Here is a 72089-nt window from a genome sequence, read left to right on the forward strand (position 1 = left end):
CCCTTCCTCCATCTTCAAGACAAACCTCATCAAACATTTCTTTGTCTCTCCAACCTCCTCTCCCTCTCCCTCTCACTCTCCCATCTCTATCTCTATCTCTATCTCTATCTCTTCTCTATCTCTATCTCTGTCTCACCCCTCCTTCTCCCTGCTTCTGTCATCACTTCTGCTCTGACACTGACAATCCTGCTTTCTTCTTTTAAAGACTTTTGTGATTACATTGGGTCCACCTGGAAAATTCAGGCTACTCTTTCTATCTCAAGATACTTAATTTAATCATGTCTGCAAAATCAGTTTTTTTTTCAAACAAGGTTCTTTAGCTTTCTAATGCTGCCAGAATACAAAACACCAGAAATGGATTGGCTTTTATAAAAGGGGATTTATTTGGTTACAAAGTTACAGTCTTAAGGTCATAAAGTGTCCAAGGTAACACATCAGTAATCAGGTATCTTCACTAGAGGATGGCCAATGGTGTCTGGAAAACCTCTGTTAGCTGGGAAGGAATGTGGCTGGCATCTCCTCCAAAGTTCTGGGCTCAAAACGGCTTTCTCCCAGGATGTTTCTCTCTATGCTGCAGTTCCTCAAAAATGTCACTCTCAGTTGCTCTTGGGGCATTTGTCCTCTCATAGCTTCTCTGGGGCAAAACTTTGCTTTCAACAGCCATCTTCAAACTGTCTCTCATCTGCAGCTACTTTCTCAGCTACTGTGCATTCTTCAAAGTGTCCCTCTTGGCTGTAGCAAGCTTGATCCTTCTGTCTGAGCTTATATAGTGCTCCAGTGAACTAATTCAGATCCACCCTGAATGGGTGGAGTCACATCTCCATGGAAACCAAACAATCAGTGTCATCACCCACAGCTGAGTGGGGCACATCTCCATGGAAACACTTGAAGAATTACAATCTAATCAACACTGATAGGTCTGCCCACACAAGATTAAATCAAAGATAATGGTGTTTTGGGGGACAGAATACATTCAAACTGGCACACAATGTAACATATTCACAGGTTCTGGGAATTAGGACTTGGACATCTATGGCAGATTGAATTATGCAGCCCAACAGAAGATATGCTCTTAATATCAATCTTCCTTCCAGTGGGTGTGAAGGTATTTGTAAATAGAGCCATTTGAAGATGTTTTTTTTTTACTTAAGGTGTGGACAAATGGAGCAGAATGATTTCTAGTCCATATTAATGGAGGCCTTATAAGAGAAGACAGTGGAAGCCAGGAGTCAGAGAGAACCACAGTGAGAAGCATAGTTAGTGGAAACCAGAAGAGCAGACACAAGGAGAGAGAGATTGCCAGGTGATAGATGGTGGAGATGCAAGCTAAAGAAACCCAAGGATTGTGGCAAGCCAGCACTAGAACACTACAGACTTGAGTCAAAAAGCATGGTCTTGATGTCTCCTTGACTTTGGACTTCTAGTTTGCCAAACTGTGGGCCAATAAATTCCTGTTGTTCAACCAATTCATTGTGTGGTGTATATCACAGCAGAGATGCAAACCAAGACAACATTTTTTGGGGAGCACATTATTCTAACTACCACAGAAGTTAAATTACTCAACATGATAACTAGAATCTACAAGGTATCTATTGTTAATATCATAATTAATGATAAAAGATTGAATAATTTCCCCATAAAATGGGGGAAAAAAAGAAAGAATGCCTGTTCTCTTCATTCTTATTCAACACAATCCTGGAAATCCTAGCCCATGGGTGATGAAAGGAAAAGAAAGGCACACAATTGGATATATAGAATTAGAACTTTCTCTGTTTACCAATGACCTAATGCTCTTTGGTGGCAATCCCAGGAAATCTATCAAAAGCATAATCCTATATTACTAAATGAGAATAGCAGGGTGGCAGAGTGTATGGTTAACACACAAAAATCGTAGTGTTTCTTTATACTTGCATGGACATTTGGAAACAGAAATTGAAAGCACAATACCATTTACAGTCCCACCAAAGAATATCAAATACATACAAACCTGTATAAATACTGTGTGATGAATAATACAAAACACTGATGAAAGAAATCAAATAAGATCTGAAGAAATGAAAAAGAAGTATGCCTTAATCAAAAATTCAAATATTCAACATAATAAAGATGCATATTCTCCCAAATGGATCCATAGGTTCAGCAGAATTACCATCAAAATTCCAGCTACAGTAATGAGGTAAGTGTGTGTTGATGGAGTGATAGACACATTGATCAATGGACCCTGAGATGGAGTCCAACATTAGCCCTACACAATATGGCCAACTGATTTCTGACAAAGTTGCAGAAACACTTGATCTGAGAAAATATATTCTTTCAACAAATGGCATTGGAGAAAATTGAACATACATGGATAAATATGATGGAACCTCAATGTAAGCCCAAACCTTATATAAAAATTAATTCAAATTGATCCAGTAGAGGAGGGAGTGTGATGACATTGGTAAAACAAATCAATTATTTATTTCTCTACTTAGCCATTTTATGACTCTTCATTTGTAATTCACAATTCTCTAATGTGCTGGTACTGATATTTCCTTTCACACACTTCCTAAATTTTATAAATTCTATCAGTGTTGAACCATCTTTAATTTCTCTACATAGGCCCTTTATAAATAAGTAGCAAATTAGTCAGCTTCATAAAGATCAAGAGATTGCCTATAACTCTTGAGTCTATATGGATTTTCTCATCTATCTTGTACTGACTGAAAATTTATAGTCTAATAAATACATTTTTAAAGCAGTAAACAATAACTATCAAGACACAATTCTTTATTGCAGACAGTTAAAAAAAAAAGAACAAAGTCACAAAAGATACAAAGCATCTGAAAGAATGGTAGAGTAAGATACCACTGAAAAGGAAAGTTTGGGCCCCTGATATTTTTGGTTGCTTTTCAAAATATTTCCATGGCAAGTATAATGAGTTAGATGAACTAAAAAATTGACATGGGAGATGATAAATTCCCACAGGAAAGACATAAATAATTTTCTACTTAAAGATCACTATTCACTTAGAAAGAAAAATATATTTTAGAAGGGGATTAGTCATTTTGCATCTTCTGAATATCAAATGGATTAAAACTTAATTTCAGTACATCATGACTTAAAACTCTTTTTATCACAGAAAGGAATAATTTCATCCCTAGCCATAAAGGTGAGAATTATTATTTTTCATCTAAGATCTTAATTACATTTTAGACGGGTATTCTGAGTTTATTATATCTTAAGTATAAAAGATCACAATACCCAAATATTTACAGAATATTGAGAAAAGACACTAATAAATTTGTAAGTTTAAAGTACATTTCAAGCAGCAATTATACCTTTCTGTTTCCCTGTTAGAAATTTAGTGAAATAGATGACTTAAGAACATTTTGAAATGCATATTTGAAATGTATAATAAAATGTATTAAAATTATTGGGACAGTTATAAAATTATTCTCTAAGATAAAAATTATTGAAAAAGGTATTAGATCCATGTTTTTCTTGGCACCCTACTACTGATAAAGGAATTCACCATTTATAAAGACAGATTATTTTGAAAAGTAATCTGAAACTCCTGGGAAATTTATTTAAAATATTTACCTTTTGACATTATACTTTATTGATTAAAAGCTACTGCAAATATTCAATCCTAACTGACTAGCAATGTCCTCCACCAAGGGGATTTACAGCTATAAGCTTATTAGCTAAATAAAACAGAGTAATTTTACTGTGTTCCTGAGGAAATAAAAGAGCTTCAATTAAAGGGACAAAAGCATCAGGACTCCATTTACCTTTCTCTTTGAAGGATTTCTGAGAAAGAGGACTGTGAGTAGTGTTCATTTTAGAATAACGGAGCCACCCTCTATATATTAAGAAGGGACAAATATATGCAATCAAATTACAGCCACACTAAAAATCTCATTCCAATGTTAGGTACAGATTTAGTGGATTTATAACATTGGAAACCATTCATCCTTTCCTACCATTGCGGTGAGTATTTTGTTTTTATGAAAATATGTATTAGGATTCTTGGGTTGTGGCTCTTCCCTTTCTCCCTCTCTCCTCCCTTCTTTTTTCTTCTTCCCTCCCTCCCTCCCTCCTTCCCTTCCCTTCCTTCCTTTCTTCTTTCCTTCCATTATTGCTTCAATTTCATTCCATGAATTTTTTTCTTTCCTTTAAATTTAATTGCCTAATTGTTGTTTGAATTCAAAAAATGTAAACAGGTTTATAGCAGATACATTGTGTGATACCATCTTCTGTGTACAGCAGAGCATTGTGATTTCCTTGGAAATGCCTTAGAAATTAAATATGAAATGATTCAATACAAACTGGCAATCAACCTGAAATATATATCCTAATTATAATAAGATTTGTAACTTGTTCTATTGGATCCGTACACTGCTTGTCTGTAGCAGAGTTTCTTTCAAATTTTCTAAATAACAAAGTTTATGAATAATTTATGAACCCAGCACAATGTCTGATTAATAAATAATATATTTTAATATTATCATAAAGTTATTCATGAGTAGCATAATTAGAAGAAATTGAATAATTTCAAAAGTAATAGAGTAAATAATCTAAATTACAATGTTTGGGAAAGGTTTTATATTGCAATAATATTCCTATAATTAGAAATTTTATAGGAATTATTTAATGATTCTACTTCCTACTTTTCTAAAGGCTTTATCATACACTATCTCATAGATATTCACAATGTAAATGGGTAAGTTTTAAGTGATTGTTATTACTTCTTATTCAGAACTTGCTACAAATCCCAGAGCAAATTATTGCCTGTCAGTTGCAGATTATTAGTTTCTAATTTGTTGTCCAATTATTTTTAAAATTTTACTTGTTTCCCCCTAATATCTGTTAGAACATTGTAGAATAAGAAAAAGGAGGGACCTCTGCATGATTGAGACATAGAAGCAAACAAAAAGTACGATAATAAGGATATCATATCCTCACAGCAAAAGTTGAAGGAACATATAGTACACAATAGTAAATAATAGGATTTGTTATCCCTTCAAAAATGAACCATTTATTGAGTAACTGTATTCATTAGATACTTAAATAAGAAACAATACATTTTATTCTATGATCCTTTGGTATTACCTGTTGTAACAAAGTAATTTAGATTTTGATTAAGATAAGCCTGAATTCAAATCTCAATAGGCCATTTCCTTGCTGTGTGATCCTGGTTGATTTATATAATATGTTTGAGACCAATGTTCATTGTAGTGAAAGAATTGCTTCACAGCACACTGTGAGGATTAGATAAGACAGTTTCTGTGAAGACTCCTAACAGAGTGTTAAAATTATTGCAGGTGATCATTAATTTCCAAGTTTTACCATAGTCAGTAGGTTTGCAAGTTCTTGCCTAGATTTCAAACCATTACTTCCTGTCATTTTAGTACTTAAATATGATACTCAGTCACTGGAATATATGAATGTTCTTTCACTATCATACGAATTGTACCATGGAGACCAGTTTGAACAATTTTGAAATGTACAAGCACTTCTTGAATCAAACCCTTATGGAGATGCCCTGTGGGTTGTTGGCATCACAGAATCACAGAAAGAGTTGTAAGATACACCTCAGGAGCTAATTATTGAGAGAGAGGGAGAGAAAGAGAGCAAGAAAGCAAGAGAGAGAAGGAGTAAAATTTGTGAAATAGTTTCTAATTTAATGGCACATAGTAAATAACATAAAAAGTGTTTTGGAAGACAGAAGAGCTCAGGAAAGACTTGGATGGTCTGGAAGATCCTGAAAAAGAAATTCACACTTATTGTAACTCATAGAGCACTGTGGTCAAAGAGGGAGGACATGGCAAGCAAAATGAATATATAAGTAGATTTGGAAGGACAGACTCGATTTGGCTCCAGATTCTACTTGGACCACAAACCTTTTAATTCTTTCTCTTCCTTTGACTTAAATCATGATTAAAAACATGACTACTGATTTCAGGAATTAGCATCCAAATACAAAGCAATATTAAAAAGTTGATAAGTATCTTTGTGTTCCTCTGCTGGTCAATTCCTTATGACTTCTTTCATTTCAAATAAAATCACTATAAAAAAATATTAGAATGCAAGAATTCAGGGAGATCACCCAGTATAATAAACTTTTCTAGTTTATTCATTGAACATGTTTATATGGTATCTCCTAAAAATCTTTTAGGAAACAAATCAAAATGAGGATGAATAAAATTGTTTTCAAAGAAGTTACATGAAAAAGAAGAAATGAAAGGAAAGAACTTCCAACCAAAATTGTCAATTTATTTGCAATAGTTTCTATTTTATTATTTATTATTTTTAACATTATTTTTATTAAAATAATTATAATCCAATTCCGATACTCCTATTATTAAAATGGAATAACAATACACAGCATTACATAGCTCAAAAACAATAATAAGAAAATATAACCATCTGTCAGCAGACCTAATTTTAGATAGGAGTATAACTTTGTGGATGAATTTGAGTAAAAGGACATTTTTAACCACAGTTTAAAATCAAATTCAATTTTTTTTTAGAATTAGTTCTTAGTAATTTTGTGATTTTTGAAAGCATTGTTTACTTATTTCATATTTAAGAAAACCACAACCCAAGCAGATAAGGTGACTTTTACATCTTGATTTCATTGTTTTCACAGATGTTACCTAGACAGCAAAGAGCAGAAGGCAATTTCTCTTCAGTGGTGGGATTTGTTCTCCTGGGATTTTCTGATCTTCCAAACCTCCAGGGGCTCCTATTTGGAATTTTCTCTCTTATGTACACATTTATCATTATAGGAAATGGTATTATCATGATAATTACAGTGGTAGACTCTGCTCTTCAGACCCCCATGTATTTTTTTCTTGCAAATTTTTCCTCTCTGGGAGTCTGTTATGTGTCAGTCACTGTCCCCAGGATTCTGGTGAACCTTTGGACTCGGAATCGAAGCATTTCTTTGCTGAGCTGTGCCACCCAAATGTGCTTTTTCCTTATGCTGGGATCCACTGAAAGTTTCCTCCTGGCTGTAATGGCCTATGACCGCTATGTGGCCATTTGTAACCCTTTGCTGTATCCTGTGGTCATGAACCAAAAGGTGTGTACCCAGCTGGCAGTTGGCTCCTGGATCAGTGGAATTCCAGTTCAGATCGGGCAAACATTTCAGGTGTTCTCACTGCCTTTCTGTGGTTCTAACCAAATCAACCACTTCTTCTGTGACATCCCCCTATTGATCAAGCTGGCCTGTGGTGACACTAAACGTAATGAGATTTGTGTCTATTTAGTTTTCATATTATTTTCCACGATTCCTTTTGTGTTGATACTAAGCTCTTATTTCAGAATCATCTCCACCATCTTAAAGATGCCCTCAACCGCAAGTCAGTTCAAAGCTTTCTCCACCTGTTCCTCCCACCTCATAGTTGTGGTTTTATTCTTTGGTCCTGGTACTATCACCTATTTAAGGCCCAAATCAAATCATTCTGCAGGAACTGACAAGATGTTCTCTCTTTTCTACATCTTTGTGACTCCACTGTTCAATCCCATCATATACAGCCTTAGGAACAGGGATGTGATTGCAGCACTGAAAAGATTATTACCCAAGAGAACAGACAGAAGATCTTTGTAGTCAATTTTTAATAATTTTGCCTCATAGTTATCTCAGAGGTACATTTCCATTTTCTGATAAAATGCAAATTCAAAATTATCATGTATTTTATGTTCCTGATCTAAAGGAAATTGTGACTGCATCTCTGATAAACAAATGAATCAATTTTCACAAGTTTTGTTCCATAGCATAATTCTTTTCTTTTATTTCAAATTATAAATTTATCCATTTTTCAAAAATTTTCATATAATTTATACTCTTAGAATTTTTATTAACAATTTGTCAATGAAATAGTTCTTAACTTTACCATTGGCCACATATTTACATATTTTGCTTGCATTCATATTTGCATCTATAAAACTGTAAATTTTCATGGTATGTGTACACTAATTTCTTTAAGGTAGTAGATAAAGGACTAAATTATAAATTCTAATTTATGTTATAAAAACATAATAAAACAGAATAAAGGGTTTTAATTGATCACACTTTCCTCAGTTTGAATTAAGAAAATGTCTTACATTTATCTAAAGGGAGTTGAAAATCTGCTTTTCCTTCTAACTACTTTCCTGACTGTATGGCATTTGACTATTAAATATCTGACTCCATTATCCTGCTTTAAATATATTTCATCATTCTTTTTCATATAAGTTTCAGTGATACCTTTCCAACTCCTCAGGATTCTTGATTCATCAGAGTTGCAGTGCAAAATACATTGACTTTTCTCACACCTAATTTAAGAGCAAATTTGAAGCTTAGAAGGGTGAATGAACAGTTAAAACAGAGATTGATACACAATTAACTTGTATCACAAGTACAAGTCTATACAATTTTAAAATGCCTTACACCACCAACATAAAAGTTATATTTAAGTGAGCATAACTGTATCCAATTTTGCCCCCTTATACTTGTTTTATTTGTTTAAAATTTACCAGAGAGTAGAGATAAAATCACGAAGCAGTTAATCATAGACATACACATCCTAACAGGCCACCCCAAAAAATGCAGGGAATTATCAGCACTGCATTTAGTACTCACTTTTCTGGTGTGAATGTGTGAAATGGGAATATTTAAAGTCTCTATTCTAAGTATTTTTTGCTCAGATTTTCAGAATATATCATTTATATAATAATTATACCTCTTTATAGGTTTGATTATTCATGTAGATATTTGCTCCTTTAGTTTCTCTGTACAAGACAGTGTAATCAATTTTATCTATAATATTTGGTTTATGTTTGATTTTTCATTTACAAGGGCTTACCATTTAAGTGCACATTGGATAATGGGATACCCTATATCATCTTTGTTTTGTATGCATATATGAATGCAAACATCTTAATCTACCTCATGTATTTTGCTGCATTTATCAAGAATTAAATATGTGTGTAGCATGGTGACCATAAAAGTGATGTTGATGAATATTACAGTAATGTGGGAGTACTATTCTTTCCTTTAAGTCTTAGACAAGCAAATGGTACAGTGTAATCAACACAATTAGTCCAGAAATCCAGAGACTCAATTTTTTAGCTCCAATTTACTCTAAACTACACATTCTTGAGTCATTCAATTAACTGTCATTGGTCTCAATTTCACAGTCTACAAAATAATGATGCATAATACTATTGACAACTTCACAGTAATAGATATGTGTGTGTGTGTGTGTGTGTGTGTATATATATATATATATATATATATATATGACATATATGATACATTACAATGATGACTGTGACTCAAGGGTGTCTTAGGAAATTCAGGAACATTGGGGAAGTAGGCATTTGAGAGAATAAAAGATTCCCACAGCATTAAGGTTATCCATTTGTGCCAGTTTGTATAAATAATATTCCCCCAAAAGTCATGTTTTAATCCAGTCTTGTGGGATATTTGGATTATATTGTTTCCATGGAGATGTGACTCACCCAACTACAGGTGATACATTTGATTAGATTATTTCCATGGAGGGGTGGCCCCACCTATTCAGGGTGGGTCTTGATTAGTTTACTGGAGTTCTTAAAAATAGCTGACTGAGACCCAGACTGTTGATGATGATTGGAGATGCTTGGAGATGTGGAGAGAGGGAATTTGGAGATGCTAAGCTAAAAGATGAAGTCCAGAGTTTACTTGCTCCAGAGAAGCTAAGAGTGAAACCCCAGATGCTTAGATAGAAACACCCTGGGAGAAAGAAGCAAAGAGGAGAAAGCCATTTTGAAATACAACCTGGATCAAAGGACAAGGAGATGCCAACCAGGTGCCTTCCCAGCTGACAGAGGTATTCTGGACACCACTGACCTTCCTTCAGTGAAGGTGTCCTCTGGTTGATGCCTTAGTTTGGATACTTTTATGGCCTTAGAATTTAAGTTATTTGTAATCTAATAAATTCCCTTTATAAAAGCCAATCATTTCAGGTATTTTGCTTTATGACAACATTAACAAATGAGGACACCATTAAACCTTGAAATTATTTTAAGTTACTCAATATTAGGGCAATTCTTCTCTAATGACTTCCATATTTCCCTGCATTCTTGAGCTTATGTTTGGAGTTCGAGGTGCTTTGGCTTCTCAAGATAGTCATGAATAAGTATTTGCTACTTTCCTGGACTCCCAGGGTCCATTGTTGTTTATAGACATAGGGGACAGTTTACCTTTCTACAGATTCTCCACTGACCATTTCATTTACTTCTATTTCTCATCTCTCCTTACTTCCCATCAATTAATTTTCAAAGTATCAGTCCTATGGAATATTTTCCAGTCTTTTATTTTTTTAAATATGTTTCTCATATTCATCTGTTGTCATTCCTTGTTATGGGAAATCAGATAGTTTTTTTAAATTAATCATCTTATTTTATCCATACTTCTAAATGTGACCCCACTGCTCTTTTAAGAGAAAATGGCAAAAATTCCCTCACATCTCTTTTCCTTTTCTTTTGAAATAGGATATAAAACAGTTTTCTGAAGTTTACATATACCTCCAATATGAAGCTAAATATATGGGCGGCATACAGATTAATTCACAGACTATATTGCTGAATATTTTGGCTGTCACAGAATACTGACTCCCAAAGGTACCTCATATATGTCACTATAGGTGTATAGAAACCTTAATCAACATAAATATAATTAGTTAAATGAAACCAATTAGACATAAAATCTACAAATGTATTAGCACACATACCCATTATCTATGTAGCTATTATCTGCTGTCATACAAAAAGTAAACATATATACATAAATATGTATACCTTTTGTGTGTGAGGCTGATTATGACAGAGTTCAACAGTCCTCTCCTTTGAGCTTTCAGTATCACCTTTTCACAGACTTTAATTTTTTACTTATTTATATAATTGCTATTTTTCCAATTTCTTCCTTTAACTCCCTATATGTGCTCCACATTATTTATTGAACTTCTTAATGAAATAAGCTTTACTTTCAATGTTTTTATGTGACCAATTAAGCATCATTTATCAACATAAGAGGGCCATATAGCACATTATTACCCCAAGTAATTTATGTGTATATATTATATATAGATGATATAATAACATACATACTTTTACAAAAGGAAGGAATAAAGAAAATATTGTCTATTGTTATGTATCACATATCCTTTTCAAATGAGAATCCATAGGTACAAATCCAAATTCAAACTGAAAATACATTCAGTAATTTCCTCAAATCAAAATTGTAATCTTGCAAAGAATACACACAGACCATAGAACTCTCCCCATGCCCCGTATCAATTGTCTTCAGTCCAGTAAAGCAAATAAATGTCTGTATTTGTATTTCTGAAGAATCAGCTTTTTAGCACTATAAGTGAATTGATCTGAGAATATTTCAATTCAAAACAGTTAGGAACAAAATATTATCTTGATAATAAAGACACTTATTATTTTCAAAGTACTTATATTAACTGCATACATTCATTGTATTTTGCAAGTCATGATGCAAATGAAGTTTTTGCTGCATATTCATCATTGAAAGTGATTTAGATTTTTTGCTTATGTCACCTAAGTTAGTGATAAATAGCTTTTGAATATCTGTCCATTAATTTTTTGAAGAGTGGGGAACCTTATTATCTATGAAAATGATCATATACTTTAAGAACACAACTCTCATTTGCCCTTCTCTGCAAAAAAAAAAAAATAATTAGTTCACATAAATTAGAGTGATTACTATTATAAAAATGCTATTTTACCCCTTGTTAGTATCTCTTTCCTAACACCAACTTTTTTCTATATGAGACAGCTGGGTCATTGAGAATTATAGGACTTCTCAGTTTCTCTCTCACATCATTCAACATTTAATAGCTTCAAGAGTGACCCAATTGCTGCCTGGAAATTTTCATGGAATTACTTTTTGTTGTTGTACTTGTAATTAAAAATGATTCCCTGTCTCTAATCATTTCTGTTATCTTTTTGTTTTGTTTTGTTTTGTTTTGTTTTGTTCTGAATGGGTGTATTGTCTGAGATTCTTAATGATTTATTCTTGGTTTGCTTCACACTTGGGCAGGGTAGATAATTTCTTCTTGAGTTTGCCATCAGGATGGTGAATACAAATTCTGGTTGTACTATTCTGAGTAGAAAGTAGTAATACAATTCCCGATGCACTTGGAGTTAGCTATGTCCATGTAAATGTTATGTAAATGTTAGCAACTCAGACTTGCTTCATTTCTGGGAAAAAAGTCTTAAAAGCAAGTACATGCTTCACCATATTACTTTCTATGTGTAGTTCCTCACAACAGGTTGTGGCCTCTAGGGATATGTTGCCTTCTTATATGAAGGATTCATTAGTAAGCATAGACTATTGCAAAGGATGAAATTAATTATATCACTTTAAATTGGGAAACAGCACACATAACTAACTACTATCCTTTTCCTTATCCATAAGGAATATAAACTTATTACTTTTTTCATTACATGTAGATCATGGGTTCACTGTAGTAAACACCAAATATTCAGTAAAGCAAAATGAAAATCATTGAAAAATATGTGCTTAAATATGCACAATTAAAATTTGATAATTATATTTATATTCATCATTTTCAATGTTTATGTATAGCCATGTATATGATATACCTGTGATATCTTTTTATAGCAGATATCTTAATGATATATTAAACTTCTTTCACCTGTCTTAATTTTCCTATCCCTTTTATCATCTCAAGGAATATACATATTAAAAAAGTGTGAATATTCCAAAGACTCTTCTAATTGTATGCATATATTTTAAAACAGTATTAGTCTGATCACATCACAATATTGTATTTTATTTAAATTTTAATCTGATATATATATATATAAATATATATATACATATATAAACCATACCTAATATACACTTTTATTGATGTGCCACTATCTTCATAAAACTGCAACCCCTTTGAAAGTTTCTTTTTTTCTCCAAGGAATGGTTGCTCTGGCACATCATTGCTGAGCAAAAAAGCATATATATTTTCAATAAATGAATATTGGCAACTTGGTTTTTAAAATGGCTGTTACCACTGTGTGAAAATCAATGGCATCATTTGTAATAAGTAGTTTATTATAATCTACATTACTATTGACTATATTACATCAGCCATTATCATTTTTAATTGAGAAATGATATTACACAATAAAATTATAAAATTATTAATCGAATGATTTGCAATTTGCTGATGTATGTAATTTTGGTAACAATATAGAAAGGTCTCTCATATTAAATTTCATACACTGGAAATAATTGTCATCAAATTGTCAGGCAACACTTATAGTTAAGAGTAAATATCTATTGAAACTTCATTACAAATATATGAGAAAGCATCTCTTGTAAAAATAACTCATTCTTTAATAAACTAAATTATTTACATAAAAATTTTCTATGTGCCATTATGACATCCTTGTTCCTTAGACTGTATATCATGAGATTAAACATAGGAGTCACAATGGTATAGAAAACAGAGAGCATTTTATCAGATCCTGTGAGTGACTGGTCTTGGGTCTTAAATATGTAATCATTCCTGATCCATAGAATAACACCACAACCAAGATGAAATGGGCAGGTGGAGAAGGCTTTGGCACAATTTGTGGCTGAAGGTAACTTAAGAATGGTGCATATGATTTTGGTGTAGGAGAAAAGAATTAATGGAATTGGAGCAAGTGACAAACAACACAGCAACTATGTAAGCCAACATTTCATTCACAAAGACATCTCCACAGATCAGCTTGAGTACTGGGGGGATGTCACAGAAGAAGTGGTTGATATGCTTAGACCCACAAAAGGATAGAGAGAAAATCTGGCATGTCTGCCCTATCTGGACTGGAATTTCAGTGATCCAGGAGCCAGCCAGTTGGATACACATCTTTTGGCTCATTACTAGAGAATAGAGCAGTGGGTTAAAAAATGGTCACACAGCTGTCATAGGCCATCACCACCAGGAGAAAGCACTCTATGGCTCCCAACATAAGGATGAAGCACATTTGTGCAGAACAGAGAACTAAAGAAATTCTTCTCTGTGTCCCAAGATTCATGAGCATTCTGGGGATAGTAACTGATATTTAGATTTCCAAGAAGGAAACATTGTCCATGAAAAAACACATGGAGATCTGGAGAGTAGGATGCAGTTTTGTTATCAGAAATATGGTGCCATTGTCCATCAGTATGATATAGGTGACCAAGAATGATCCAAATAGAAACCACTGGAGACCGGGAATATCAGCAAAGCCAAAAGGAACAAATTCCTTCAATTCATTTAGATTTTCTTCTGATGGTTTTTCTTGGTGTTTCATGTGTAGAAAGGATAAATTTAGCATAAGCCTTTCACTTTACCTTGCTGGATCTCATTGCCTGTACTCTAAATTGTATCTGGGTGTCCACATTGATTTTCATGTTCCCTGCAATTCTTTCCAATTTAAGAATATTACTATTTGTGTATTTTCCACTTTCCCCTGTTTAGGTCCAATTGATTATCACTGTAAACACTGCAATGAAATTTCCTTTAATACCATTTCACTATTCATCTGCTCATGGCACAGGATGAACTAAACTATACTTTTCTCAGCACAGACACTGGAGCCATTTGAAACTGCCAGAGATAGACTCATACTTTGCCATCTGATCTCACCTTTATGGAATTACAATTCTTCACAATCCTATAGTACTTCTCAGTGGATTTTCACAATCACACTTCAGTAGCACTGTATCATAAATTGTCTTCTCACATTATTTTCCAACTACCTATTTCAACCATCATTTTCCTCCTCTCAATGATTTAGAGCACAGAGATCCCATTATACAGTTTACTTATGGAAAATTGAGAAAATATTTTATGTGTATAGAAAAATAATGGAAATATATTTTGGTAGAATATTAATTGGGAGATATAAGAGAGTTTCACTGAGAAAAATTAGCCTGGGAAGATTGATCCAGATTGAAACAAATATACAGGGTAACCACAGGAAAACAGGTATAGCATGGATTGTATCCATTACCTGTCTGTATGTGTGTGGAGCAGGAGGAGATAAGATACTGGCTGTTATATTATTCCCAGGGTGCTCTGTGCACCCTCTACTATATTTGTTGTTCCTCAAAAACCACAGAACTTCAGATGAACATTTCTAAACTGACTTTTCATTAATGATAAGGATATTGAGACTCATTAAAGTGGATAGTTTGACCAATTTCACATAGGTTTTGTCATGGCAAGTCAGTACCTATTGCTTTAATGTACTTAATCATCCATGATTCATTATCTGGATTGTACTAAGCAATTATTTTAACTTTCTAAAGCTTGCTCCATTTTTTGTGAGAAGTAATTGAAAAAAATGTAAAATTATCACCTATCAAATTAAACTGATCATTTATTATTTATATTTCTATAGTTATAATTAAGGTTATGATATCATATTCTTTACTTTTGTAGCTGCCAGAGTTGAAACACATTGCCTACTATAATAGGTATTTAATAATGAGTTATTGAGTTGTTAATTACTTTTTTCTACTTTTCCCTTTATTAGGATCAGGATATGGGTGAGGCTCTAAGGTTGCAAAATTTAGGGACTTACTCATTCTCAGTGCCATTCCGGCATTGCACAATCTTGAAAGTGACAGCATCCTTGCATTTTTCTCTCCAGGTGTCTCTTGCCTCATCACCAGTCCCATCCTGTTGGGTTTGCATCTGGTCCACCAGAAAGTGTCAGTAAAGTGTCATGTAATATTAAAGAGCACTGTCCTCCCCAGATGGACTAGAATTGAATTATCATATCACCCTGCCATCTGCTAGCTGTCCGATACCATGAAAATTAGACTCATCCACTTACTCTTCCTGTGACACAGTTTGATTATCTATGAAAAGAGCCAGCAATTTTCAACACTTACAGGTGTTATGTGATTATGACATTTAATAGAAGTAAAATGGCTAAAATTGTGGCATTTATAAAAGACTATATAAGTGCTAGTTATTTTTACCTTTAAAAGCTAAGTTTGAGAGATGGGGAAGATGGCAGCATAGAGAGGAGTGGAAGCTAAGTAGTCCCCCTTGAACAACTAAAAAAAACAGAAACAACTAGTAAATAATCCAGAATAACTGTTGGGGGGGGCAAACAAGACCATCCACTCGTCATATACCAACCTGAATTGGGAGGGATGCCTGACAACACAGCATAAAATCTGTAAGTAAAACCTGCAGATCCAAGTCATGAGGCCCCCTCCCCCATAGCCTGAGCTGCAAAGCCTCATAGTGCCAGAGAGAAGTTCTCTCCCAGCAAGCAAATGTAGCTCAGCTGAGCCCCAACTGGGGTTTTAAGTAGCAAGGGTGAACTGCTCACTACAGGTACAAATCCCCAAAAAATAGACGGAGGCTTTGGGTGACAACTGACCTTGGAGAGATGGAGGGTCACCTTGGACTAGGTCTGAAGGAGACTATCTGTTTCTTTTTTGGCTCAGTGGAGAAAGCCCTAGCCATTACAGTTCCCAGTGCTGTGACTCAAAGAAGGGTGGAGATAGCACAAGCAGAGAGAGAGATCATTGAAATGCTAATGACCTCCCCCTAGAGGGTCTATCTTCTCCAAGAGGAAAGGGGTGGGGCCCTTTCCATTCAGAGCCAGACCCCAGAGCCTGGGGGAACACAGCCATACCTCCTCACACCAGTCAAGAATTATAGGCTAACAGGCGTCACCTGCTGGGCAGAAAAGCACAGTGACCTGAGGCATCACAGGAACCAATTTTCTAAGACACCCCCTCAGGGAAACCAGATACTGAATATTTCTTCCCTCTGGGACCTGAGCCTGTTCTGGTCTGGGAAAACCTGATTGGGGTAACCAAGGAAACCATGCCTAGACAACAGAAAATTACAACCTACACTAAGAAAAACAAAGTTATGGCCAAGTCAAAGGAACAAAAGTACACTTCAACTGAGATACAGGAATTTAAACAACAAATGCTAAATCAATTCAAAAAGTTTAGAGAAGATATTGCAAAAGAGATAGAGGCTGTAAAGAGAACACTGGGCATACATAAGGCAGAAATCAAAAGTTCAAAAAAAAACAACTATTAGAATCTATGGAAATGAAAGGCACAACACAAGAGATGAAAGACACAATGGAAACATACAACAGCAGATCTCAAGAGGCAGAAGAAAACACTCAGGAAATGGAGAACAAAACACCTGAAAGCCTACATGCAAAGGAGCAACTGGAGAAAAGCATGAAAAAATATGAGCAACATCTCCAGGAACTTAAAGATGAAACAAAGTACAAGAATGTACGTATCATTGGTGCCCCAAAAGGAGAAGAGAAGGGAAAAGGGACAGAAGCAATAATAGAGGAAATAATTAATGAAAATTTCCCATCTCTTATGAAAGACATAAAATTACAGATCCAAGAAGTGCAGCATACTCCAAACAGAATAGATCAGAATAGGCCTATGCCTATTCTATGATAATTTGATCAGATTATCAAATGTCAAAGACAAAGAGAGAATCCTGAAAGCAGCAAGAGAAAAGCAATCCATAACATACAAAGGAAGCTTAATAAGACTATGTGTGGATCTCTCAGCAGAAACCATGGAGGCAAGAAGGAAGTGATGTGATATATTTAAGATACTGAAAAAGGAAAACTGCCAACCAAGAATCCTATAGCCAGCAAAGCTGTCCTTCAAATATGAGGGAGAGCTCAAAATATTTTCTGACAAATGGACAATGAGAGACTTTGTGAACAAGACACCCACCCTACAGGAAATACTAAAGGGAGCACTACAGACTGATAGGAGAAGACAGGAGTATGTGGTTTGGAACACAATTTTGGGAGATGGTAACACAGCAATGTAAGTACACTGAACAACGATAACTATGAATATGTTTGAGAGCGGAAGGTTGGGAGCATGTGAGACACCAGAAGAGAGGAGGAAAGATAAAGACTGGGACTGTGTAACTTGGTGAAATCTAGAGTGTTCAACAATTGTGATAAAATGTACAAATATGTTCTTTTAAGAGGGAGAACAAGCAAATGTCAGCCTTGCAAGGTGTTAGAATTGGGGAGGCATTGGGGGAGGGATGCAATCAATGTAAGCTAGAGACTATAACTAACAGAACCATTTCATTATGCTTCCTTTAATGTAACAAAGGTGATATAACAAGGTAAATGCAGATAAGAGGCGGGGGATAGGGGAGGCATGTTAGACAATTGACATTGGTGGTGTTTTCTGACTCTTTACTCTGCTTTGATATAAGGTTATTTTTCCATTTGCTGCTTCCTAGCTGTCATTTTTGTTTCCTCTTTCTTTTGCCTCTCTACCTTCTTTGACTCTCCCTCCTGCCTTGTGGAAGAAATGTAGATGCCCTTATATAGACAGTGGTGAAGGTGGTGAACACATAAATATATGACCATACAGAGAATCATCAATTATTTACTTAGGATGGAATGTACAGTGTGTGAACAAAACCATAATAAAAAAAATGAATTGATGCCAAAATCTTGAGGGCAATATACTGAGTGAAATAAGCCAGACACATAAGGACAAATATTGCAGGGTCTCACTGATAGGAACTAATTATAATATATAAACTCATAGACATGAAATATAAGGTACCAAGTTATAGGACAAGGCTTAAGAATGGGGAGCAGTTGCTTAGTATGAGCAGAATGTTCAACTAAGATGAACTTAAATGTTTGGAAAAGAACAGATGTATCAGTAGCAAGATGTGAGAATAACTAACAGTGCCAAATAGTGCATGAATGAGGTGGAAAGGGGAAGCTCAGAGTCATATATGTCACCAGAAGAAAGGTTGGAGATCAAAAGATGGGAATGCATAAAACTGAAACCTGTGGTGGGCAATGTCCATGATCAACTGTACAAATATTAGAAATCTCTTCCATGAACCAGAACAAATATATGACAATATAATTAGAAGTTAATAATAGAGGAGCAGATAGGGAAGAAATATATACCTATTGCAAACTATATACTACAGTTAGTAGTGTTTCAACATTTTTTCATAAACAGTAACAAATGTACTATACCAACACTATGAGTCAACAATTAAGGGGGGTTGGTTAGGGATATAGGAGGATTCAAGTTTCCTTTTCTTTTTTTCTTTTTTCATCTTTTACTTTATTTCTTGCCTGGAGTAATGAAAAGCTTCTAAAAATTGAACAAAAATTAAGTGTGGCTATGGATGCACAGCTGTATGAGGATACCAGGGGCAACTGATTGTACACTTTGGATCTTTGGATGATTGTATGGTATCTGAACAATCCCAATAAAAATTAAAAAAAACAAAAAAACAAAAAATACAGAAAACAAACAAACAAAAAGCTAAGTTTTATTTATTCTTCTGAATTTTATTCAGTGTTCTACACAGCATGAAATAATCCCTCTCTCATTTATTTTCCTGCATATTGGTTTATGGGAAAGAAGGGAGATTGTAATGCAGTGATCAAAATTATAACTATCTCAAACTATTGAATTCTAAAGTTGTAAATCTCTGTGAATTATCTGCCTATATTTTGCATATATGTTGAATATCAACATAAAATAGTTTATATTTGCCTTTGTTATTTGGAATGATTATCCTTTCTCAGTTAAAAGGGCTTAAATATTTAAATTGTATTAGGTGAAACCAATTGTTTCATTCTAATATATTCAACCCTCCTTTAAAATATTCTATTCTCTCTGAACATGAAGGGTTCTTTAAATAAAGGTAGTCACCTCTACCCTTGGGATCTCTTCCACCTGACACAGTTAAATTTCTAATTAAACTATTTTTGGCACCCTATGATTTATTTATTTCCCAGATAGTGTTCACTCTACCCAGAATGCTCTTTCTTTTCAGCCTCTTCATGGAATAGAGTGTTCAGTACATTTGGCTTTCAGACATGAATAAGGTGTTGAGCAATATCATTTGAGACCATCCAAAACTGACACAATCCCATTCTTACATTATCTATAGTATGTACCATAGCCATCTGATATCCATCATGATTCATCTGAAATACATGGCTCATAATATCTTATACAAATTCTTTTTGTCTTTGAACTAATATTTAAATTCTACTTACTATCCAGAACTGTGTTCCTTATTAATCACACTAGCAAAAAACAACCAAAAAAATGTAAACTGACATTTTGTTTCCTATGATAGTAAATCTCTTGTTATTTTTGTTGACATTGAATTATTATTTCAAGTATCATTACTACTATTCAAAAACTTAATTATATTATAAATTTTGATAAAATTTTCAGAGAAACTTACAAAACATGATTGGAAATACCTCTATTAATGATATTAATGAGGCTGATTTATTTTTACTTTATTTCTAGTAGTCAAGTTATCCATGGACAAATTTCTTATTGTTGGAATACAGGTTTCAGCATCCTTAAATTTGATCATATTGAAACAAAGATGAGTAAAGAATTTTGTTGCCTTTTTTTAACAGCAGTATACTCATTTTTTAACATAATCCACATAATGTGTCAAAATGGTCATACGCATTCACTAACAATAAATATTGTAATGATTAATTAAATATGAATATGCCCTTTATTCTTTTTTGTTGAAGGCAAATCTGTCCATCTCTTTATCCTCAAATGAAATTTTTTGTGGTCATTTAGAAGCATTAACTCTCTTGGTTTCAAAGATGTTTAGTTTAAAAACAAGTCTGTAGTGAGATTTATTAAATAACAATTTAAAAAGCTTTTTAAAATTTCATTTGCTTGGGTCTTCTTTAGAAAATGTAAGCAAGCTTCTGCTTCAGTTTAGGACACAGGAATATAGAAAGAGTTTTGTTCCCACTCTTGTATAGTATTTAAACTGTTGATCATTAGATAACTGAGGACACTGGGCAACCAAACAATGCTGACACTGAGTAACCAATAATAGCATCTACTTCTAGGAGAGGGAGAGGAATCTGGAGAGAGAGCCTCTCTTAAGTACAGGTGCAGACAGAAGACCTAAAGTTTGGGGTGGATTAGACATTGTGAATCTTTGACAAACAAGAGAGTATCTTAGGGCATGACCTAAAAATTTACTGACACACTTTGACATAAAAGTAATCTATATGAGACCAAAAAAGGAAGTAGTTGGCCATGATTTAAGGTGCCTTGATTGAAGAATTAAAAAATGAAGAAGACCCCGTGAAGATCAATATATCCAAGTTATCCCTTTGTTTTGGCCCACAGGTTTTTACTCATGGAGATTATCACCATATATAGATTGGTGATAATTTATTTTGTAAATTTTGAGAGGGATGGTGGGAAGGAGAACCAGAATATCTCCTTGGTGTTGGATGCATTCTCTTTGTAGATCAATTTTAGGAATGCATTGTATGATAGCTGAGAATATGACAACTGCTTTACAGGAAACTACTTTTTATTCATGTACATATTGAAAAGACTTTGTGTACACCCAGGGATACACAGATATAAGTTGTAACACTGTGGACCAGATTCACATTATAAATAAGCACATTCCTAGAACAGATACTTGCAATAGTCTCATTAGTGACTGCCTGCACTGAGGATTCATTAGGGAAAATGCCTCCCAAGCAGTGACTCCAGGCCAAACTAGCATGATGATTTGACCATTGCTTTAGCCAAGTTACATCTCTCTGTGCCTCAATCAGCTCTGATAGGTGGGTAAACAAAGATCTGATATTTTGTTCAGATATTATGATGATTAAACTACTTAATATTGTATAATATTTAAGACCTTTGGGTGGGATTATAAGAAGAGCAAATGAGAGGATACTTGTATAATATTTAGGAAAGATCCTAGAACATGAGTGCTCAGTTGTATCAGCTGTAATTTTCTGACCGATAGACTCATTGTCTTTCTGGTATTAGTAGGCACTCTGGTGTGGCTTTAGACCCTATAGGTTGCATGAAGATATGTGATTTTTTTTTTTTTTTTTTTGTATAGGGCCTGTTTATTGCATAACTAGCAGCCACAAATTCCAAAATGATTTTACAATGCTCAAAGGGTAGTACAATTACAGGAATAGAATGTATAATAAAAATGAAAAATAAGTACAGAATGAGTGATGTGGACAAAACACATTTGAATAAAAAGCATATTTCATCTTTCCTATACAGCATATTTGTCTTTTGTTATAACAAGGGTTACCTTCAACCAGGACAAGGAAAGAAATAAAATTATATTACTGGAAAGCTCATAGATGCTGTTGAGGACAAATCATGCTAGTTTCACTCTTGGTGCTGCAATTTAAATCACTTGAGGAATTGTATAACAGCTCCTGAGTTGTGAGTTTATACTCCCAATTTTATAAAATGCTGAATTTGATCTTTGGACCCAATCCATTGTTCTTTGGCAAATAAGAACTATTTGAATTTCTGAGGCAGATGATTTCAGAATCTCAGGAGTAGAACTGTTACCTTCTGTTCAGCAAGTGCCAGTTTCATAAAGTGCACTTCTGTCCTATTAGCCTGGGGGTGGGGCACTGTATTTGAGAACAAAGGATAAAAAATTACATTACAGAACACAGGCATTACTAGTGCAAGGCTATGGAATTCATGTGCAAAAGGTGGCCAGAACTCCCATTTAGACAAGGTGCAATCTGCTAACAGGACGACAGAACCTCTGATGCAGAACCTCAGATCAGGTGAAGGAAGTGTGCAAGCCTCTTAACGAGGATGTGCAGCCCCTCCTGTCACTGGATGCCACTCCACCTGGGAGCTTCATTTTGGAGTTTTGGCACCATGGGTTACAGAGCAAACTCTCTGTGGTATTCTTACAATTAGAAATGCTTTGCTGGTCCCCATGTTCCTTGACTTTCTCTAGGGGATAACAACAACATCCTGTGTCATGGGTCCTTTCATGTTCAACTGAAGACACCACTTCAAGTACCGCAGACAACTCATCTCTCAGAAGCCCCCACAGGAACCCATCCTCCCTGGAAGGCCAAGGGCACCAACTCAGGAATGCCACTGGGCCTTTCCCAAGGACCCTGGGAGACCCAGCAGGTGGGACAGGTGTTTGCAAGAAAGAGGAGAGACAGCTAACTACACAAAGCTCACAAAAAAGGCTATCGAACAGTGCTTGAACATAAGGTAGAGGATGCTTTCTAGAAGGCAGTTACAACCGCAGCTTCACCTCAGCATCCACCAATACCATGGCACCTAGGGTTGTGCGGACTAACAAGTGGGATGAGCCTTTTGGAGATGTGAACTCTTTTCCCTGCTCTACTGGCAGTACAGTAACATCTGACAAAAGATGTCCACAAACCAGGACTTTGTAAACCAAACACACACCATCATGGTGCTTTCCATGACCGCATATGGTCAAGCTAAAAAGTTGTTTATGAATTGAACATTTCTGTGAAAGTGGGGCTAATTTAGTACGTATTTAGACAACTTGTACTTTGATTGCTCTGACTTCTTCACATGTGTGAAAACCTACTATATACAGCTAAAAAGATGAACAGCAACTTAACCCAGTGTAGGTGGCTACATTACAGGGAAGGTGTAGAAGCTAAACCAGGTGTGACCAGGTAAGGCCCTCAGGCAGCAGAGTCACAGCTGAGGCAGAGGTTTACAAGCTGGTGACCCAGAGGCCATGACTCACCCGCACCTGTGTCCGGTTACGTTTGTCTTAGTTGCCATTTAAAAATAGAGAGATGACACATGAAGCATCCAGATTTCTGATGTCCCTTGAAAACCCAAGGCTCTGCAACTCTGGGCACACTTTCCCTCATGGCAATGTGGCTGGGGCTAGGGAGCTGCTGCCCCGAGCAGGTAGGCCAGGGCTCCCCAGCACTCTCCCCCACCCCCACATTTTGCACCTGGCTGCCTTCACCCCTCCACACCCCCTGCACTACTGCTTGCCCCGCTCTGGTCTAGTTCAGCACCTTAACCACACCCATTCAAGACTGCTGCAATAAGCAGGGAAAAGAATATGTTTTAACATTCACAGGAGAGGTCTTTTTAGTAACTTAAAAAGAATTCTCAGCATGTTCCAGAACTTAAACCTATATTCTTTTTGGAGCTTTGGAATAGAATAGCCAGTAGTCAGCTAGAGCATACTTCCTAAGGAATTTCTAAAAATTGACGTCTAATTTTTAAGTACCAGTGAGCTGATGAAGGAGACACTAACTCAGATGACTGTATAAATCTTACTGTCTAACAAGTCTTTAAAGGTGATGTAAAATGGGAAGTAGGTCATATGAGAAAGCTTTATGTGGTTAAAGGAAGAGCTCTGTTTTGGATGAAAAGTGCAATGCAATGTCAGGGAGTAATTATTTATTTTCCCCATAGTTCATGGCAGTGATATCTGAATGGATGGTACAAAATTAGCTCAGGCTTGTTAGACTGATGTTCCTCTTTGCAGCATGTTTGGGATAAAATTTCTGGCTTACAGTGGTAATGCAGAGCACTTGACCGAGTGTGATACTGTGGGTGGTCGCCTACCCTGAACATGGTCAAAAGAGACACCAGGTTAAGGACAAATACTTCATCTGACTCCATGGAGACTTCAGGGTGATAGTTAAAAATAAAGAAAAAAAAAGATCAAGATTAAAAATTTAAATAAAAGAGAATTTAACATGATAAAGCAGTTGAAAGAAATAGAGCAATTCATTGTTTCCTTCCAAGATTATAATATTATTTTTACAAAGTGGCAAGGTCCTTTCTCTACATAAATGCTCAGAGATACCCCATATGTAAGAGATTTTGCAGTAGGGTGGAAAATTCTCTTATTGCACAATGCTTGGTAGGGAACAGATAATGTTGATTTTTGTTTTAATCCAACTCTTTCAAGAAAATACTGCAAAATGTAATAGTTTTAACTAAAGGCAGAGAGTTTTAAGGGACAAAAAAGTTCTAAGAAACAAAAGTGAAGCTTTGCTTTTGGATGTATATGACCATTAACTCAAAAGTCACTGACAGCACAACAGGAAACCAGAAACGAAACCAGCAAACAGGCACAAAATAAGGCAAGTGGATTAAATCAATAATTGACAATTTGTTAGAAAAAAATGCAAAAGTAATACTCAGCTTTCTTTTTAAAAGTTTCAAACTGTGATTAAATGTTTGTTTTGGTAAAAATCTGAAAAGTTCCGTGTCTAAATTTGAAAAGGGACTTCAAGAAGTCTAGAAAAAATGGAAGGGACGATTCTTGGCTATTCAGTTGCTGTTCTCTTTGGTGGTGATGGTGACCAGCTGTTTGGCAGCCTTGGCGATGTCGTACGCACACTGGATGACCTGCTGCGTGACCAGCTGAATGTCCGTGGGGGAGCTGAGCCCCCCGGGAGGGCCTTCTTACACTCTGGAGGCGAGAGGCGCTGGAGCTCAGTAAACGCAGGGAAGTCCGCACCGTGTCAGACTTGGGTTTTTGGGGGAATAATGCTGCCATTTCCGTAACAGCTACGTGTGTCGTCTCTGAGCAGGGAATATAACTGTCATGTTCATTTTCTTGGGCTGCTCTTAAGAGCTCCTGTATATTTTTGGTTATCTATTCAGTCTTTCGGATGACGTCTTCGGTGCTGGGGAGGGTGGGGCTTGGGGCGGCGTGGGGTTCCGCTGTATCTGCTACGGAGCCGTCACCTTGCCACACCATAGTCCTCTGCTTGACCCCGTGTCATGTGGTTCCATGTCATTGGGAGTGTTGTCATAGCCACTTTCAGGTGTGCAGTTCTGCTTCTCCAATCGGGATGCGTGCATGGGGAAGGCTGGAGTCTTGTCCTGCTCTCTTCAGGGTGGTTCGCTTCTCCCACTGGGAGATAAGGTTTCTGACCTGATCCGGTCTCGTACATGGACAGAGGCTTAATGCCTCGGGCAGACAGACATCATTTTAAAAAGAGTGGTTGGAAGTGTCTGTGTACTCAGAACCAGTTTGTGCCTGATATATATTGGTTGTGGCCTGTTTCCTGAGGTTCGAATTTTCACTCTGGGGTGTTTGAAGCTTTTTCTGCATAATTCTCAGCTGGTCATTCAAGTTGTTGTTCACCTCCATTAGCTATTATATCTTGGCCTCAGAAGCCACTAGTGTGTTTCTGACCTCCACAAATTCCTGTACAGTGGCTGGTCCATCTAATAAATCTGAATCTAGGCTCTTCTCCCTGTTTGCCTTGCTTGCAGTGGTTTACAAGTCTGTGTCTTCATCCGATGCCATACTGTCATAGTCTGGCTGGTCATTGTCTTGACTCTCAATACTGTGCTGGTTATTGATTGTTTTCAGAATGAGCTCCACATTGTCTTTTAGAGAGGACTATCCTGCTGTCTCCTCTTGGCATCACTGAGAATGTTGACAACCAGTGTGGCAAACTCATGGGCATTAAACTGAGCTAATTTCTGTCTGCCCTGGTTTCATGTTGACGAGTCCTTGGGATTGACCGGAAGTAAGGGAATGATGGTTGTCTTGGTTACGAGGGTGCTGTGGTTTTGAGTGGCAAGCCAGACTGCATCAGTCTCTCACCTGTCAACTTCATCTTACACATCCATGGCAAGTTCTTCAAACAAATGATTACTTAGAGATTGAAGTTTCTTCTTGGCAGCTTTTGGCAATTCAGACAAATCCAGGCAGCTGTCAGCAATTTGAGGTATTATAAAGTGCTGTCCATTTTTGTGATCAGGTTTCCTGCCACAGAGATAAAAGGCTAGTCTGTCAGTCAGCTCATACTGTATTTCTACCAGGCATTCTGCCAGCTCATGGTGCCCTCCTTGCCTGGCATAAATGACAGGAGTTTTCCTGGTGGGATCTTGTGTGCCTGGGTCTACTCCATATACTGACAATAATTCAGCCTATAAAATTTGCCCTGCTTTGGAGGCAACATGGAGTGGGGTGTTTCTTTTTTCAGGGTGAAAGAAGTTGGCCTGTGCTCCTAAAATTTTGTGATACTATAAGAAAGGGAAAGTTCATAAGAAATATTCATGTAATTTCAGAATGAGAATATGAGCTGTGGCTCACATATACATTACCAGAATGTAGAATTCCATAATGCACCAAGAAATTTGTTAGGAGTGACTAGTGGTTTAAATAATTGTTTCCCATGTTAGGATAAAGAAAAAAAAATTACTTTTTAATTCAATAGGGAATAATTATTATTTTGATAATTTAAGGTACCCAGTTCCCAGGAGCTTAATTATGGTATACAGTCTTAATTCTATTATGTGCACACCCTGAAATCTTCAGGACCAGGGAGGAAATGTCCATCCATCAGGTTTGTTAGCTGAAACTAGACTCAAGTTACTTGAAAATGGAAATGAATACATTTTCTGAGAAAAATAATTCTAAAAGTAGGTCTAATTCAGCTCTTTTAATTGGAGAATTTTTTAACAGAATTCATATTCAGGTAGACTTTTGGCACGAAATACTTCTTTTGGCATTAAGAGATGGTTGATGGCTAATTGGGACAATTTCAACTGAACACCAAACATTAGATCTATTGGTGTGAGAGTATGAGAAAGAATACAGACTACACAAAAAGACTAAACAAAATGGTGTATCTTTCCTTATTCTTTCCTTCTTTCTAACCCTTTCCTCCTTCTTTCACACCAATTTCCTTCATGGAATCTACTAGAAGTGACCATGGAGATGCTGCTTAAATGTTATCTTAATTTTGAACATCAAAGTAATGTGTCCATGAGCTGGCCTTGGGAAGTCAGGGACTTATGATCTAGCTGTGCTTGAGAAAGGAAATATGTTTTTTTGAACTTTCTATTGCATTTACCACAACCTGGTTTCCTACTATAGGCATAGAAAATTTGGGAGAGTAGTTTTCTTGTTCATAATCCTCTTTTATCTCTGGGACTGGCAAATATTTCATATATTTTTGATTAAGTAGAGAAGAAAACCCAAGCCAGGACCACTCTTTGTTCCCTTTTCTTTAAATTTAGTCCAAGATATGAAAAAAAAAAAAAAAAAATCCAGGTTGCATGACTTGTGGTCCAGCCTCTTTGCTCAATTTTCATTGCACACGTGTGAAGTTACAGATGAGGCACACTCAAATCTGCATTCCTAGCTTAGTGAGGCCAATGAAAGTCACACCAGATGGGGCAGAGGAGGAAAAAAAGGGTTTATTTAAGCTGGCAGAGGAATGGGGGGAGGGGGACTGTCCTTCCCAAATCAGCCTCCCTGAAGAGATTTTTCAATTGGCTTCTTTACATGTCAGAGACAAAGAGAGATAAGCATCTTAGTTAACAGGTAATAGAGGTCTGGAGAAGTTTAGTAGGTGTTTTAATCTCAGCTATTTCCTATTTTCTTTAGGATTTACATCCTCTGTGACACTTGGGAAAAGTTCCTCCAAGTCTGGTGTAAGAGATGTAAGCTTATCCATATCTGGAGGTCTGAGGTAATAGATGAAAGTCTATTCACATCTGGGTGCAGTCTGTGTATTTACATATTGCTCCGTTGTGATATTAAGAGCTCTCAGTCGTAGCTTGCTTCCAGCTTTAAAGTTACATTTAAAGGTGGTTTTAAAGGTTACATTTATAGGCTACTATTACAATTTCCAGCTTGCTTACAGCTTTAAGATTACATTTTAATATTGTTACAAAGTCAGGTATGTACTCTTCCTGCAAACTAGGATCTCACACTCCCTAAAAATGGTATTGCAGAGAAACTTACCTGGGCAAATCTCTATTACTGATAGAATGAACTAAAACAAAGTGCATATTATTTATTACCACAATAGGTATAGCACAATTAGAAAGAGATTATTAAGTTTATCAGGAAATGAGTGTCAATTTCCATGTGACCATAAAGCATGTCATTGAATCTATTTCATATCCATTAAACCACCTAACCCAATAGAACATATGAATTCAAATTTATTGTTGTAATAAGTGTGGAATCTCATATAAGGCTTTTCTTGATGCTAAAATTACTTTTGATAAGTGGAGTCCACTTAGGTATTTCACATTTGGAATAACTTGAAAATTTTGTTTTTCTTATAATGCATAAAAATGGGTTTTGATATCAATATTGCATTTCTCTGAAATTAATATAAAATCTCCTTTTCTCCATTAATGTTTTCTTAGGAAATAGGCCAAAAAAATTATGTATTTTCCTGAACCTGAAATATAAAAACAAATGGAGAAGGAAAACTGCAGCACTCTGTCAGAGATCATCCTCCTGGGATTATCAGACCTCCCTGAGCTGAGCATCTTCCTCTTCCTGTTGTTTCTTCTCATCTATGGAGTCACAGTGATGGGCAACATGGGCATGATTGCAGTGATCCAGGTCAGCTCTCAGCTTCACACCCCCATGTACTTTTTCCTTAGCCACTTGTCCTTTGTGGATTTCTGCTACTCCACCATCATTGTGCCTAAGATGCTGGCCAATATCTTAAGCAGGGACAAAGCTATTTCCTTCCTGGGTTGCATGGTTCAGTTCTATTTATTTTGTACTTGTGCAGTCACTGAGGTCTTCCTGCTGGCTGTGATGGCCTATGACCGCTTTGTGGCCATCTGCTACCCACTGCTCTACATGGTTATCATATCCCAGAAGCTCTGTTTCGGACTGGTGTCTGTGTGCTATCTCTGTGGAACAATATGTTCTCTAATTCACATATGTTTAGCTCTTGGGATCCCATCCTACAGATCAAATGTGGTTAACCACTTCTTCTGTGATTTACCTCCTCTCTTATCTCTTGCTTGCTCTGATGTGTCTGTGAATAAACTGGTGGTGTACACTGTGACCACTTTCAATGAGATCATCACCATCATAATCATCCTCACCTCCTATTTGTTTATCCTCATCACCATCCTGAGGATGCGCTCTGCAGAGGGAAGGCACAAAGCCTTTTCCACCTGTGCCTCCCATGTCACAACCATCATTGTCCTCCATGGAACAATTCTTTTCTTTTATTGCAGGCCCAGTTCTGAGTATGGTTTAGAAACTGATAAAGTGGCCACAGTTTTCTATACTATAGTGATTCCAATGCTGAATCCCCTGATCTATAGCCTGAGAAATAAAGATGTGAAAGCAGCTCTCAGGAAACTGTGGGATATAAATTACTATTTCAGGGACCAAGTCCTTAGCTGGACTCTGGGTTTCAAATGGAAGCTTTAAGGAGGAGCTTGTATTTGGGTGGATTGGGAAGAAATGGTAAAGAGAGACAGATTTTAAGAGCAAGTTTCTATGTATTCTTCTTTATTGCTCACTTGCCTTGATCCTTATTTTAAAATACCCAGAGTTTGACAGAGCATAATTCAAACACAGCTGCCAGCTTTAATGCTCTTTTCTTATCTTATGATATTTAAGTCTCAATGTTTGAGGTCTAAGCAATACCAGTTTTAACAGAGTGCCGCAAGGAAGATATGTCTATACTACAACATTAATATATGTGTGCCCCTTCTTATTAAACTGACTTCATAGTCTTCCTGGAAATAAGTGTGCATTTACTTCATATCATTTACTTTTTCTGGAAAACTATATGCTGAGTTTACCATGAGTTTATGTGTATTTGTGAGTATTAGCTTTATAGTTATATTTTACTTATCTTCATTTTTACTACCTTTTCTCCTTCAAGGAGCATCATGATAAATCTTAGAATTTTTTCATATCTAAAATAGAGATAATACACTAAGTATCATAAATTATCATGAAGATTAAATATTAAATGTAAATTAATAGGGCTACATATGGTATATTCCAATTGTTCAAGTTATTATCTGCTGTTGTTACTATTGTTTTTACCTTTACTTTTTGCTCTGTATGGCACTTTGATTCTTCATTACCTGAATAAATCATGTATATGGGTATCCGGAATCCACAGCACAATTCATTAGGGCTTCGGGGGCATACAGTATCTCTTTAGTGTGGATAACTATCTGCATATTTCTCCTTCAGGGATATTGGTTTCATGAGTATAAAGACTCATTATTATGCTGTTAAAAAAGGCAGTCTGTGTTAGATTCTGCTTCACAAAAAGATTTGAAATATCAGGTTTCACGTCTGTCGTGGTGTCACTTCACAAGTAATGCCTCCACTTTCCTGAGTATAGTGAGCCCATATTATACTTAGTGCTATTCAAAGGATAGGTTCCTTTTTGGTTTTCCTTAATTTTATTTTATTTACAATTATATATATATATATATATATATATATATATATATATATATATATATATATATGTATATATAGGTATATATGTGTGTGTATGTATGTGTGTATATATATATATATATATATATGTATATATATGTGTGTGTGTGTGTGTATGCATAATCCAATCACAACCACCCTATTACTTACAAATTATATGGGACAATATGCATTTCCAACTTCCTCTTGAATAGAATCTCAGTTTTCATGGAGGGACCCACACCTCTCCCATTCTCAGTAGGGTTCTGTGTCTGCACAGATTCTGACTCTGGGTTTGGGCAAGTATCAACTGCTGTCACCAAGAGTCATGGTGATTGGTATCTGGTGGCCACTCAATGAAGCTAATGAGCCAAATGTAGGCTTTTGTTGGAAGTATTGAAAAGAAGAGCTTCTTTATGCAAAGGCAATTCCTCTAGGTAGATTAAAGCAAAACTCATTATACCTCTCTTTGCCAAGATGAGGAGAGAGTCTGTGTGAGAATTAAGATGTCAAAGAGGAAACATGCTAAAAGCTTTTGAAAGAAAAGTACATGAAGTTATATTTTGTGCACATTTGGTGTGCTGGTTTAAATCTATGTTATACCCCACAAAAGCCATAAGGTTTTAACCCAATCTTGTGAAGGCAGACCTATTATGATTGGGAACTTTTGATTAGGTTATTTCCATGGAGATGTGACCCACCCAAGGGTGAGAACTTTTTAGTAATTTACTTATTGTGATATATAACATATATGCAGAAAGGTGATAACTTTCAAAGTACAATTGAACAAGTAGTTACATTGGTAATTTCAAAGAATGCTATGGGTTGCAGTTCCACCATTTCAGTTATTTCCTTCTAGCTATTCTAATACATACATATATATATATATATATATATATATATATATATATATATTCAGTATTTGTAATCCTTAGTTGTACCCTATCTTGTCTTTTGCTACCCCTTCCTCATGTTTAATCACTTTCCAGCACCATTGGTTCACCTGGATCCTATGGTCCAAGTGGCAGAGCAGCTTGCACAGCAGCCTGGACCTGTCACAGAGCCTCATCTTGTGCTGATCCCCACTCAAAACTAGGAGATTTTCTGTCATTTGGTAAATGGGCCAGAGTAGCAAACCCAAATGAGGAATATGTTGTCTCCACAATCCAAAGAGGCCAACTAAGCATTGTGCCTCTTTTTTGGCCATAGGAGGGGCCAGATGCAACAGCTTATCCTTCACCTTAGAAGGGATATCTTGACATGCCCCACACCACTGGACACCTAGATATTTTACTGAGGTGGAAGGCCCCTGTATTTTTGTTGGATTTATCTCCCATCCTCTGCCATGCAAATACCTTGCCAACAAATCTAGAGTAGCTGCTACTTCTTGCCTCCTAGATCCAATCAACATATCATCAATATAATGGAGCAGTGTGATGTCTTGTGTGAGAGAGAAATGATCAAGATCCCTGCAGACAATATTATGACATAGGGCTGGAGAGTTGATAATACCAGTGAGGTAGCACATTGAATGCATACTGCTGGCTTTGCCAGCTGAGTGAAAACTGTTTCTGGTGGTCCTTACTAACAACTATTGAGAAAAAAAGCATCCCCACATACCAGGGGAAATGTTGATTTGCTCAAGCAATGATACCACTTCTGGAACAGCAGCTGCAATTGGAGTCACCACCTGGTTAAGCTTATGATAATCCACTGTAATCCTCTAAGACCCATCTGTTTTCTGCACAGGCCAAATAGGAGAGTTGAAAGGGGATGTGGTGGGAATAACCACCCCTGCACCCTTCAAGTCATTAATCTCTGCAATCCCTTCAGCTATCCAGTATTGCTCCTGATTTAGTATTTTGCTAGGTAGGGGCAGTTCGAATGGCTTCCACTTGGCCTTTCCCGCCATAATAGCCCTCACTCCATGAGTCAGGGAACCAATGTGAATATTCTGCCAGTTGCTGAGTATGTCTATTCCAATCATGCCTTCTGGACTGGGGAAATAACCACAGAATGGGTCTGGGTATCCACTGGATCCACTGTGAGATGGACCTGAGCTAAAACACCATCAAATCATCTGACCTCCATAAGCCCCAACTCTGCTGGCAGACCAGAGTGATGTTTTGGGTCTCCTGGAATTAATGTCACTTCTGAACCAGTGTCTAATAATCCCTGAAATATCTGATCATTTCCTTTTCTCTAATACACAGTTACCCTGATAAATGGGTGTAGGTCTCCCTAGGGAAGGCTGGGAGGAAGATTAAGAGTTTAAACTTTTGACTGTGTAACAGGGTCCTTCCCCAAGGGTACCCAGCCTTCCCTTTATTCAAGAGGCTCTGGTTCTGTAAACTCTCTCAAGTCTGGGAATTGATTAAGGGGCCATAACTCTCTGTTTTTGTAATTCAAGGTAGACTTTTGTTCACTTGACCTAGAATTCTGCTTATACAACTCAAACAAGAATTTAGTAGACTGCCCATCTATTTTACTGCTAGGTTCTCCATGATCTACTAGCCAGCACCATAAGTCTCTGCAAGTCAGATTATTTTGACTGCTGCCTTGAGCTTATTTTCCATTATGGTAGCCATGCCCATGTTGCCTTTGATGATCAACTGCTGCCAGGTGGCTTCTGCTGACTTGTGTTTAAAGATTCCAGCTCAATGATGACAGTTACCACAGTAGTATCTGATGTGCAGAGAAAGGCAACTACAGAGCTCCTCAGGGATGATGGAGCTAGTCTCACAAATTTATTCCTCACAGTCCTGGTAAAAGGTGTGTCCTCTGGACATTCCAGGATTCTGAGAACAGGTCTTCCATGATAAATCCACTCTAACATTCCAATTTCTGTAAGCCTTTGAATCCCCTCCTCTACATTTTACCAGGGCAGTTCTGGCATTTCAACCTCAGATAATGGCCACCTTTTGATCCATGTTTCAGCCAACCACCCAAACTATTAATACCCTTTCTAACCCCTTGAGCTATAACATTGAATGCAGAATCTCTGCTTAGTGGGCCCATATCAGTAAATTCAGCCTGATCCAACTTTATATTCCATCTACCATTATCACACACCCTTAATATCCATTCCCACACATATTTCTCTGATTTTTGTCTGTATAAGTTGGAAAACTCATACAGTTCTTTTGGAGTATAACATACTTCCTCATTAGTCACACTTTGTACCTCACCCTTTGGAGCCTGTTGCTACTTTAGTTTTGTTATAGGTCTTGAAGCAAAGAGTGGTGGTGGGAGTGGGTCATGAAAATAATTAGAAGTATCCCTCAAGCCATTTACCTCATGACATTCTGCTGCAGTTTCATCTGGTGAAATACATTAATCTCTCCAGAGAGAGGAGCAAGGGCTGCTTCCTCAGGGGAGGTGATTACAGGTTTAGCAGGCACTGAAGGATTAATCTCTTTAGGGTGGGGGTTGGATGGCAGGCAGATTGGAGGTTGAGAAGCTGTTTCCTCAGGACAGACCACTACAGGTATATGTAACAAAAACTCAGCAGAATTCAGAATTGCCATTATTATCAATCCATATTTCTCCATCCCAAGTTTCAGGATCCCATTATCTTCCAATCAATGCCTTTACTTTAACAGCAGACACCATGCAAGTTTGGGATTTTATTTTATGTTGTAAATCTGCTCCTCACACAATGAAACTCTGGGTCTTGTTTTCAGAAATCTCAAGCCTGCAGCCACAGGAAATAAGATTTTCTTTCAGAGCACACATAGAAACCTTTATCTGTGTCATATGGTGCTTAAGTTTTAAATTTGAAGCCTTTAGCTCATCCCTTTCTCTTATAACTTTATCCAGAACATCTAAGAGCAACCAGACAACATCATTACACCTCTTAACTCTGCAAAACTGTCACCCAGAGCCTTGCTTCTTACAAGAGTGTGATCAGGAGAATCAGATGGTGATATTTTGCTTATCTCCATTGCCAACTCATGCCTTGGACTGTCAGTGCCATCTTTATTACTGGAAATGGAGTCATTGGTGCCTTTGAATCTAATCAGTGTAGAAAACCAATTGTAAAAGCCCATTTTAAGATTCTGTTTCTTAAGAACCACTCCTTATACCAAGTTGTTTTAGTTAGGGTTCTCTAGGGCAACAGAATCAACAAGAGATGTCTATAAATATAAGATTTTATAAAAGCATTTCACACAACTGTGGGTAGGCATGAGTCCACTTCCATAGGGCAGGCAGCAAACTGGCAACCCCAGTGAAGATATTCAGTGAACTCAGGCAGCAAACTGGCAACTTTGATGAATGTGTTTGATGAACTCCTCAGGAAATGAACTGACAACTTTGATGACCTCCTCAGGAAATGCTTCACTGGTTAGTTGAAGAAGAAGTGAAGGTCCTCTGTCTTGCTTAAAATTCTTCAACTGATTGGATTAAATCCAGCTGGTTGAATTTTCTCATTGTGGAAGACACACCCTTCATTTATGTAATCAGTCACAGCTGCAGCCAATTGACTGATGATTTAATAAACCAGCCTTCTCATTTTTTAACCAGTCATAAATGTCCTTGCAGTAATGGTTAGGCCAGTGCTTGCTTGACCAGTCACCTGAGCACCATCACATGGCCAAGTTGACACATGAACTTAACCATCACAATAACTATATAGCTGTTAAGGTCTGACTTTTTAAATGTGAAAACCTTGTGACTGACATGCCCTTTATCCAGTGTATGGGCAGATGAGTAAGAAAACAAAGACAATAAATAAGTAAATAATAAGGGGTATGGGATGTTTTGAGTGTTCTATTTTCATTTCTATTCTATTTTTGAGTAATGATAACATTCAAAAATGAATTTTGGCTGTTATATATGATGATAATATATAATGATACTGTCAACCATTGATTGTAAACTTTGAATGATTATCTGGTATGTGAATATGTCTCAATAAAATTTCATTTCAAAAAACAGGGATAGGTCATAATGTAGAGAACTTGCTGAAGGAACATGGTCATTTTTTGAACATTTTCAGAAGCTTCTTCTGCAAGCTGACAGTTGCATAGAAGAACACTAATTGGGTCCTCTGTTGTTTCTTCTTAACCTCAGTAGAATCATCCCTAGATTGGTGATCAAGGTTGTGCCATAAACCAGCAGAAAGAGCACAAAGAACACCTGCTGCAATCCTGTCTGCCAGAGAATCCTAAGAATATGGAGTCTGTACACAAAGTCCAGTTCTCAACAGCCCTAATTCAGATCTATGAAATCCCTGGTACTGAAAGAAGAAAGTGGAAGTGGACGGTTAACATTATCTTCCTGTATTAATAGTTTAACCACTTGAACATTATCATTTGCAGTGATTAAAAAAAAATAAAGAATGCTAGAACTACTTGAAGTGAACTGACTCAACTGGAAATAGTTTTAATGTGAATCTATGAAATTATAATGATAATGATATAACATATTTGTCTAGCACTGTACATAGTTTGCATCACACCTTCATCTAAACTAAATATTTCCACACCCACTTATGTAGTAGTCTTGATAATTTTTACTAAATGTGTTTCATAGATTAAGAAATTAGTGTCACAAGAGTTTGAGGTCATAGTTCTTACAACTAATCAGTCAAGATAGTCAACATCTTCTGACAAGAACCTATTTTTTCAATTTCATATTTTGACCCCATGACAGAGACACTTAGTCTATTTAGAAGGGTAGGTAATGAGTAATTTGCAATATTGTTCCTGACAGATCATCCAAAATTCTGAAGCAAGTAGAGCTATTGCAGATCCCTGGATATAACATTTCCCCTTTTCCCCATTAACCCCCCAGGTCCTATCCAGCCTCAATAAACAACCACATGTACCATTGTCACAGGGAAGGAGAGTCTCAGTGATTTCAGCATGCCCACCCAGTTGTCGATATGTTTGGTATGTGTGATTCTTCTAAGCTGAGTCAGGTGCACTGTGGACCAATGAACAGCACCACATATAAATTGATTTTGCCATTTGGATGCAAAAACAAAATTCACTGGTAGTTGTGGTAAAGTGTAGGTCTTGTAACACATCCACCCCTAATATAAAATGGTAATGGAAGAAATACATAAAATATACTTTTAAGAAGTGAGGTGCCATATTTGTAATGTTAGGGTAGTATGCACTACTCATATGGCTTTTCTCTCACACCCAGCTATCACCTTTATAGGTCCATTAAATCTCCAGTGATTCCCATATATGACTGTACACTCTGCTGCATTATCAATAAGGACTAAAATGTACCAACAGTTGGTTGAAAACCAGTGGATAACCAGCTCTATGTGAGGCCTCCAATTACCTGTGCCATCCAAATTTGCAGGGTACCATGGCCCCAGCTCTAGTCTTCAGTGGTAGGGGACATCCACCCCCTTGTACTGGATTTTCTTTCCTCAGGGGTTGTTGTGTGGTGGAACAGATTTACACTTAAAGAGGCTATCTTTTCTCCTTGGGCAGCTTTTGCCAGATTCCTGTTAATATAACATTAGGTTGTTTATTTTTTCTACTGGAATGCATGTAGCAAATAAATCAGCTCATAATTGTTTATGGGTTACATGTACAGGCCTCCTCTGCCCCTTTCCTTGTGATGTCTCTTTGATTAATTTATTTACCCCTTATGACCATATTCTTTTCATATCACCCATGTCTGCTATTCCCTTGCCACCCAGTGAATGACCTAGCTGACTAGTGGGCTTAGCATAGCTACTAATGTCCCATACCAGGCTGGAAGTGTGGCTTGGAGAATTTTATCCTTCATACTGGCCATGAACAGTTCATCATCCAGGTCCATGAAAGTAGTCAGCATATGTTTCATGCTTCATTCCTAATTCTCCACATCTTTCTAGACTAGCTTGTATCAAGTACCCCACCTTTGATGACATAACCGTTGCCCTCAGATTAGCTATAATCTTTATTGTCTGTTCTTTCAGTAAGCTCAATTATTGTGTGAATATTGAATAAGATTCTTGAAATAAAACCATTTGTAAAGTAAGAAATATAGTTATTCTAATCCTATCCAAATTGTGTTCACCTTCTAAACACAATCATGAAATATATTCTCCAAACTTAGAGCTTGTTTCACTGAGTTCTGGAGAAAATTTTAGAAACTACTATTTTTACAACCCAGAAAGAAAATCACTAGATAATTCAGCTATGTGCTGACACCTTTATTTGCTCAAACACTTCATGTTTATTTTTCTGGTCACCCCAGTGAAATAATAATTTTCTCTGATTTAGGGATTGTGTTATCCAGTATGGAAGCTATCCTGATAATGTATATGTTGCTTATATTCAATGCAAGTTTATAAAATCAAATTGAAGGCAGGAGATAAAAATCAAATTGGCAAATTAACAAATTCACAAATGCAATAGAGAAGGCTTTTTAAAATTTTTCTTGAAGAGAATTCTCTAATGAGAAAAATGAAAATAAGTCATATTTACCTAATATTTTCAGATTCTTTTATCATGGTACTTTTAATATACCAGGACTTTCTTTGATAGCAGTAATATATACACCCAATTCAATAATGCACAACAGGAATCATGTGAATTAGTTAAGTATAATTTATTTTAATGAAATACATTCCCCACATTTAATATATGTAAATATCTTAAATCCATGCTTAACATATGTTATCACTCTACAAATGTTAGCACTTATGATGATGACAATGGTATAATCTTGGATATATTGGCCCATTATTTTACAAAGTTCTTCTCATTTTGTTCTCATTTGATCTTACAATCATGAAAGTCAGAAATTGCAAGGAATATATGAAACAGTTTGACATTTATTTAAAAAAATTAAGAATTTATTTTTTTCATTTCTGGAATTGAATGTTCTTTGTGGATGCTTAAAAAATAAGGATACAGGAAAAAAAATGGTGATAGACATAGTTTAGGCTTACCTGTTTGTATTGAGGGGAATTTCATGCTTACCTTTAATAATTGAGGTAAAGGCAGAGGTAAAATAAGAAAAAAAAAAAAAACTGAGTTTTTTAATGTTAGATAATTTCTTTATTGAAACAGGTGTTATCATCTTCTAAAATATATTCTGTTGTAAGAAATTACAGAATATTGTAGTTTTATATTGTTATTTCTTAAGAAATAACAATATAATTTCTTAAAGAACAATATTTCTTAAAGAAATATTGTTCTTTAAGCCAAAAAGTTTCTCTGCCCTAGGGATCAGCTCCTTCCCCATGTTAGTTTCTAATTGAACTAAACCATTCTGCCTGCCACTCAAGAAGTTTGGAACAACCAAATAAGTATCTGGCCATACCACTCCTAATGTATTTTCTCAGTCTTTCTTTCTATAACTCTTGATGATAACTTCAAGTGCACTTCACTTGTCTCTTGGTAACAGAGATTTGGAACCATATTTAAGATTAGTTTTATGATATATTGTTTCAGATATATCTCATAAGCCCTGGCAAAATTAGAACTAGGTTTTAGCAGAGTATGATGAGTAGAAGACTTATGAACCATATGTTAAAAATTAAGAAGTTACTTAAACTTTCTATACCAAACTTATGACTTATGAACCATATGTTAAAAATTCCTATCCTTTATCACATGTCCAGTTGAATTTCCATGTGTCAAATATTTGTGAGAATAGAGAAATAACTGCAATTCAAAGGCAGATGGTCCTAATTTCAAAAGAACTTGAGAAAGGAAATATGCCCCATTTGAAGACACAGGGATGTATAGGGTGGTGGACTCAAAACTTTTACTCAATTATTCAAGGATAAACAATTAAGAAAAACATAGCAACTTTTAAATTTGTAGATAAAGTATTAGTTAGAATATCTTGATTTCATAAATTAATCCATTTAACAGAGTTATTAAGATTTTACATGGCCCAGTTTTCAAACATGGGGACTCACAGACTACCATAACTGCCTCTTGTAAAAGCTAAAAGAACATTGGCATATTAAGGAAGATATGCCCATGTTCATACTAAGTTTACCCATATATTTCCCCTGTTCAGATCTTAGAACCTTCTACTGATAATAAAATCTAAATGTGGAAACCTGTGGTAGGATTTTATATGAAGGGTATATTCCTCCCTGAGTCAATTATTCAAGGCAAAGTCAGTTGGAAATTATTCCTGAAGAATTTGAATCTTAAAAATAGTGTGTTAATAAAAACAAGGAGTTGAAATTCACTGTCTATTAGACACTCTACACAGATACTAACAACTTCCTGTTGTCATTCCATCATCTAGTTCTTCAACTTCTCCTTTGTTTCAGTGAGATGCCCATAATATTTGTCTTTATTTGAAGTTATTTCTATTGTTGAAGTCAGATGGAGGCAGGGGAGAAACATAAACCAAGTATTTTGTTAACAGAGAAATAACAAAGAAAGCTGCAAGGCAGTAATGTCATTTATTTGGGGTCTTAGAATAGCAATTCAGGGAGTACATATTCAGGTAGCAACCCAAATTGTGTCCTATCTTGGCAATTCCAGGCAAGGGTTTTAAAGGAAAAGAAGATAAGTTATTTGTTGGCTGTGGCTATTTGGGGGTACTACAATTGTCCTTCAGGTTAGATAGTTCTTTATCTTCTGGTTTGTTTATGGTGTCCAGAAGTCCTTAAGGTTTTCAGGAACATTGGTCCTTGGGGCTTTGCATGCTGTGGCCATATGCTGAGACCTGCATACGAGTATACCTCCCAGAATGACTTCCCAACTCCATTTGACATCTCTTTGTCATAGAAACTCATATTTTGTTTTCTTTCTTTTAATAGTTTTTATATTTCCATCTATTTCATGCAAATTTGAGAAGTTACTTAAACTTTCTATACCAATACATGTATTATATGTATTAATTATAATTATTTTTACAAAGTACTTTGCTTGTTAGCTAAACTATATCAGATCAATGCTAAGTAAAGATTAGCTATTGGAATAACATATTTTTTTGTGATTATTGAGAAATATAAGCATTGAGAACATCAGAAATTTGTAATTAGAGTTTAAGATGTTCTATAAAAGGTGTAAAAGTAAAGTCTCTTAAGTAGAAATTTCTTTGCAATGAGAAATTCAATAGAAAGAGGTCTAATGTTGGAACAGTAATGTCATCCTCAATATGAATCTTTCACCTTTACATCAAAATTGACCAGATGTATCTCATCAAATCCCAGACAACAAAAAGTGGGCTTGGGGAGACATGGAGGGATAGATGAAAAGCACCCACTTATTCCTTTTTAGTTGTACAAATTGGAATCATCATGCAGAACTTCCTGGCATGCTCCATCATCTAAATTTAGTCACAAAAACAACACCAAACTGGAAGAGAATCTAGAAAATTTCAACTCTAGCTGCAATGCCTTGTGATCAGCTAAGACTTTATCATCTCTGTCATTAAATAAGAGAATAATGAGTATCAGTGGAAATGAATGCCTTTCCACCATTCATGTCATTCCGACTATCTAACTATGCACTTGTCCATTTTTTTGCCTACACAGAACATGCCTGAATGCTCAAAACTTAAAGCTCCAAGAATTCACTGCATCCAGCTTAGAGTCAAATATCTACATCAAACTGTGTCTCCTCTTGTTCTATTAAATATAAAACAACAGAATTTTTTCCATAACATGCTACCTTCACCATATACATGGGCTTGCACTCACAGAATACAATAGAGAATATTTTGAGTCTAAAGGAATTAGAAATAAATTCATTCATGAACAAAGAAGAATGTATAAATAGATGGACATATATGTTAGAAACATTGAGCTACACAATGATCATGCATTCAAAGCTATCATTATGCAGGGATTCCATTATTTTTCACCAATTTTGATTTTTATTATTTTGTCATTTTTTAAGGATTTAGCCAATAAAATATTTATGTAGCATGATTTCATTTTGTTTTCAAGATTCATTTTAATAATAGCTAATGATGGTGAGCATTTTATCATGTGAGTATCTATTTGCTTTCTGTATAGCACCTTTAATGAAATATCCAAGACTTTTGTCCATTTGTTAATTAGATTGTTTCTTCTCTTTGTGCTGAATTTTGGAAGTACTTTATATATTCTACACACATTTACTCTGTTGGATGTGTAATGTGAAAATATTTCCTGTATAGTGTTTTGCACTTTCTTAACAATATCTTAAAGTAAAATATGTAATTCTAATAAATCCAATTTATCAATATTTTCTTTTGTGGATTTTTCCTTTAGTAACTTATCTAAGAACTCATTGTCTAAACCCAGTTCACAAAGATTTCTGCTATGTTTTCTTATAAATTTATATAGTTTCACATTATATATTTAGATTTATGACCAGTTTTGAGTTAATTTTCGTATAAACCATGAGTTTTAGGTTTCGGTTACATTTTTGCTTATGGCTGTTCAATTGTTTGGCTTTATTTGTTAAAACTACAGTCTGTTTAGTCTTAGGTTCCCGACTGCTATGACAAACAATATGCAAATTACTGGCTAAAAAAATGGAAATTAGGTCATGGTTTTCAGGCTAGGAAAAGTTCAAAATCAAGGGCAAGGCAATGCTTTGCTCCCAAGATCTGTAACATCCTGACTCCGGATTCTGGCAAACCTTGGGTTTCTTGGCTTGTGTCTCTGTCTTCCATCACATGGATATATCTTCTCTTTTCTTTTCCAGGTTCCATAACTTATGTTCTCTGCCTCATCCCCAGACTTTTTCCTTATAAGGCCGTTAGGACTTAAATCTAGGGACCATTACAATAAGTGTTCCCGTGATAAGATGTGCTTTAACATTCAATTCTGAGTTAACACATAACAGATAGTCCATATTGGTGAGGCATTATAATGTTTGCCTTTTTCTTTCTGGTGTAATTCACTCAAAATGCTGTCTGCAGGATCCATTCACCTCACTGTGGGTTTCACAGCTTCACTCCTTCTCGCAGTTGCTCAATATTCCATTGTATGCATACACCACAGTTCACCATTCTGTTCCTCAGTCTACATACCCTTAGACCACCACCACCTGTAGCAAATCATGAACACTGCCTCCAAATTCTGACATGCTGATGCCTTTGTGTATAACCTGGTCAGTCTCTGGAATTTTCGGTATATGCATGACACCTGAAATTCAGAGCTAGATCTCGGCAGATATGAATGACAGTGTTAGCACATATAGCAACTGTTTAAAAAGCTGAAAAAGAGTCCAGACTTCAATTAGAGATATGAATGAAACAGATCTGGTTAGGACTAGGGCAAATCAGCCCAAAGGGTAAAGGACAATACTGACTGTCTTTTAAAACTTCAACTTCAGTGTGAGACCAAGGCAAGAGGTATTTATTTGGTGCAAGATCTGTATTTTCTAAACAATTTGACTTATAAAGTCAGCTTGTTCAAGCAGCATAATTACATGGAACTTTGAATAGGAAGTGAAATCTGGTGGGTTTGTATAGGTTAGTGTGAAATAGCAGCATATCCCAAAGTAATTTGGACAGAGAATAAAAATAAATATGCAGGTCCCCCTGAGGAGCTGTGGGAAAATGCAGAAGTGTTGGAATTCCTCACCTGGTTGTTGCTGATGTTCTCACAAACAGTAAGGACAGGCTGTTCGAAGTGCTGAGCCCTCTGTCTTGGGGCTTGCCCCTATGAAGCTTGTTACTGCAAAGGAGAGGCTAAACCTGCTTATAATTGTGCCTGAGAGTCTTCCCCAGAGTGCCTATTTGTTGCTCAAATGTGGCCCTTTCCCTCTAGCTAAACCAACTCAGCAGGTAAACTTGCTGCCCTTCCCTTTACATGGGACCTGACTCCCAGGGGAGTAAATTTCCCTGGCAATGCAGTATGTGACTCCCAGGGATGAATGTGGACCTGGCATCATGGGATTGAGAACATCTTCTTGACCAAAACGGGGATGTGAAATGAAATAAAGTTTCAGTGGCTGGGAAATTTCAAATGAAGTCGAGAAGCCAGTCTGGTGGTCATTCTTATTCACTGTATAGATATCATTTTTTAGGTTTTAATGTATTGGAATGGCTAGAAGTAAACACCTGAAACTATCAAACTCCAACCCAGTAGACTTGACTCTTGAAGATAATTGTATAACTATGTAGCTTACAAGAGGTGACTGGGATTGTGGTTTTATCCAGTGTATGGATGGAAGAGTAAAAAAATGGGGACAAAACCGAAATGAAAAATAGGGTGGGATGGTAGGGATAATCTGGGTGTTCTTTTTTTTTTTTTTACTTTTTTTTTAATTCTTATTTTTATTCTTTCTGATGTAAGGAAAATGTTCAAAAATAGATTGGGATGATGAATGGCCAACTATAAGATGGTGCTGTGAACAATTGATTGTACACCATGGATGATTGTATGGTATGTGAACATATCTCAACAAAACTGAATTAAAACAAAACAAACAAACAAAAATAAAGAAGGTAAAATAAAGCCATTCTTAGATTAACAATTGTTGAGAGTATTTGTTGTTAGAAGCCCTACATAGGAGAATTAATAGATAAAATCCTTCAAGTTGAAAGTATTTTGTATCATAAAATAACTTAATTTTTAAAAAATAGATCGTTGGCAAATCTTTTCAAATAGGTAATTGTAAAATACAGTGAAAATATATGTATTTTCTCTTTTACATGATTTAAAGGCAAATATTTAACATAATAATTTAAAACAATAAACAATAAATTTGAAGGATCCTTAGCTAGGCTAACAAAAAAAAAAAAATGAGAGAGAGACAGAGACAGACAGAGAGAGAGAGAGACAGAGAGAGGAAATAAATATAATCAGAAATGGAAATGGGACATAACTGCTGACCCTGCAGAAATAAAGGAGATAAATAGAGGATACTTTGAGAAACTATATGCTAACAAACTAGACAAGTTAGACAAAATGGAAACTTCTTAGAAAAGCATGAACAACTGACTGAATTGAGAATAAATAGACAAACTCAACAAACAAATTACAAGTAAAGAGATTGAATCAGTCATCAAAAGGCTCCCAAAATATAAATATCCAGAATCAGATGGCTTCACATGTGAATTCCATCAAATCTTCAAGAAAGAATTAGTACCAATCCTGCTCAAACTCTTTAAAAAATTGAAGAGGAGGGAAAGTTACCCAACTCAATTTATGAAGTCAACATCACCTTAATACCAAAGCCAGACAAAGATAATACAAGAAAAGAAAATTATAGATCAATCTTTTTAATGAATATAGATGCAAAAATCCTCAACAGAATACACTCAAATCAAATCCAGCAGCACATTAAAATAATTATAGACCAAGACTGAGTGGGATTTAATCCAGTTGTGCAAGGGTTGTTCAACACAAGAAGATCAATTAATGTAATACACCTCATCAGCAAATCAAAGCAGAAAAATCGCATGATCATCTCAATTGATACAGAAAAGGCATTTGACAAAATTCCACATCCTTTTTTGATGTAAACACTCAACAGGATGGGAATAGAAGAGACCTTCCTAAATCTTATAAAGGCAAAATATGAAAAACCCACAGCTAACATAATAATCTATGAGTGAAGATAGAAAGCTTTCCCTCTAAGATCAGGAACAAGACAAGGTGCCCACTGTCACCATTGTTATTCAACATTGTGCTGGAAGTTCTAGCTAGAGCAATTAGGCAAGAAAAAAAAAGGCATCTAAATCAGAAATAAAGGAAGTAAAACTTTCACTGTTTGCAGATCACATGATCCAATATGTAGAAAATCCTGAAAAATGCAGCAAAGCTACTAGAGCTAATCAATGAATACAGCAAAGTGGCAGGGTACAAGATCAGCATGCAAAAATCAATAGTGTTCCTATACACTAGTAACTAGCTGCACAAGGAGGAAATCAAGAAAAATATTCTATTTACAATAGAAACAAAAAGAATCAAATATTTAGGAATAAACTTCATCAAGGCCACAAAAGACCTATACACAAAAATCTTCAAGAAATTGCTAACTGGAAATCACAAAGGACCTAGCTAAATGGAACAACAACACTGTGTTTAACAGATTAGAAGACTAAATATAGTTAAGATGTCAATTTTTCCTAAACTGATTTATAGATTCAGTGCAATACCAACTAAAACTCCCAACAACTTACTTTGCAGAAATAGAAAATAAAAGAAAAACAATAACAAATTTTACTTGGAACAGCAGGGTTCCCTGAATAGCCAAAAATATCTTGATAAAGAGGAATGAATTGTGAGGTCTTACATTACCTGTCTTTAAAGCATATTAGAAAGCTACAGTGGTCAAAACAGCATGAAACTGGCATAAGGATAGATACACTTACCAGTGGAATCAAATTGAGTGTTCAGAAATAAATCCTCTCATCTATGACAATTGATCTTTGATAAGGTTGTCAAGCCAACACAACTGGGACAGAGCAGCCTCTTTGATGAATGGTGATTGGAGAACTAGATATTTATATCCAAAAGAATGAAAGAGGACTCCTGTCTCACACCTTATATAGAAGTTAAGCCAAACTGGATCAAGGATCTGAACATTGGAGGGAGGATCATAGGACTTTTGGAAGAAAATGTAGGAAATATCTCAAAGATCTTGATAGGAGATAGGAGGTGGTTTCCTGGACCTTTTCCCCAGAGTGAGCAATGAAAGAAGTGAATGGATGGGATCTGCTCAGCATTGAACACTTTTATGCATCAAAAGGACTTTGTTAGAAAAGTAAAAGGGTCACCCATGCAATGGGAGACAATATTTGGAGGCCATGATTCAGATGAGGGGTTGATCTCCAGAGTGTATGGAGACATCCTATATATAGTCAGCAATAGGAAGAATGACAATCCAATTGAGGAATGGGCAGAGGATATGGACAAACACTTTTCTGGAGGGGAAATACAAGTGTCTCTGGAACATATGAAGGGGTGCTCAGCTTCACTGTCTATTGGGGAGATGCATATCAGGGTTACAGTGTGCTGTCATCTCACATCTACTAGAATGGCCTTTATCAAACAGGCAGAAAATTACAAGTGCTGGAGAAGATATGGGAAAGAGTCACAATTGTTTGCTGTTGATGGGAATGTGGAATGGTGCAGCCATTCTGAGGGGCAGTGTGGTGGTTCCTCAGGAAGCTGGGTATAAAGCTGCAATGTTATCCAGCAATCCCATTACTGTACTTGGAGGAACTGGAGGGTTAGGACATGAACAGACATTTGCTAGAAGGATCACTTTAAGTCCCTGCTTTCAGTGTTTTCAGATGTGAATGGGAGTGGGTTTGCTGGGTCATATGGTAATTCTGTTTGACATTCTGAGGAACTATTATGTTGTTTTCCACAGGGGCTGCACCATTTTGCATTTCTACCAGCAGTGTAGAAACATTCCAATTTCTCTACCATCTCACCAGCATTTATCTTCTGTTTTTGAATTATGGCCATCCTAATGGAAGTGAGGTAATTTCTATCTGTGGTTTTGGTTTGCATTTCCCTGGTGGGGGTATTGAGCATCTTTTCATGTGCTGTTGGCCATTTGTATGTCTCTTTTGGAGATGTGTCTCTTCAAGTTCTTTGCCCTTTTCTTAGTTGGGGTTTTGTCTTTTTGTTACTGAGTTGTAGGGGTTCTTTGTATATTCTGGATGTTGGGTCCTTGCCAGATGTATGGTTTCTAGGTATTTTATCCCATTATGTAGTGTTTCCTTTTTTTTTTTTTTCCTCGATGGTGTCCTTTGATATACAAAAAAGTTTTAATTTCAATGAGGTTCAGTTTGTCTGGGTTTTTGTTTTTGTTTTTTTTTTGGATGCTGTTGCTCATGTCTTTGGTGTCATATCTAGGAATCCATTGCCAAATCCCAAAGTCTTCATGATTTTCTCATATGTTTTCTTCTAGGTTTTTTTTTTTTTTTTAGTTTTGGCTCTTGTATTTGGGTCATTGATACATTTTGAGTTAATTTTGGGTATGGCATAAGATAGTGTGTCCATCTTAGGTTTTTTGAACTTCTTTAATTTTCAATAGAAACTAAAAAGTGACAATGTCTAAGAGTTCAGATATAACTGTGGGTCATTTAATAGTTTTACAATATTTATATATTGTTTGTGTGTTAAGTATACAATGGTTGACTTTTCTCCTATTCCTGTTGAAAGCCAAGACTAAAAAGTAACAATATCTAAGACTTCAGATATAATTGCAGGTTAATTAACAGTTTTACATTCTTTATACATAGGTTGCATGTAAGTATACAATGACTGACCTTTCTCCTGTTCCTACTGAAAGCCAAATCAACATAATTGTAAGTGTTAGATGAAACTTAAAGAAGAACGTCCCCAAATTAATGCTTATTAAATATCAGGGAAACCTATCAAAATGACTTTTGGAATTTATATTTTTATGATTTTAAGTAAAGGAATTACATTTTGTATCTTCCTTAAAAATACACGGCTATTTGATTAAATCATTCCAAATTGTTAATGCTGTTGTGTATTTTTGAATTCTACCAATGAGTTTGCTGATCCTGATCTTCCTTCTTCCTTTCATACTTTTGTTTTTTAATGTAACACTTCTATATTCATCCAATTGCTTCCTGTTTTTAATGTAACACTTCTATATTCATCCAATTGCTTCCTGAATCCATTCTCAATTCATGGTTGAGAGTACAGGCTTATTTTGTGGCAGCAACATTGCCCAGTAGAAAGTCAGCTGATTTCTGAGTTAGAGCTGAACATTAATCCTAGCTTTATTGCTTCTTTTCTATGTAATCTTGAACAAATTACTTATTCTGATATTAGTTTCCTTATTCATAAAATGGATGGTGATAATATCAACCATTCAAGGTTGTTGTGAGGATTAAATAGGTTACTAATGCACTCAGCTGAGCTCTGGCAAACAGCATACCCTAGATAATTGTTTTCTTCTTCCTAACAAATTAAATTTGTTTTATAATTGATGTGTTCATGGTCATAACTATTACTTATTATTTACCAAAGAACATTATCTAGATGTCTCTATTCTAGTCCATGAGAAAGGTCTTATAGATAATTATCCTGGTGCGGGAGAAATGTTTGAAGTCATATGAATCTATACCCTTAAATATCTGTATTTATAGAATGCAACCATATTTGTCTTTTCGTTATAAATGTATTAAATTCATCTTTAAATATTTTTCATTGCACAGGTGTTTCATGAATATATTTAAGTTATAAAAATGCAAACACTACTGATGAAGTCAGTCTCCCCTGCCACTTCTTCAATTTCTATCACTATGTAGGGTTAAGCCAATATTGTCAGCTTAATGTATGTCCTTCTAAACACTTCTTTTCAGTTACACAACCATTGTAGTGTATGTACATTTTTCAAAGTGAGTTATTTTCCAGTGATCAGAGCCATAATTTAACTTGCTTCTTCAATTTGCCATAGAGGTTTTTATTTTTGTAATGTGTATGTATTTTTAATAAAACATAGTGTTCATATGTTAAAAAGATATCCTACTCATCAAAAGATCCTATTTAGAAAGAATCCACCCCCACAGAAATGGAATAAATTTAAGAACATGATCTTTTCTGGCATACATACAGCATCAAATCATCACAGTGTGGGACATCATTATCTATCAAAATAGTCATATACTTTAAGAACACAGCTCTCATTTGCTTTTCTCTGCAAAAACAGTTAAACTAGTTCATATCACTTAGAATGCTGTGGCAACCCATGGCCTGAGGAAAACAGGCCTGCAGATCTCTGGTGCACAGCAGTCTGCATGACCAAGGCAGCTAGAATTTTAACCTATTGTCTTTCTAAGCCAGTAAAGAAAAAAAGGGTAAATTGACTTTAAAATGTAACTTTATGTGAAGCAGGCAGGAAGTGAGAGGCTCTTAGTCTCACAAAAAGAGCAAAATGTAATTGTTCAAGTGCTATTTTAGCCCTTCCTGCACCACCCTCCAGGTCAGAGTGACCTGCTCCTGCATCTCTGCTCCCCCCCAGCCTTAGGAAGGCCTTTGTCTTAAACCCTTGTAAAAGGCTTTCTGTCCTTTTTGCATCGCTCGGTCATCTTCCCTGTGAACGTGATGCCTGCCAGGCCTGAGAGAGCCGTCATGATCTCTCCATGACTTCTCACCCTGTAAGTAAGCCCTGAATACAACTTCATATATCAGAAAATGCTCATTGTCTTCTTTGGCCTTTGGACTGGCATGGCCCTCTTGGGCTGTGACAAGTGATTAATATTTTTAAAATATTATTTTACCCCTTGTTAGTATCTCTTTCCTAACAACCAACTTTTTTCTATATGAGACAGATAGGACATTGATAATTATAGGACTTCTCAGTTTCTCTCTCACACCATTGAACATTTAATAGCTTCAAGAGTGACCCAATTTCTCCCTGAAAATTTCTCTGGGATTTTTTTTTTATTATGCTTGTGTACATTTTTAAAAAATTTCCCTGTCTCTGATCATTTCCATTATCTTGTTTTGTTTTGTTTTTGTTTCTCTGTTTTTGATGTGTGTATTCTCTCATTCTTAATGGTGTATTCCTGCCTTGCTTTGCACTTGGACTTGATAGTTAATTTCTTCTTGATTTTGCCATCAGGATGGTGAATACATATTCTGGCTCTATTGTCCTGAGTAGCAAATAGGTATACAATTCCCTGTGCACTTGGAGTTAGCTATGTCAATGAAATGTGAGCAACTCTGATTTGCTTCATTTTTGGGAAAAAGCCTTAAAAGCAGGTACATGCTGCACCACGTTATTTTCCATCTGTATTTCCTCACTGCAGGTCATGTACTCTTAGAGAGCTGTTCCTTCATACATGAAGGATTCATTAGGTATCATGGCATAGTACAAAAGGATAAGATTAATTATATCAATTAAAATTGAGAAAAATACATGCAACTAATTGCTATCCTTTCCCTTATCCATAATGAATAAAGATTTATTATGTTTTGATTACATGGAGACTATGGGTTCATTGTAGTAAACACCAAAAAAATCAGAAAAGCAAAATAAATATCACTGAAAAATTTACTCTGCAATATCCACAATTAAAGTTTGATGACTATATTTACATTCATAATTTCAATGTGTGTGTATTTGTAAACTGTGTATACGCTATGTGCATATCTTTTTATAGCAGATATCTAACTATACAGTAACTTTTTTCTTTCTCTCTTAAGATTTCCTCTTCCTTTTATTATCTCCAGGAATATATATACATAGTGTGAATATTTCCATGCCTCTTCTAATTATGTGCATATATTTTAAGTGATAATATTACTTTGATCAATTCACAGTATTGTATTAAGCCAAAATTTTGACTCAGATGTACATATAACCATACTGAATATTCACTTCTATTGATGTATGATCATCTTTATAAAATTATGTCCTCATTGATAGGTCCTTTTTTTTTTTCTCCAAGGACTGGTTTTTCTGGAGAGTCATTTCTGGGCAAAACTGCATGTATATTTTTATTTAATGCACATTTGACAACCTCATTTTTAAAATGACTGTTACAACTCTGTGCAAATCAGTGATATAATTTACAATAAATGATGGAGTTTACATTACAACTAATTATATTACATCAGCCGTTATCAAAAAGTGTTCACTGAGAGGGGACATTGCACAATAAAATTATAGAATTATTAATGGAATGGTTTGTAATTTGCTGATACATGTACAATTTGGATAACAACATAGGCAAGTCTCTCAATATTAAATTCCATACATTGGAAATAATATTGTTAGGCAACAAGTAAAATTAAAGGCTAATATCTGTTGAAATTTCATTACAAATATATGAGAAAGCATCTCTTGTAAATGCAAATATAATTCATTCTTTAATAAATGACATTATTTATGCGAAATTTATCTCAGTACCATTATGACATCCATGTTCCTTAGACTGTATATTATAGGATTAAGTGGGGAGCCACAATAATATAGAAAAGAGAGAGCATTTTGTCAGTTCCTGATGAGTGACTGATCTTGGATCATTTCTGATCCACAGAATAACACCACAATCATAAGATGAGTTGGGCAGGTGGAGAAGGCTTTGGCCCAATTTGTGGCTGAAGGTAATTTAAGAATTGTGCATATGAGTTTGGTGTAGGAGAAAAGTATTAATAGAATTTGAACTGTGACAAACAATCCAGCAACTATGTAGACCAACATTTCATTCTCAATGATTCGCAGGCCAGCTTGAGTATTAGGGGGATGTCACGGAAGAAGTTGTTGATATGGTTAGACCCACAAAAGAATGGAGAGAATATCTGGCATGTCTGCCCTGTCTGGACTGAAATTCCAGTGATCCAAGAGCCAGCCACCAGTTGTATACACGTCTTTTGGCTCATGACTGGAGACCAGTGCAGTGGGTTACAAATGACCATGAATTGGTCGTAGGCCATCAGTGCCAGGAGGAAGCGCTCTGTGGCCCCCAACATAAGGATGAAGCACATTTGTGTAGAAATAGGCAACTAAAGAAATTCTTCTTCTCTGTGTCCCAAGAGTGGTGTGCAGTGTAGGACACATAACAGTTTTCTAGGAAGGAAAAAAAATACATTGGGATCTGAAGTGTGGGATCTATTCCTGTTTTTAGAATTATGATGCTATTGCCCATCAGGATAAGTACATAGATGACCAAGAAAAATCCAGAAAGAAACCAGATGAATTTGAGTATATCAGAAAAAAAAAAATTCCATCATTGTAGTGAGATTCACTTCTGTAATTTTCAATTTGTTTTCTGTCTATGCATTTACATTTTTTGGCTGCATTTTCCTTTTGTAATTCTATTGGGACATTAGTTTTGAATTTATAATTGCTCTCTGACATGTGGTTTCATTGATTCTGGGAGATTTGATGTGAAACCAGGAGCAGTGAAATCATCTGTAGATAAAATCAGTTCAATCAATTAAATGTACATATAATTTGTTTATAATAGTAGATTTGCATTCTTATCATACCAACCATCATGTATGTTAATTCAATTTACAGTGTGACAGGGGGCATGCAATTGGGCTTTTTTTCCAGTCAAATATGGATTCATGATCTCAAATGCATCCTTGAATCTTTTGATAAACTTTTGCTCTTCATTTACACAGAATTGTGATGCTTCTCACCATATATTCAATTAGAACTCTGTTTTTCCTTTCATTTGTCACTAGGGAATAAATGTTCTGCATTTTTGTTTTCTTTTTATGTGCCTGTCTCATCTCCTTACCTGAATGTGTAAGCCACTGAAGCTGGACATTCTTTTTCAAAGTTTCCCTATTACCAGCCACAATATGGTAATTATTATATTTAATACTTACTAATCTAGAACATCAAGATGTTAGCCAACAAATTTTTATTTTCTATTACAAAATTTTATTCACATTACTCTCCTTAATAAGGTTAGAATCCAAGCTTCATCACTAAAATAATTCTCTCCAACTACTTCTGACACTCTTTTCTTAACATTCTCTCCATTATAAAAGTAGAATCTTAGTTAATGGCAACTATTTCTTTTTCTGACCATACACTAGAGTATCTGAGTAATGCTCAAGAAAAACACACATTTCTTTTGTCTCACTTTAAATTAATAACTACAAAGAACAAACAAGTAATTCTGTGCAAAGATCCTATCAAATTTCCTTAGTATATTTGCTCTAACAATTATGTTAAGTAGTTTCTTCTCTCCTCAAAGATGTCCCCTCACCCATGCCACCCATACCATACCAACTGCTATCCCTATTAACTGGTAACCCTATTTTATAGTTTAATTGAGAAATGAGAAACAGCCAACATATTTCAATGTTTTCTCATTAATTTATCTCTCATGTATATTTACCATAATAAACTTTATTTTGTTTGTCTTCTTGTGGCATTTGAATAAATATTTCCATGAAAATTTCTCTAAAAGGGTCTCACCTAGTCATATTTCTACAATACATACATACAAACAATACATCCCTTGCTCAAGCTAAGCATTCAGGGTTATTTACCCTTCTTCCCATCCAACATCATTCTATCAAATTTTTCTGAATTCTGGTTTATCATATTCCTGTCATTGGGGTGTAGTAGGTTGGGAGGATTGATTTGTAGGGTTTGCCAATTTCTGGTACCAAATTTTAAGCACTTGGGAATTGATATAAGCCCAAACTGGTCATGGCACATCACTCACTGCTCCTGAACTCTCAAACTTCAAAATAGGCTGCATCTTCTCATCTTTCCATGCTAACTCAATCTGTCTTCTCATTTCTAGAATTACTGTAATAGCCTCATCACACCATAGTTGATTTTGCTCAGTAAATACAGTGTGAGCATTTAAAAGATAAAAATCCTATCACTTTACTGCCCTGTTGAAAACACTTCCATCGATTCCTATTGCATTGAAATGAAGTTCAAATTCCTTCTCATAGATTACAAACTGCTATATAATTTGGCTTCTGCCTGTATTTTTAACCTCAACTGCCAACACTCTCCTCATTTTTCCCCCATACCTTCAGTTCTTCTTTAAGCTTCTAAGAAAGCACAATTTAAGGACACTCTTTTTCTTCTGTCTAGAATGTTCTTCACATGACTATTTCTATTTAGGATTTAGATCAGATGTCACTTTCTCAGAGTGGCCTTCCCAGTTTTATGGTACAGATTATATTAGTACCATTGAATTATACTAATGCCAGTGCTTGAGTTGTTCCTTCATCATATTCTTACTTTTTGTTTTGTTTTGTTTTAAAAGAGTGTTTATAACCCTATTTTTTTTTTCTATTACAAGTAAGGAAATTGAGACTCCAAACATTGATATAATTTTCCCTAGTTTTCAAAGATTCTAAGTTTCACCTCTGTGCCATTGCTTCCAAATCCCTGGGTTTGATATTGGAAAAATAATTACATTTTCTAAACCTGTTTTTGTTTTAAGATAAGAGATCTTAGATGTGACAATGCTAGAGATCTCAGCTACGGTCTGTTAATTATATGCCATGCACAACATTCTTGTTTTATTTTGAACTAAGTTTTTTGTTTTAAAACCATGAAAATACACATTCTCTAATGCCATAGGTGGTTTATTATTAATTGATGCACTAGTTTTTGAACATCTTTTTAATTTTTCAAGCCTGCAATATTTTCTCCTCCCCAGTTTGTGTTCCTGTTATCTCCTAAAAAATACTACAGAATAATTTTTTCTGTATACATTTCAGTATATATATTTTCTGCATATTCTGTAAATTTTATCAAGAAGTTTTGTTTCTATTTAGTAAGAACACAGATTAAACAGAGCTAGGACATGAAATGAATACTGGGCTAGGAAACAGATTCATCAGGTAAAGCTGCTATATGCCATTTTACACACCTAAGATAATCCACTTTACCTACATGTATCCTAACTCCCTTGTCTTTATTTTACGCAGAAAAAAGTACCAAGGCACATAAGAATGTGAGTGAAATGTATAGTACTTCACAGAGTGTTGTGAAGAGAAAATATATCAATAGCTGATACATCAAACAGAAAATCCAAACTCAATTAATAATCAATTTGATCACCATCTATGAATATCCTTCCAACCAATCTAAGCAGTAATATAATCTCTGGCCTATAAAATCTAACACTATTTTCCACTGATCAGTCCTTGGACCTTCTATTTGACTATTCACATCTTTTCTATCTTTGAAATTATATCTCATTGATTTCTTCTATAAAGAATATAGCACATGATTATACCCATAATATGGTCCTCCACATATGGTTATGAATTAAAAGTTAGAAATTACTATTACAATTGGTTATTTACCAGGAAGAGGGAGTAGGTGAGTAAAAGCACAAAGTGAATGAAAAGTCAAATCTTTCATTTTTCCATGTTAATTTAGTATTAACAATGGCATAAGATTCCAGTAATTCTCATTATTTGTTGAATTAAAATGGATATTATTGCTTTCAAATACTACTTTTGGCATTTAAATCATCCTAATCAGAATATTTGAGCACTTTGCTCTATTTTAAGCCAAAATTAAGTGTTATTAGGGAAAATCAAAACAGTGTATGAAAGGGTTAGCAAATATAGTCACTTATCATATTCAAGACTCACCATGTTTGTAGACTAACTTTATTGAGGTAAAATAAATGATAATAGATGATATAGACCAAAAAAAGTTGGCTAAGTATGAAATGTATAATTTGAAAGAAATAAATGCTGTGTATTTGACCTAATAGAAGGAGATTCATTCTTAGAAAAATATTTTTATGAATGATGGTAACATTTCCTTTGTTATCAATATGAAAAAAATATATCAAGTTAATTATTGATATATCATTCTTGGCTTCCAGGTCTTCTTGAGATTATTTCTTAAAATAAATATTTTATTATTAATTATTATAATTGCTGACAAATATACAAATTAGGTGGGAATTTTATATATTTCAAATGTTTGAAGCTTATTTAAAGTTTTTGTTCAGAAAGTAAAAAATCTACAGGTAATCTATTAGATATGAATGCATTCTCAAATAAAAATATACTCCTGATTTCAAGTATTTGACCTTTTTTTTGAATCGTCATCCTCAAATTTAAAAAATAGGTCTGAATTGAAATAAAATATCAAAATATTAATAGTATATTTATTTTACCTTATTTCAGTTCTGTTGAAGTTGCTTCTTTCTCTCTGATTGACAGTTTATCATATATATATTTTTTTATTTAAAAACTGTTTGAGATCTATACAAACTTGCTTTTGAACAGCAAGTGCTCTTTGTAGAGGATATAATCACTTCTTTCCTGAGGGGATATCTTCTCCCTCTTCACATCAAAAGTGCTGGCCTAAAAGGCACCCCAGTGTTCTTTTTTACTTTAATTGCTCTTTTTCACTTTAATTATTATTCTTGTTATTGTGTGCTAATGAAGGTGTCAGGGATTGGTTTTAGGTGATGAATGTACAACTATGTAATGGTACTGTGAACAATCGAATGTACGATTTGTTTTTGTATGACTGCGTGGTATGTGAATATATCTCAATAAAATGAAGATTTAAAAAAAAATTGCTGGCTAAATGTTCCTGCTTACAATTAATTTGGTGTTTTTTCCAACTGACCCTTTCATGATTTACCAGACTTTCTCTGCAGTCTCTCTATGGAATATCAATTTATGTACCTTCCATTTCCCAAATACAGTCAGAGTGCATGTCCTGGAAGAAGTCAGACTCTTAATTGATGATACTACCTGCAGGAAACAGTTGAATCTACTGTCTCCTTACCTTTCATACTTTATCTCCTCTGAATAGACATTTTAGCAAATCCTGCCTCTTTTTAGCATCATCTGAATATGCTCTGTGTATTTTCTCATCATTATGATGTACTAATTTGCTTTGTAGGAATAGACATTTATGGTCCTGGAGTAATGTTATGAAGACAAAGGCAATTCTGGTTTTTGAGAAACTAAGATTATTTTATCCATATTGTGATGTCCTCTAAGACAACATGGGAGCCCCTGAATAGACAAACCTAGCTCATTAATGAATACTATAGACAAAGACTAAGAAAAAATTCATATAAAAATTAAAAAAAAATTCAATTCTCTCTCACATTGCCACATTAAATAATTTAACATTTCCCAATTTCATCTCCCATTCATGCACTTTTGGAGGACATAGCCAAAGGGAAAGTAAATCATAATATTTGGGAAATAATCTAAGAAATATTCATTCTTTCTGAAGTTCTTTCTCATGGTCTGTGCACAAAGATCCTCAATATTCACAAAAGTGAGTTTTCACCAGCACTGTCAATCTTGAGTACTGGTCACATGTTATGTCTCAAATGCTCCCCGCTCCAAGAATATTGATGATGGGTTAGATGTTCCCTCATTCCCATGAAAATGGAGGAGAAACAAGTAAAAAGCAGGGGAAACAAGGTTTTCACAAGAAAAACTATTTACCCTACAAAGGATAACCAAAAAAGGATAACCAAGTACATATTCTTTCAATTTAATCAAGGAGATAAAAGCAGGAAATAGAAATATAGTAATTTTTCCTTCTCTAGTCAAGACAGTCATATAATTTCAATATTTTAGAACCAAAATTCAAATTAGTGGATTGGTATTTATAAGGCTGTTTTATATTGCTTATGCCTAATTAATCCAATTATAGTTAGATGTTATTTAAAGTACAGTTTGTTTTAAAATATCCCATGAATTACAGTTCTCAAAATAAGTAGCAATATGCAGATGCATTGTTACTACCATTGTCATTTTATTCCTTATTCTATTTCCAAACCTGAGGATGCAAATCCAGAAATAAATTTGAATCATGACAAGGCATTAACTCTATCATGCTATAGAGATGAAGTGCTTGGACAATGTTGGCAGTCCCACTGAGGACAGATTCATAGACTGCATCTTGGATAGGAGAAACTGAAAACTGGGGAAGATATGGATCATAGGCATTTGTGAAATGTGTACCAAAAATAACCTTTTGGACAATCTGCATTCAGTAACTCAGATTTGGTATCAAAGCTCCCAGTAGCCTGCCAGCAATTTAAAATTCCATGTGTTTTTCCACATCAGATATATTATTCTGGTCTGAGCTGAACATTATTAAATATCTAATTCATATGAGTCTCATATGAAGGTATCAGTCTTATCATCCAGAGAAAATGTGGTATGTGTGAACTTTTAAAGGAAAAAAATAATAAAATTATGAAAGAGGTAAATTGTATTTTGCAGTTTTGTTTACAGTTTGGGAAAAAAAATCACTGGCAATAGCACATTTAAAAATAAGATTTCTTTTGGTGTTGCTCTGCATCTGATTTCTATTTTTATTGTTTTTTGAGTTCATGTTACTTGGCTTTATTGGACACCACTATTGGGGGATGAAGCTATGTCCTTACCATCATATCAATATATCTTTATTGGTTGCCCTTCAAAAGTATTGTTTGTCTTTCTACTAATGCTTACCAAATATAGCATTTAGGATGATTCTAACACACAGTCTTCTTCTGTAATGCATGATTTGGGCATGGTGACATTCATTATTGAAATAATACTTCAATCTGTTCTTTATATTTTTTTATGCTTCCTGTGTAAGCATTCTGTTTCCCAGCTAAATAAACCTATGCCATGCTCTTCCTGAAACAGGACTTTTTTTTTTTTACTTTGTTTTTCTGTCTCTTACCAGTATATTGTAAATTCTGACACATCTTCAGCACAAACTAATTAGTTAATTTATTTATTTCCTTCTTACATTTGTTTTTTAACATCACACACACATACAATTTCACAAGACTAAGGGTTTGGATGGATCCCAATTCTGAAACGCAGATGAGTTTTGATGTATATCTTAATCAGGTTGATAGCTGCTTTCAAAACTTCAAAATTCCATGGTCTAATAGTCATCATCTTATACTTTAGAAAAAAAGGCTTGAACAATAGTTTTTATTAAGTGACTGAAGTAGCCCAAGAACTCTACTGATGGACAGACTCAGGGATGCTGCATGGATATTCACAACAGCATTAAAATCACAAAATTTAAGGAGAATCTTAAACATAGCATATATCAACTTCCAGGCAAAGCAAATAATTATATCAAAGTCAGCAACAATTGACTGTTTCTGCTTTCTGATGCCACACATTCCATTTAGCATCCATTCTATGTTGTCAATACAGCTATGAAATCCTTAATGTATCCTATTCTACAAATTAAATATTCTCACATCAATTCAAGTAGTACTTTGCATTTGATTTCTTTTTCAGATACCCGGGCCATTTTTGGTACTATCTTTTTGACATTATATTGTTTGCCTTTGTTCTCGAAAACAGATTGACTCCAAAAACATACTATTTTTTACTTTATTTGGATCAGTATGAAGTCAGTGGGAATATTACTTCAGTTTTCCTGGCACTAGCCTTATCTTATTTCTGTTTACAGAATGCATGACTTACCATATCATGATAAATATTTAGTGCATGTCAGTTGATATTTAATAAAATATATCCAAAATTATTTTAAATATTTATATTGAAACTTTTTTTAATTTTTCTTTTCAGCCTAAACACAGCACTTCATCTCTAAATGGTGTCATCCTACTATTTTTAGTTTATTATTTGGATACATGTAATTCCTCAGTCTTGATTGCTTCATTCTTTCCAAATTGTTTGCTTTCTTTTCCAATTTTGCTACATTCACAGGTTTTGTAAACAAGTCTCTATGTAACTTTACCCAAACACTGATAAAGATTCCATTAAAATACAAAATATAAGTGAACCTTTATCTATGTACCTCCATTTTAATCGTTTTGATTTAATATTGAGATTGATTTGCAATTGTTCTTTATTGACAATTGAGAGAAGATTTTCTTGAGGAAAAAGCAAAACCATGAGTCTAAAAATTGTTGGTCAGATTCATCCATTGAACATTGATCTAGCTCAATGGAACAAAGCATCATTTGAATTTCTTGCAGCAGCTGAGTGTGTGTTTGCGTGGCTCTCTGTGTGGGGACAGTTGGCTCTGTATGTCTGTGTGTGTGAGAGAGACTGACAGAGAGAAAGGGAGAGGAGCAATTGGAAAGTTTTGAGGAGAAAAGAAGGGAATAGAGTTTTAAGTGGCTCATTCCAATGAATCAACACTTTTCCTTGTGGCACATTTTTGTGGCAAACACACATTTTATTCTTATAATGTTTGTGTGATGGCTGGAGAAAAGGAAATAAAAGGTGAAGAGTTGAGAGTTGTAATAAAACTACAGTACTGAAACTTTAAGCATCTTCCTTCCATCTTTCTGGAGGAAGATACTTAAATAAATTAATTAAATTAAAAAGGGAAATTACATTTTTATATAAAGCATTTCTAATATATGTAACATAACAACATCTTACAAATCATACAAAAGATGGAAAGGAATACATAAGGAATAAAAGTGTCTATTTGATTAATTTCATGTAACATTGCAAATTTTTCCCATAAACATTTAATTTTCTTATTTCTACTGCTAAGATTTTTTTTTTTACAAATAAGCCCTAATTTTTGAAGGCACAGGCAAGATATACAATAATTGCAAGAAGAAGGTGCCATGTTCCTGTATCAGTCTGGTAATCTACCTTACCAATACTTGGATGCAGATACTCGAATATTAACACCATGTGTTTACTTTGAAATAGTGTTATTAAAAGCCGCATGGTTAAACTAGTTTTGAAAGTTAATTAAAAGACCTTTTTTAGTTCAGAAAATTAACCAAACTGTCACAGAAATGAAGGAGTTTTTTTCCTGGTAATTGTATTCCATAAAGCTTTCTTTACTTCCTTATTCCTGAGGCTATAGATCAGGGGATTCAACATGGGGATCACCACTGTGTAGAACACAGAAACCACTTTGTCCTGATTCAGGAAATAGCTGGAACTGGGTCTCAGATAAGTATAGATGGAGGTGGCAAAGGACAGAATTATAGCTGTCAGATGAGAGGCACAAGTTGACAATGCTTTACGCCTCCCCTCCCCTGAATGCATACAAAAAATGGAGATGAGAATATAGGAGTAGGAGGTGAGAATTATCAGCAGAGCCCCAACCAAATTTACACCAGCAAAAGTGGAAACAATGCTTTCATTCACGCTGGTGTCAGAACAAGAGAGCTTAAATATTGGGGGGCTGTCACAGAAGAAGTGATGGATTACATTTGGACCACAGAATGGCAAACTGCTTATATAACTGGTGTGAACCATGGAGTTCAACAATCCTGCTGCCAAGGCCCCACCTGCCATCTTCATGCATACTGTCCTGGACATGATTAAGGGATAACATAGTGGGTTGCATATGGCCACATAACGGTCATAGGCCATTAATCCAAAGAGGATGTATTCAGTTGTTGCCAAGGCAATGAAAAAGTACATCTGCAGGAAGCAGCCAGCAAAGGAGATAGTTTTCTTCTGAGATAATAAATCTACCAGCATCTTTGGGGTGATAGTGGATGAATAACAAACGTCCACAAAAGACAAGTTAGTCAGGAAGAAATACATGGGTATGTGAAGTCTAGAATCAATTCTAATTAGGAGAATCATCCCAATGTTACCCACAACTGTAAGTATGTAAATCAGAAAAAATAGCAAAAAGAGGATAATCTGTTCCTCCATGGATTTGGCCAGTCCCACCAGGATGAACTCATTCAGTGTAGTATAATTTTTTCTGGCCATATATTACAAATATATTTTGTTAAAACTGTGTATAAAATCCAAATATTTTTCCTTCTTCAAATATTTAGAGGAAAAAGTAAAATTGTTAATAAAGATATATGCACATGGGTGTAAAACACCTACCTTAACATTGCATGGTAAATTGAGTGACTGAAGTAAGATAAAATTAAGAGGACAAATGGATAATACATTTGATTTAACAACAACATCTATATTGAATCTGGATTATGGGCATCTTGAATCACTCGTCCCAGTCCAAAGACTTCAGTTTCTGCAAAAATAACATACATATTTCTCTTCTTTCTATAGAAGCCCACATCCAAAATGCAAAAGTATGTGAATTTAACTCTAGGGTATTAGTTGTTCTTTCTGTGAAAATCACTCCATATAATCTTTACCTACAAAATTTATGAATAGTCCCTGGAAATGTCTCATGCAAAAAACCCAAGAAGCAAAGTTAATGAAATTTTTAGTTAAGTAATATTTTGATGTTTATTTTTAAGGACTATTTTAATAATTCATTTATAGAGAATCAAACAGTTGTTTTAGTTTTGAGGCTGGTACACTTACAAATAATGCCATGTAGTAGCTGACTTGGTGTCTGTCCACACCAGCAAATAAAAGCTCCAAATCTTTCTTTCTAGATAGCATTTTACCTCTGTAGTCTATTTTATCTTTTATCAAAAGTTCTCAGAGACTAAAAATTTAAAAAAAAAAGTAAACACCATCTTTACAATGCACTCACTGTAAAGTTGAATTACCTGTTTGTAAAATATTGAGGGACTCTGTGAGTAAGTACATGTTGCAGCACTTTGTTTTGTTGTCCTTGATGAGGATTGGGAATTGGGTAATTGCAAAGTTAATTCTCTAAAGGCAAGAGCTCCAGTTTCAAAGGGAAAAGACGGACACTGAGCTTATGCAAATATATTTTAAAGCTGAAGCAATCAGACATTATGTGGAGCTTGAATAATAAAAGTTTTCTGTTTGTTAGGTTATTTTATTTTAAAGTCTTTCAATAAAACTAGAATAAATAATTTTAATTGGCTACACATATTGTATCTGTTAGTAATTTAAACTTATTCCTAGAGAAATGCATAGTCCAAAACCAAATTTTTATTCTTCCCCTTAGCCAGTATGTGTGTGTGTGTGTTTTCCTCCCTTTGTCTAGATAAATTTAACCATCAATCTAGGTTTGCCCTGAGTGAAATTAATGAGACGGGGAAGCAACCTAATATCTTTTGCCTCAATGCTCAAGAAATACTCTCTTTTAAATAAACAGGAAAATAGATAAGCACACCTAATTTCTTTTTATTATTTTAACATATTTTTGTTTGTCTGCAATTATTACCTGTGATTATGGTCCTTATACTGGGGATGAAACTAAAGATTTTCTGGATCCAAGTCTGTAAGTAAAACAAGGTGAAATAAAATACATTGGATATTCATCTGCAAGGAGAATATTTTCATAGAGAACCCACAATGCATCAGATATTATAGTAAACTTTTTCCATTTAAATTCTCAATTAATCCTCTACACTACTTTTTGAGGTTGGCATTATTGTTGTTTTCATTATACAGATAAAGTAATCAAGGCATTACAGTGTTAAATGACTTTCCAGTAGACACACTGCTAAGAAATTTAAGATTCACCTTGAAAACAATTTTTAACATAGAGAATTAATATTTTTTCTACCTCCTGATTCTTGCCGAGTTCCATCTTAACACTGAAGTATTTAAATCAAGATAAATCTTATGTTTTTATATATACATATATATATACACATACACACTCAAATACTTACATACACATACCTCTCATGTCTCAAAACATGTAGAGTGTAAATATCTACATGTAAAATGAAATTTGTAACATCATCCAAGATACTGATTAAAAACTTGACCCAAAAAGATTCCATGATCATGACATTAAGAATTGTTCCCAGACTCACATCTATCAATCACACAATACATAATTTCCTTATATATGAAACTGTTAGTCAATTTAAGGGATTAAAGTAGTTTAAAAAATTAGAAATGAAGCTGCATAAAGTGTGAACTCAGAAAGACAGGAGAAGAATCTGTATAGCAGAGTATCATAGAAGCAAGAAGAGTGTCTTGAAATGCTCTTTATTCAAGGAAGAAGCAGAAATAAAAATAAAAATATTTCAAATGTGTTAAAGAATGAAAAAATTTAAAAAGATAGAAACAGGTTTAGTCACTTTTCTTGCAGTATGATTTTCCTACAGCAAAGCTGAGGTTTTTTAAGTCTATAGTTTAATGAGTTTTGGCAAACAGCCATGCAATTACAACCAAAATCAAAGCAAGTAATATTTCCCTCAGTCCAGTGAATACCATTGTCCCCCTTTATAGACTAACTCCTCCCCCCACTCCCTGGCACTCACTGATGTGACCATATATGCCTAAACTTTGCCTTTTCTAGAATGAATGTAAATTGAATGTAACACCCATCACAATGTTTTGAAGTTCTACCTTTGTGTTATTTTTTATCAGTAATCCGTTTCTTTTTATTGCTAAATTGTAGTATATTGTACAGATGAACCACCAGTTTAGGAACATCGAGTTTGTTTCCAATGTAGAGCTAAATTATGCATTCACTTGCCTAATTCACATGCAACTATAAACATTCACATGTAGCTTTTTGTATGGGCTTATGTTTTCATTTCTTTTTGGTAAATACCTAGGAGTGGAACTGCTAAGTCATATACCAATTATAAACTTTTTCACAAACTGCCAAATGTGAACAAAATTACTGAACAATTTCATACTGCCACCAGCAATGTATGAGAGTTCCAGTTACCTCAAATCATCAGCAGCACTTGGCATTTTCATTTTTTTTTTTTAATTTAACCATTCTAATAGGCATGTAGTTGTTTCTTACTGTGGTTTTGACTTAATTTCCCAAATGACTAATAATTTTGAGCATCTTTCCAGGTGCTTATTTGATATCTGGATTTTGTACGTGTGTTTGAATGTGTGGACAAATCCTATTTGTTCATGATGTAGTATTATTTTATATACTGCCAAATTTGTTTTGCTAATAATTGATGAAGGGCTTTTGTTTCTTTGTCCTTGAGGGGTTGGTCTATGCTTTTCTTTTATTATGCTAAATTCTCTACTTTAATATCAGGGTAATTTTGGTCTAACAAAATGGCAGCATTTGATTAATGTTAGTATTATGCCTTCCTTAAATAATTAGCAGAATTTACCAGAGAAGTCATGTTTGCATGCAACATTCTTTGTGGAAATTTAATTAATTATGAGTTATGTAATGTTATCCAGATGGTATCTATTTCTTCTTGGGTGAGTTTTAGTAGTTGGTGTCTTTCAAGTGATTTATACATTTCATGTAAGTTATCAAATTTATTGGCATGTAGTTGGCAGTTTTCCATTATTATCTAATTTCTTAAGGGTGCATAATGATGTCCTATCTTTCAATTCCAAGAATCTGTGACCCCTCTCTTTTGTCTCATTATTGATTTGCCTAGTGGGTTTTTTTTTTTTTTTCTATATGCAATTTTACTGAGATACATTCATACACTATATAATCTAACCAAAGTATATAATCAATGGCTTACAGTGTCATCATATAGTTGTGTATTCATCATCACAATCAATTTTAGAACATTTTCATTACTCCCCCCAAAATTAATTAAAATAAAGAAATAAAAATAAAAATAAGAAAGAATACCCAAAAATCCCATACCCTTTTTCCCCTATTATTTATACATTTTTTTGTTTTATTTTTATTATTCATCTTGCCCATACACTGGATCCAGAGAGTGTCAGTCACCAGATTTTCACAATCATGTGGTCACATAATAAAAGCTATATAGTTATACAGTCATAATCAAGAATCAAGACTACTTGCATTACAGTTCAATAATTTCAGGTTATTTTCTTCTAGCTATTCAAATATACTAGAAACTAAAAAGGAATATCTATACAACGCATAAGAATACCTCCAAATGACCCTCTGACTCTATTTGAATTCTCTTAGCCACTGAAACTTTCTTTTGTTTCATTTCTATTCCCTTTTTTGGTCAAAATGGCATTCTCAAATCCCCAAATCCAAGGCCAGACTCATCCCTGGGAGTCATGTCCCATGTTGCCAGGACGACTACACTGCTGGGTGTCATGTTCCCATATGGGGGAGGGTAGGTAGTGAGTTAATCTGTAGAGTTGGCTTAGAGATTCAGGCCACATCTGAGCAACAAAAGAGGTTTTTTTGAGGGTGACCTTTAGGCATAGTTATAAGTAGGCTTAGCTTCACCACTGGAGAGAGAAGTTTCATAAGGGCAAGCCTCTAGATTGAGGGCTTGGCTTATTAAATTGGGAGCACATACTGCTTAAGAGAATAGCAAGAAATGTACGATTTGTTTTGTATGACTGAGTGGTATGTGAATATATCTCAATAAAATTAATAATTAAAAAAAAAAAAAGAGAGAATAGCAGGAATTCCCCAGGTGGGGAAGTTAAATAGTTCCACATTTTTCCCAGGTCCCTCAAGGAGGCTTCGCAAATACTTTTTTTATATTTTCTGCCCAAAATATTCTGGAATGTATTGGGGTATTGCATCGGCCTGTACAGAATAACAAGAACTCATTCCCTATAATGGTTACATTTAATTACAGTGTTTAAAGAAACAGACCAGACAGGTTAAATTAGATAGTGTACCACAGAAAATACAAATTGTGTACCAAATAAATCTCTTTCCTTCTGGTCTCACATGGAAGTTGGACTTATTCTTTAAGATTCAAGTCTGGTCATTCTTTACTAAGACTTCCTTGACTCAAGTCCAGGTTGAATTAGATAACCCTGCATTGTCTTCCATGAAACCCTGTGTTTATCCCTAACCTATGCCTTCTAAACTGTATTTTAGTTCTTTGTTTTCGCACTAGACTTTGAGCTACTGAAGGTGGTGGTTGACTTTCATCCCTTTATATCCAGTGCCTAGGAAAGGGCAGAGGACATAGTGGGTATTTGTGATTATCTGTTAAATGAGAAAATGATATGTCACAGAAAATTGAATACCATGTAATGTATAAGGGGGTGGTTCTTTGTAACTGAAGGCTTGTGTTGAGCTCTACACTGGTTTGGGGGTTTCCTCCAAGAATGGAAACAGCAGCCTGAGACCTATGTTTCTTATCATCATTAAAGGTAGAGAAATGTAGAGGAGCAGAAGATCAGGAAGGATGAACAAGTTCTTAGGAGGATGGCTAGTGTCATTTATGGAAGGTCAGCTGCTCGGCTAAACCTTTTGATTTAATACAAAAGAAGTTTATTTCTCACATAAAATTTAATTCTCACTCATGTAAAGTGCATCTCCCAGTAATGCAAGCCCTCGTAAGATGATTCCAATGGCAAGGGGTAAGGGTGTGGCTTGGAGTGAGGGGGAATTCTGCTCCACAGTCCTACATGGGCTGATGGAGACCTCACTACCAACAGTCCCTGGACCTCAACTTCCAGCCAGCAGGGGGAGGAAGAGCAAGGACTGTCCCTGGGAGGTTTTTACTGGCCAGGACATCAGGAAGTGGTATCCAGCGTTTCTACCCATATTCTATTGGCTAGAACTCAGTCACATGTCAACAACTAACTGCAAAGGAAACTGGGAGGTGTAGTCTACCAATGTGCCCAAGAACAAGAGAGAAACTGCTTTTGAGGAACTCAGAACAGCCTCTGCTACAGGGCTGAAAGATGGGGAGTATCAAAATTGGGGAAGAGTACAGGCAAGACAGGGATGGGGGAGAAGGGAAACACTAAAAGAGAATTTGAAGGCGTTTGTAGTGAATAGTGGTATACAGCTTCTACTGAACTGTCCTGAAAAATCATCTTAAATGTTCTACAAAGTTCAGTAATAATTCTCTGTGAGTGGATGTATTCAGAAGGGAGCTAGAACTGAAAAAATAAGGACAAAACCAACATACGAGTTTTAGAACAAATAACGGAAGAGCCTGCGTGTTTATTCCAGTGACCATTCCATTGATCAAGACACTCTTTTCGTCAACTGGCTTCAGAGTCAATTTCCAGCCTTCCAAGGCAATCACAGCCTTTCTTTAAAGGAAAAGCCTCTAAATAAAGATCCTAGTAATGGGGTCACCAAGATTAAGAAGCAATCTATAAATCCTGTTGTCTCTCCATTCTACTAGAGAGTTAAGGATGGAACAAGAAAATGTGAGCCCTGAATCCCTCAGGAATTGACTGGGCAGCCTCCATGTATTACATATTTGCTTTATCTCACTAAATTCTCCAAACACCTCAGTAAGGTAAGTATCATTGTCTCCTTTTTACAAATGGGAAAGCAGCAATTACCAAGGCCAAACAGTAAGTAGCAGAACTAGGAACATGAATCCAGGATATTAATAGAATCAATAGCAATAATAATAGGTAACATTTATTTAGCACATCCTATGTGTCAAGCAGAATACTAAGAACTTTAGATGTGTTACTGAGTTTTATCCTCCTGACAAACCTGTGAGGGAGTTACTAAACAGTATCTCCATTTTTTGGATAAGGAAACAAACAACTTATAAAAGTTTTTCAATTGTTAGAGAGCTGGGATTTGCACACGGGTGTTCTGAATGTAAATTTACTTGATTAGCCTCCTCTTCTCCTCACTGGCCAGCCCAAGCCCATCTCCTGCAAGTTACACCCACTGTTTCCTGAAAACACATTCACTACGCATGAACCCTTCTCTGAATAGTTTTCTAGGTTTCGTTCCTTCTAATGAGGATGACCAGCCATGCTGGTTAGCCTGGATTAGTTTTAGCTCTGAAAGTTCTATGTCCTAAGAAACTCTTTAGTCCTGGGCAGTCTGGTCACCCTACTTCCAATTCTGAAATTTGTGAGTCTATAAACCTTATGTGAAACCCTCTGATCCACCTTGGAAAGAGAAGGATCAATTGGACACACCCTCAGAATTTCACCTCTCCTCTCATTTAATAAGAGCTTACTCTCATAAGTCACACACATTAGTTTCTCATTTGAACCCACCTCCTGTATCTGGCCAAGGAGCACAAGTGAAAACTCCAACACCCTTGGAGAAGTGGGGAGTCACAATATACTCAATGGGCTGGAATCCTTCTTCTTTTATGTTTTTTTAGTAAGTCTTCTAAGCAGTGCTTTTGAGACCTCGGTACCATTAGAAATTATCAAGTCTCTTTCTGTCCTGTGCTGCTTCCAAATCAAGAAAAATAAGAGAAGCCATGCATAGAAGCTGAGTCAAAGAGCACCCTAGGAGAGCTCGGACAACTTCTTCAAGGGGCTACACATCTTCAAAAGCCGTTTGGGAATATAACAAAGTTAATGTAAAAGAGTGGTTGCCTCCAGTGGGCTTCAAAGTCAGGATGTCCAGAGTAGCCAGATTGGTGTCCATAGGGCTGTTTATTTTTTCTGGAAGCAGTCTACCCTGAAATTTTCATCATAGATGCCTTTCAAAAGATTCTTTCTATCAAGACCAGAAAACTGACTTTTCCATGTTCTCTTAGGTTTCTTTCTATCTTTCTTTCTTTCTTTCTTTTTTTTTCTGTACCACTTTTCAGTAACTACCCCATTTACCTACTGCATCCTTGAAAGATAGGTTGGGTGAGTATTAGTCACCTGAATTGAACAGATGAAGAAACAGAGGTTGGGACATTAAGGTCTGGTCAAAATTAACATTAGGGTCCTCCAACATAACCTTTCTAATGCACCATTCTTAAGGAGAACTCCTTCTCTTGTTTTGCACACTCATAAATATTTGTGGGTGTGCTTGAGAGTGCACATTTGTGAGTGTACCTGGAAGCCATCAAACTTCCTATGTAACTCCATCAACATTCCCCTTCCCGGAGGTCTAAGTGTGTATGGGAGGGTGGCATGGGGTGGCTGGTTTGGGGGTACAGGGGCATGCTCCTTTTTACCCACTTCATGGCTAGAACTGGCAGACTACCCACATCCGGACAGCAAACTGGTATCAGGGTCAGGTTCCACTGTGCCTCCGTTACGCCACGCCACCTCTGACTGCAGTTCTCTCACTGATCTTTGGGCACAGAGGTAGGAATGGCAAAGGCCATGGAGCATAGTGTTCCTCTCATTTTTGCTTAAACATACCACGGAGGCGCGGGCAGCTGGGACCCAAGCTCCGGACTGACTGCCCCTGGGCGCCAGGTCCTCTGGAACACGCGGCTGGGTGGCACTCCGGATCTCGGGGAGGCGCTCCCCTTCGCCCCCGAAGTCCAAGAGTGAGCGAAGGGGATTATGGAGAGGTGCCGACGCCTAGCAGCGAGGCTCAGCGCCGTGAGCCCTCCAGGCCGCCGTGGGCCCGCAACGCGCCGGCCCTAGTGGTTTAAAAACTCTTATTTATCTTTACAAAGAACCTGGTTCTGGTTTGTTTTTCTATTGTTTCATTTTTCAATTTCTTCATGTTTTCAAAGATCACTTGGAAGGTATTTTGCATAATGATTAGTCCCATTTGAACAACTGGTTAATAAAAAATCTTCAAATATTTTAAATGGAAGCTCTAGAATATTGCATTTTTTGTTTCATATTGTCAATTATATAATTTAACAAAAAATAAAGTGTGTAAATAATTTATAGAACATAATTTTGAAAATAGAAAGAGTTTAAACAAGGAAATAACTGAAATGGTGTTAGAAGTGTGGTCCCATAACATTTTTTTGAAATTACCTATATAACTACTTGTTAAACTCTACTTTGAGAGTTGTGTCACCTTTCTGTACATGTGTTATATATAACAATAAAGAAATAACTGACATTGTGGAACTGTAACCCATGGGATTCTCTGAAGTTTGCTCTCTAACTACTTGTTAAATTGTACTTTGAAAGTTATCACTGTTCTCTATATATGATAAATTTCACAAAAATGTGTTAAAAAAGGGTTGAACTTAAGATCTATTTGATGCTACAATATTAATAGCTTAGAATTCAACTTACATTTGCAAATCAAAATTTATCATATAACAAGAGGGCTTGCAAGGCTCTTACTCAATTAACCAAATTCTATTACATAATATAAGTTCCCATCATACCATGTATGTACAGATTCCTCATCAACAAACACACCAACATAGAAATTTGGTCATACTTTTCTTATACATTTTATATTTTATTAAAATTGAAAGATATTATGTACAAAAAACACTGCTGTCTCAGTTACATAAAGTTACTTCCAACCATAAAACTTAAAAAGGGGTTGGTATCAACCATCTTTGATCCAAGTTTGCTATCAGACTTATATAAGTTGACTAAAAATCTTCCATTTTCTAAGTGTCTCAAATGAATTTCACATTAACTGTATTTTTATAATATGTAAGTTTATAATCTTGGACCTGGTGGAATACAAATATATGTAACTCTATATTCAAACTAATGATAAAGACTTGTGATGTCGATGGAGTCCTTGGAGGATAAAAATGAATTTTCTGTATTAGCTTTAAATGCTTTAAACTTAGTAGAATGTTATTTTTATAATCTCAGGATCTTTTAAATCTTATAAATATTTACAATAACTCTAGACTGGCAAGATTTTCTGACTATTACTCAGAAGCTCTCTCAGGATTGCCTAGGAAACCACTGGATTTTCTCTCCCAATCCCCCCTTCTGCACCAGAGGGACTAAAACTTTTTCTTTGTCCCAAATCAGTGCAGGTTCTGGGCAACTGACATTTCTCAGCTGTCTCCTAAAGAGCAGGTAGTGAAATTCAGACTTTGGCACCTGAGTTTATGACATTTGTCATCCACTTATAAGTACACACACACACCACACACACACACACACTGCAACATACCCTGATCCAATAAGATGACAAGATTTGCACTGAAAAGTTGTAGATAAAATGTGAACTGAAGATTCTGTCTAAAATAGTAGAAAATTGTGTTCAGATGTGATGCCTTCTTGTGCAAATTAAGGGGTAAATTTTCTAATTTAGTGGCTTTAATGTTGGTTCCAAAAAATCTATG

The 72089-nt window shown here is 35.4% G+C and overlaps 3 protein-coding genes and 3 pseudogenes across 3 annotated transcripts; 2 read left to right on the forward strand and 4 right to left on the reverse strand.

Moving 5' to 3' along the window:
• The first annotated feature begins 6619 nt into the window (after nt 1–6619).
• LOC119536693 (olfactory receptor 10AG1-like) lies at nt 6620–7597 on the forward strand. Its single transcript, XM_037839506.1, has one exon. The coding sequence runs from the start codon at nt 6635–6637 to the stop codon at nt 7595–7597; it is 963 nt and encodes a 320-aa protein (XP_037695434.1). The 5' UTR covers nt 6620–6634.
• Nucleotides 7598–13408: 5811 nt separating this feature from the next.
• LOC119536694 lies at nt 13409–14337 on the reverse strand (annotated as a pseudogene).
• A 10843-nt stretch (nt 14338–25180) lies between these two features.
• On the reverse strand, nt 25181–28332 carry LOC119536695 (annotated as a pseudogene).
• Nucleotides 28333–29087: 755 nt separating this feature from the next.
• Nucleotides 29088–30068, forward strand: LOC119536696 (olfactory receptor 5L2-like). Its single transcript, XM_037839507.1, has one exon. The coding sequence runs from the start codon at nt 29088–29090 to the stop codon at nt 30066–30068; it is 981 nt and encodes a 326-aa protein (XP_037695435.1).
• A 21776-nt stretch (nt 30069–51844) lies between these two features.
• On the reverse strand, nt 51845–52619 carry LOC119536697 (annotated as a pseudogene).
• Nucleotides 52620–61170: 8551 nt separating this feature from the next.
• LOC119538808 (olfactory receptor 5F1-like) lies at nt 61171–62115 on the reverse strand. Its single transcript, XM_037841989.1, has one exon. It carries the CDS (start codon nt 62113–62115, stop codon nt 61171–61173), a length of 945 nt encoding a protein of 314 aa, XP_037697917.1.
• Nucleotides 62116–72089: the final 9974 nt, after the last annotated feature.

This window comes from Choloepus didactylus, chromosome 6, assembly GCF_015220235.1.
Source record: "Choloepus didactylus isolate mChoDid1 chromosome 6, mChoDid1.pri, whole genome shotgun sequence".
In the NCBI taxonomy this organism is placed as follows: domain Eukaryota; kingdom Metazoa; phylum Chordata; class Mammalia; order Pilosa; family Megalonychidae; genus Choloepus; species Choloepus didactylus.

Excerpts from the sequence above, each read along its gene's own strand:
- LOC119538808 (XM_037841989.1), bottom strand. The coding sequence starts at position 62,115 with ATGGCCAGAAAAAATTATACTACACTGAATGAGTTCATCCTGGTGGGA.
- LOC119536693 (XM_037839506.1), top strand. The coding sequence starts at position 6,635 with ATGTTACCTAGACAGCAAAGAGCAGAAGGCAATTTCTCTTCAGTGGTG.
- LOC119536696 (XM_037839507.1), top strand. The coding sequence starts at position 29,088 with ATGGAGAAGGAAAACTGCAGCACTCTGTCAGAGATCATCCTCCTGGGA.